The sequence below is a fragment of the Felis catus genome, chromosome B1 (assembly GCF_018350175.1).
Source record: "Felis catus isolate Fca126 chromosome B1, F.catus_Fca126_mat1.0, whole genome shotgun sequence".
NCBI classification, from domain to species: domain Eukaryota; kingdom Metazoa; phylum Chordata; class Mammalia; order Carnivora; family Felidae; genus Felis; species Felis catus.
The window spans coordinates 40123839-40184786 of record NC_058371.1 but is presented as its reverse complement, the minus strand read 5'-3'; the positions used below and the strand labels follow the sequence as shown (position 1 = coordinate 40184786).

Sequence of the window (60948 nt, the reverse complement as noted above, 5' to 3'; positions counted from 1 at the left end):
CTCAAGTCCAGGAGTGACTAACTAGGTTAGTATAGGACAAGTGCTCACAACCTAAGCAAGTCTGCTCATACGGACAGAATTCATTTCTAAAACAGAGGGCCGAAGTCTGAGCCCTTGACCCTGGGGATCCCACAGGGAAACAGCACTCGTGAGGCCACCAGAGACCAAGTTCTGTTTAATCTCACTTTCATCTCACCAAAACTCACTTTCTGAGGCTGAGTGGGTTAGGAACAGTCTCTGAATTTCCTTCCCCTCAACGTTTCTCTGTAGGTTCTCTTCAATTTGCCTTTTTTTTTCCCCCACAAGAAAAAATCCTCCTTTTCTCTATGTCTCTGAATTCTTTATACCTCCTCAATCTTGCTCCATTGAATTATCCCCTTTTCTCTCTACCTTCAGTTTCTCCCTCCCTCCGGTCCACAAACATGCTCAAATCTTCCCACCCTAAAACAAAACAAAACAAAACAAAACAAAACAAAACACGAAACTCTTTCCTTGATTCTGCTCCTCTCTCAAGACGCCATTGCTTTTTCTCTTTTCGTGACAGGAAAGTGTCTGTAGCTGCTATAAAAGCAGGAGGCAGCCCAGTCTGAGACATCATCTGTGTGGTGGGAGAAGGGACCCGGCAAAAGGAGACCAGAGAGGGAACACCCAGAGGGCAAGGACATTCATTTACCCCCTACCTTCTCACTCCACCCATCTTTGGCTTTGACCCTGACCTCTTTTTATACTCTTCCTCAGCGTGTCGAGGGCGTCCTAGAAGGTAACATTTACCACCCACTCACTCTTTTGGAGTCTGACCTCTGCCCACACCAATCTTTCATTGTCATTAGTAGTCTCATAAACATCACCACAGTCTCATTGGAACCATTATGCTGTACTGCTTCTCCAAGTAATTCATGGTTTGGTAGGGAAGAGACACTGCATCGGTTGGGAGTTCACGTCATTGCAAGCCATAGAGTATTCAACTGAACAGTGTCTTCATTCTAATAACATTTATTATTTACCCAACAAGTCCAGAGGTAGACTGTTTAGGGTTTGCTTAGCAGTTCAGCAATGTCATCAAGGACCCAGGCACTTTCAAGCCTCTTCAATATATTGATATTTTGTTCTCATGCTTGTTTGCTACTAGTCACAAGATAGCTGCAGTTGCTCCGAATATAATCCTCTCATACTGTATTCAAAAGCAGGAGGCAGCAAGGAAGGAAGTTAGCAGAAAAAGAACGTTCCTTTCACCAGGAAGAAAAACATCTTAATTATCCAGAACTAAGACATGGCTACTGGTCTCAGCTTCACTTTTTGCTCTGGTTTCTGAAACATGACCATTTGTCCTTCAGACAAACTGAAAAGGTCTTCTGTGTATCCACTACATCTTTTGTGTACCTTGATTACAGAACTTAATGCTTTCACATCTTTGTTGAAGTGCCTTTCTTCCTCAATAAACCTCACTTTCCACCCCCAGGTTCCAATACCTCATACGTACTTATCTCATATATTTTTCAATGAGGGAAGGAAGGAAGGAAGGAAGGAAGGAAGGAAGGAAGGAAGGAAGGAAGAAAAACTCTACCCAAGTCCTGGTCTTTTCCTTTTCTGCCCATACTTTTTCTACTGGTGATGTCAGCTACAGTGTCAGCCCTGATATGTCTCCCAGGCAGGAGTCTTGCATTTTCAACTCCTGCTGGGACTGGGAATCTCAATGTCAACACACATAAGATGAAACTTGGCATTTTCCACCAAAAATAAATTTTCTGAAATGGGGATAATATTTTTGGAAATATGTCAGTTGCTTTTCTCTATTTCAATCCTGTGTGCAGTTTCTGAGCATCCGTTTGCCTCCGGGAAGGTTAGGATTGTTGTAGCAGGAATGTAAAGAGGAAGATAATATTCCATTTTCCCTGTCCAGAGTGGGCTTTCAAAAACAATTGTTTATTATGGAAAATTCCAAACATCTGCAAAAGTAAGCAGAAGAGTATAATGATTCTTTGTGTACTCATCACTCAGTTTCAACAGTTATCAACCCAAGATCAATCATGTTTCAACTATACCCCACCTACAGCCCCCCCCAAATCATTAAATATCCAACCAGTATTCAAATTGTCCTGATTGCCCTTAATTGTTTTACAGTTTGACTCATGATCCAATTAAGATCCACATATTGCAATTTGTTCATAAGTTTCCCATTTAAAAAAAAAATCTATTGGTTCCCTCTCCTCACATTTTCTCCCCTTGTAGTTTATTTGTTGAAGAAACCTAAAGTCTCTGGTTTTGCTGGTCATACCTTGAAGGGGTGATTTAACATGCTCCTGGGTCTTCTGTATTCCTCCAAGCTTGTGGTTAAATTTGGGGCTTATTCAGATTCAGACTGGACTTTCTGGCAAAGAGGCATACTCTGTTAGTGATGTGAGCAGGTGTTGGTGATCACCACCTAGAGCAATTAATTAGGTGTTGCAAAATTATGACATTCTTGTACTCCTTCTTCATTTATTAGCTACATTACTTCTTTAAAGAAAAATGTCCCCTCATCAATTATTTGCTTATCATTAGGTACAACTTGATTAGGAAAGGCTGGATAAATGAACTCTCTCCTGGTTCCTTTTAGCAGGACATTTCATTCCAATGTCACAATATGGGTGCAAGGTTTACCTGCTTTTCATGGAATGATCGTTGTTTCTAGATCTTTTCAGCGGACAGAATTAAGAATAGATTCTACAAAGGGACGCCTGGGTGTCCCTGTCAGTTAAGTGACTGACTTTGGCTCAGGTCATGATCTCAAGGTTTTGTGAGTTCAAGCCTCACATCAGGCTTTGTGATGACAGTGCAGAACCTGCTTGGGATTCTCTCCTTCTCCCTCTCTCTCTGCCCCTCCCCCACTCTCACTCTCTCAAAATACATAAACTTAAAAAAAAAAAGAAATAGATTCTAAAAAGATAAAATATACAACGAATTTATATTTATACTGTAAAATTAAATTCAGGAGCGCACTGGGGAGCCTGGGTGGCTTATTTGGTTAAGTGTCTGACTCTAGCTCAGGTCATGATCTCATGGTTCATGAGTTTGAGCTCCACATTGGGCTCTGCACTGACAGCATGGAGACTGCTTGGGACTCTGTCTCCCCCTCTCTCTGCTCCTCCTTCACTCACTCTCCCTTTCTCTCAAAATGAATAAGTAAACTTAAAAAAAAAAATTAAAAAAATTCAGGAGCACATTTTTTTTTACTTAACATTGTTTTGTATTCTTACATCTGTATCTCTTTCCTCCCCTCCCCCCAATGATACCACTATAATTACTGGTTTGCTTCATCTTGTAATCCACATATAACAATCTCAAAATAATACCAACACCATTGTCAACAATATGATTACTGAAAACAGGTTGTATTTGTGTTTTTTGTGGTTTAGGTGGGGGGGGGGGTACTTCTCTCTGTCTCACTATGGATGCACAATCAAATTACTCTGAATTAAAGCCCCTTGAAATACCTGACTTCTGTGCATTATGGGGCCAACTCAACACACTGTTAGATCCATTTGTTTAGCTGCTTTCAATTTTTAGGAATTTTTTTCCTTTGTAAATTTAACTTTTTTATAATTGTACAAAATAGTTAACTTGTTTCAAAATCAAATCTACCAGACAAAGTACAGTCCGAGAAGTCTCGCCTTCTATACCTATTTTCTCAACCCTATGCTACCCTTTTTTTCCCTATGGGTAACATTTCTCCCCCTTCTATATGGTTTATTTTTCCATTTTTAATAATAAAAGTTTATATATACCTATATATGTGTATGCATGTATATATATTCATATTCCTCCCCTTTATCACTGAAATGGTATATTAACAGTTCTTCACTTATACTTTCCACTGATCAATATAATCCAAAAATAACAATGCAGTACTAGTATATGGAAATATTTACTGTTCCTTTCACTTTCCGTTAAATACCTCTCCATTTTGAAAATGTAAGTAATTCAACCAGACCCCTATTGATGGACAGTTGGTTTGTTGCCAATCTCTTGTTAATTGGTGGTGCAAGAGCAGCCTCCCTTGTGCATGTATCTTTTCCTATTTTTGCTATACTGTCTTTGGGATAGACACCTAAAAGTGGGAAATTCAGGTCAGTGCATAAATGCATATGTAATTATGCTAGATATTGCCAAATTTCCTTCCATAGGAATTATGCCATTTTGCACTCCCACTAGCAGTGTATAAGAATTCCCATTTTCCCACAGCTTGACCAATAGGATATATTGTCAGAGGGGTGCCTGGGTAGCTCAGTCAGTTAAGCGTTGGACTTTGACTCAGGTCATGATCTCGCTGTTCATTGGTTCTAGCCCCACAACAGGCTCTGTGCTGACAGCTCAGAGCCTGAAGCCTGCTTCCGACTCTGTGTCTCCCTCTCTCTGCCTCTCCCCCACTCACACACTCTCTCTGTCTCTCAAAAATGAATAAAGGTTAAAAGTTTTTTTTAATAAAAAAAATGTTGTCAGACATTTTGGCTTTTGTCAATCTGCTGTGTGAGAGACGTGGTATCCCGATGAGTTTTAAATCGCAGGCGAGGTTGAGAAGACGATTAAAGGCCATTTGGATTTCATTTTCTGTGACTTGTCTATTCATTTCTCTAGTCTGTGTTTCTATAGATTTGTGGTCTTTTTCTTCTTTAATTTAGAAACTATTTATATATTAGGAAAAAATTCTTTTGTCTATAATTTTTCCCCAGGCTGTTATACTTTGCTTATGGTATTTTTTGCCATGCAAACTTTTTTTTTTTTATGTAGTCACATTTGTTAATCTCTTTTCTCATTGCTTCTGGACTCAAAGTCTTAGGGAAGTCTGCACACATTACACAAGAATTCGCCTATGTTTTCTTCTCGCAGTGGTAGAGTTCAATTTTTCACATTGAAGTCTCTGATCCACTTGGAATTCATATGTACCATGTGAAGAATGAATCTTATTTTATCTTTTTCCACATGGCTATCCTTATCCTAAAACCACCTATTAAAATGCCTGTCTTTCCCCCACTGATTTGAAATGTTCCTTTATTAGATGCTAAGTTTCCATATGCAATTGGATCTTTCTCTAGATGTTCTAGTCTGTTCCTCGGTCTGTGTGTCTATTTATTTCCCAATACCACACTGATTTATTTATGGGGATTTTATAGCATTTTCCTGTTTTCCCCACCCCCATTGTTCTTTTTCAGGGGCTTCCTGGCTATCCTTGCATTTTTTGTTTTAAGTAAACAAACCATTCTTTCTATAATTTATATGATTATACACTTTATAATCAACTTTACCTCCATGAGATCATCATGACCCCTGACAATCCAGCCAATTCCATCATCCTGTATCTTAGATGCCTCTTGGAGACAAGGCAGTAGGGAGCGGAAGGTGGAAACGGAGCATTTGCTCAAGAAATCAAATCATCCACAAGGGACTGACATGCTATTCTTTGGCAATCTTAAAGCGCAGGCATACTTTCCTGTTACCCAGAAGGCAATGTCTCAAGTGAAAATTCAAATTGGTTATGGAGAAATAACGAAGATATATTTTGTTTACATATCAGCACAGGCTTGTGATACATATGCTGCTCAGGAGGGTGATGCTGCTCTTCTTTCTCTTGACTTCTTATTTCTCTCTCTCTCTCTTTTTTTTTTTTTAACTTTAGGGAGGAGGGAAGGGCAGAGAGAGAGAATCTTAAGCAGGCTTCATGCTCTGCAAGGAACCCGACACAAGGCTCAATCCCATGACCCTGGGATCATGCCCTGAGCTGAAATGGTGTCCCTTCTTGGTTCTCTTACCAGCATAATCATTCACATCTGGATGGACACCTCAGGCTGATCTGTGTGCCTCTCCTCACACTCCCCATCCGATTGGCCACCAAGACCTATAGCTTCTGCCTTCACAAAGTTTCACAAATGTTTTCCAGGATAATAGATCAGCAGGACCTCAAGGCTCTTCAACATGTTGTCCCACTGGCGCCCAGATGTAATTTTCAAAAGAAACACATTCTTTCCAGGGCAACTCTATGTATACACATACATGTGTTCTTCTAACCAACTTTAACGAACAAAGTACACCAAACTCCTATCATGTTCACTAAGCAGCATAAATGTTGATGTTGTTCCTTGTATGATTAAAAAAAATTTTTTTTTAACGTTTATTTATTTTTGAGACAGAGAGAGACAGAGCATGAACGGGGGAGGGTCAGAGAGAGGGAGACACAGAATCTGAAACAGGCTCCAGGCTCCGAGCTGTCAGCACAGAGCCCGACACGGGGCTCGAACTCACGGACCGTGAGATCATGACCTGAGCCGAAGTCGGCCGCTTAACCAACTGAGCCACCCAGGCGCCCCCCCTTGTATGATTTTAAAACAAGTCTCCAGACTGGGGCCAGTCACAATTAAAAACCCATTTTCTGTGGGCTGCGGATAGATCTCCCTTTAATAAATATCTGTACACACATTCAGATTAAAAATTAGTGTGTTTTATCAAGGAACATTTTTAGAATCTAAAAATACTATCAGATTCCACTCTTAGATGTATAGCAAGAGTAATAAGCACACTTATCCACCAAAAGACATGTATAAGAATGTTCATAGCAGCTTTAGCCAGAACTCCAAAGTGCAAACAACCCAAATGCCCATCAGCAAGAGAACGCACAAATCAATTGGGAGGGTTTTCCGCCAATAGAACGTTACACAGCAATAAAGAGATCGGACTACTGCTGAATGCATCAATATGGAGGACTTACAGATGTGAGCATAGGGGCAAAGGAGCAGACAACATAACAAGAGTACATATTACATAGTACATAGTTCATTATATAGTCTGTATATATGAAGTTCAAGACTAGTAAAATGAACTTATGATGATAAAATTGGAATAATGGTTCTGAGAGGGAGTATAGTCTGGGAAGTGGCTCTGGAAAGTGAAAACTTTGGGGGTAGAGGGAGGTTGGAGATGTCTATATCTACATCTGGGTGGTGGTTATCTGAGTGTATAGCTATGCAAAATTTCACTGAGTTGTATATTTAACATTTATATCCTTTCCTTGGTGTAGGTTATACTTTAATAAAAAAATAATAAATCTTAGAGAAACTCCCCTCCCATATCCCCAAAGATAGCAGACTTCTCTAAAATCCCTTGGTCCTCAAATATCCGGTACAAGAAAAACCATGTTCTTGCACACTGCCAGGAGTCACAGATCCAAGTGTATGCTATGTAATGGTGCTTCCTGGAGCACAAAATAGATGCACAGTTTACATTCCAGTCAAAATGGAATTTCTCAGCCTTTTATTTCCCATTTTCTCCAATCACCATATGAGTGAGTGAAACCTGGCTCAATTTATGAATCAGGAACATGATAAAGTGAGATTGGAACTCCCATACAGGACAGTAGAAGTCCTCATTGCAAGCACAGAGCTTGCTTTAGAGGCCATTGTAAATTCTTTGAGGGTGGGGGATCGTCACCCTCTCCATTGCCTTGTCCTTTGAGCCTTTAGTACTGTGCCTTTTACTGAACAGAGCAGAAAATCAGAATAAATTAAATGGATGAATGGATGGATGGATGGAACCTTATATCCTCGGTACAACAGTTTAATTATCATTCCTAAATGCATGTTTTCTTTGTGGTAAGTCCTCCTCAAGGCTACATGATTATAACAAGCCTCCTTCATCTCTTCCCCTTCAATTCTATTGTGTCTTTGATGAAATATAATTATATCTAACTGGTATTTTTCTCAGTGTTCTTCCTTGTTGAAATACATCCTGTTCTCATGATTTGTGTCCCATGGTGAAATTTCCAGTGATAAGAGCTGGCATATAATCTTACATTTTCTTTCCATGGGAATTGGCAACATTAACAATTAGAGTCAAGTTAGTTTAAAATACACAAAATATGTGAATACTGGGATTTCTCACCAAAGGCTTAATGTAAAAATCAAACTGTTAAGCACTTCTACCAGAGAAAAGTAAGTTTCTCATTAAAAGCCAGCCCTGCCAGCCTGGGACAAGGGCAAGTCAAGGCCCCTCCACCCAGAGAAGGGGTGTGGAATAACTGGGATTTCTTTCCAGATTGGTGAGGCTCACCTGGGGCTGTAGAAGGGAATTGTTTGGCCCAAGGCTACTGCTGTGTCTCTAGAGTTTGGTAGAACAGGAGTGTTTATGAAGACACCCTTCTGTTTCCACTTAAATTCTGCTGATGTCCTTAGGCTACAGGCTGAGGAAGAAAGAAGATCCATGGGTGCCTTCTTGTTGCCACTTTTTAGAACATCTAATACATTCTTTTCACTTTCTCCTACGCCCATCCTTAACTTTCCAGAGAACTGGACTCCTACTGTATGTTGGATTAGACCCAGGACTTAACTGCAGCACATGGACATTTGGAGCAGGAGAATTCTTTGTTGCAGGGCTCTCCTGTGTTCAGTAGGGTATTTAGTAGCATCCCTGACCTCCACCCATTGAATGTCAGGAGCACCCCTCTTCCCAGTGTGACAACCAAAATGTCTTCAAACACTGCCAAATGTCCAATGGAAGACAGAATGTCCCCTGGTTAAGAACCACTGAATTAAACTGATCAGATATGACAGTCAGTACTCAAAACCCAAGGACCCAGCTCCCACTTGTCTCTACCCCATACAATCTCCAACACTCCCTTACTGATAAGCAGCTGAGAAGGGAACAGTAATATATTAACTCCATGACTCTATGATAACCACTGGGTGCAGTGTGTGTAGAAGCTATCAGATATAAGAAAGGAAGGTAACAAAATGCAAATTTTATGCTAATATTTTGGTGTCCAGGACATCTTCTGCCTGGAGGCAGGCCGCAGAGAATTCACAAAGGATTGCAGAGTTGGTGAGATCAAGGAGTATGTTTAACAAAACCTTCTGAATCAAATCTAAGAGTTGTAACATCTCCTTTGTGGTTACTGTTTTATAGAAAGAAAGAGGAACCTGGGAGTTCCCTAGTTAAATGTTTTCTGTGATTCAATTCTTGGATCTCAAAGACTACCCGGTGTTTCTGCAGTGCTTGCACAGCCGAAGAACCATAGTGGGGTGTGGTGGCAGTGAGCAAGGCACATGCGGGCTGGAAGATGGCCCCTAGTCCTATATTGATTGCACACTTCTTTGGCCCATTATGACATACTTTCACTACTGCTTTATGTCTGTGAGTCTCATCTTGCCACACTGCCTGCGTGGTGACTTGATTTTGTCTGACACCATATCCTTTCTCCTTCTCACAAAGGATCCTGCCTAAGTTCCTTAGCTACAGAGGGAACACAGAATCCACATTGAGTCCATCAGAATACTTCATCTCTGGCCACAGTGACCAGTGACCAAAATTCTTTTTTGAGATATTTTTTTTTTAGTCATTGCATAAATTTTTTATTGATTGGATTTCTTTTGTCTCTTTAAAAAAAAATTTTTTTTTAAATTTACATCCAAATTAGTTAGCATATAGGGCAACAATGATTTCAGGAGTAGATTCCTTAGTGCCCCTTACCCATTTAGCCCATCCCCCCTCCTACAACCCTTCCAGTAACCCTCAGTTTGTTCTCCATATTTAAGAGTCTCTTATGTTTTGTCCCCCTCGCTGTTTTTATATTATTTTTGTTTCCTTTCCCTTATATTCACCTGTTTTGTCTCTTAAAGACTTCATATGAGTGAAGTCATATGATTTTTGTCTTTCTCTGACTAATTTCACTTAGCATAATACCAACCAGTTCCATCCACGTGGTTGCAAATGACAAGATTTCATTCTTTTTGATCGCCAAGTAATACTCCATTGTGTGTATATGTGTGTGTGTGTGTGTGTGTGTGTGTGTGTATACACACACACACCACATCTTCTTTATCCATTCATCCATCGATAGACATTTGGGCTCTTTCCATACTTTGGCTATTGTTGATAGTGCTGCTATAAACATTGGGGTGCATGTGTCCCTTTGAAACAACACACCTGTATCCCGTGGATAAACGCCTAGTAGTGCAATTGCTGGGTCGTAGGGTAGTTCTATTTTTAGTTTTCTGAGGAACCTCCATATTGTTTTCCAGAGTGGCTGCATCAGTTTGCATTCCCACCTTTTATTTTTTTTTCCATTGAGGCATTTTATTTTCACATACGTACCACATCCCTAGAAAAAAGAATCCCAGGATTTTCCCTCCTGTGCATTCTTGTCCCACCTCCTGACGGTCCATGATCCCTTCTAAGGCCACTAGCACAATGAAACCAAACCGGTGGGATGGGAGCAGATCACTCTGCCACCTCGCTAGATCTTTGAGTCATATATCAAATCCGGGGCCACCACTCCATACCTGTTTAACCTGCGTGTGAGATTCCCTAGCCCTGCGATCATCCCCAATGACTTCCCTAACCCTGCAATCATCAATGATTTCAAATTTGCCAACGTAACCATGTTTCATCATCACAGCTAGAAACTTGACGATGACCTTGGAGCATGGCCCAATAACAACCTGGCATTTGCCTTTCTTCAGCACTGTCAATGCTCTTGAGAGCATCCACCATTCATGAGCCCCATTATGGCAACATAGAAAAAGGGAGGAAAGAGCTTTTTTGACATTTTCAAAGTTGAGAGAAAAGCTCCCTTACCTCTGTGGTCAGGGACTAGGTTAAAGGCTTATGTGCTGCTGGATGTACCAGGTGCCATGTGGAGAAACCCATCTACACCAGGACATACTAAAACACTGCTCAGAGGAAGGAATCCCTGGTGACTTTGAGTCCCTAGTTCTGGTCTTCATGGTGCTCAGAGTCCTGGTTCCCAGCCTTCCTGAGCCTGTACATTTACATCCTCATTTGACTGCATAAACTCCCCTAGAATGACTCCATTAAGTGCCCCTCCAGCTTTTTATTCTAAGCAAATGCGATTTGGAGCTTTGTCCATTGTAACAAGAAAGTGCTGGCAATTACAGACTGTAATCTTCATCAAAGACAGGATTCTATCTTACCATTTTTGTGTATTACACACAAATGATGACCCCAAAACCAGTTTTCAAAAGATTCTTTTTGATTCATTCTGAATACTGAAGTCTGAATAGCAGCAATGTTTAAACAGGGTCTTCACATTGTTGGATAAGCCAGACATTTTCCTGCTTTACTCTCTGTAAACCTACATGCCTTTGTCATGACCGAGAGGGACTGTGCTGACATAAACAATGTTCACATTTAAGGGCGACCTGTCTGTGACATGATTCCCCGCTCATCTCCAAGGTGATTTGGCTGGTATCCCTGGGACATGGTGTCTTTCCTCCTTCATGAGTGTCACTTATGAGGCTGTTTAGTCTAAGAGGATAATCTTCTAAGCATGGAAGATTGATTGTTCTATCATGGTTATATTTGTCTAGAGCAACTTGCTAGAGCCTATATTCAATGGATAATATTATCTTTTTAACACCTATATTGGTATTTAATCAGCAGTGCATAAATATATATTTAATATTATTATGTATATATAATATATAAACATACATATAATTATGTCAGTAGATGGCATATGGAAATTGAGAATTCATTCCATAACCCTCAAATTCCAATTATTTGAATATTTGTTATATCACTCCTGGGGGCCAATAAATATGGGAGTTGTGGGAGGAGGTCTCTCTGGTCTGGTCTCCTCATCTCTTGAAAGCCTACTGATGTGGCTCCTCCAGGCAGACCCTTTCCTCCAATGTTGTGAGCTCTACTTCTAGATCTGTAGGGACAAACATCTCAATGTTCTCAGTCTCATTCTCAGTGGTCAGTTGGGTCCTCTGCATATTTCCAAAATCCACAACTCACAAAAAATAAAAAATATATTAATCATGAGGAGGAAGAACAACCTCAGTTTTTGTTTCTGTGAGCTGCCATCTTTGTTTTTCTGATATGCACATCTTACTTTCTTCTTGCTCAATGCAAAGGGCAAGCAATTCTAATGTCTGTGTCTCTGAACTAGAATCAAATGATAAATTGTTGTCAACAGCTGCAAGGAAAAAGTAACACCTTGAATGCCCATATTATCATGCCTTTTTACTCCTTTAATAAACCAAAGTACAATTGCTGTCATTTGGAAAAAGATGGGTGTGTTTTAAGAAGCACCCAAGAACTCACCCAAACTTCTACTGTTTAAAACCTGATCAAGGGGCACCTGGGTGCCTCAGTCAGTTCAGTGTCCAACTCTTGATTTCAACTCCGGTCACGATCTCACAGTTCATGGGATCGAACCCTGTTTCAGGCTCCATGCTTATCTCTTTCTCTCTGCCCCTCCATTGCTCTCTCTCTCTCTCTCAAAATACAAAATCAATAAACTAAAAAAAAAAAAAAACAACCTGATTGAGAATTTAGTTCATTCTGACTTTTGGCTCAAAAAGAGATTCCTGTAGTTTTGAGAGGGAAACAGCTTGCCACGTGGGTAAGATGACTGTTCCATAAGATGGGGGATTGGATAAGAGCCAATGAGGAATGCATAGAGACAGGAGAATAAAAGAAAAAAAAATAAGAAAGAAGAGTGAAGGTAAAGGGAGTAGATGAAATATCATCAAAACATAGGTCAGAAGATTTCTGTTTCAAAGAAATATTCATCTTCTCTCCTCCATAAAGTTCCCATTAAAGAGTTTTAAAAACTGCAATCTCATAAATTTTCATAATCATGAAGTTTAGAAGCTCCACAGCCCAGCATGGCTACTATCAAAACCCAAACAAACAGAAAATAACAAATGGTGAGGATGCAGAGAAAGTAGAAACTTTGTGCACTGCAAGTGGGAATGTAAAATGGCACAACTATGGAAAACAGTATGATGTTTCTTCAAAAAAATAAAAAATAAAAAGTAGAATTACCATATGATCTAGGATTTCCACTTCTGGGTATATGCCCAAAATAATTGAAAGCTGAGATTCAAAGAGATATTTGTACACCCATGTTCACAGCAACATTATTCACAAAAGGTGGAAGCAACTCAAGTGGCCATCAATAGATGAATGGGTAAACAAAATCACACACACACACACACACACACACACACACACACACTGGAATATCACACAGCCTTAAAAAGGAAGGAAATTCTGACACATGTTACAACATAGATGAACCCTGAGAACACTATGTTAAGTGAAATAAGCTAGTCATGAAGACAAATACAAATATAGGAGTATGCTTCCACCTGTGTAAAGTCCCTAGAATAATCAGATTCAGAGACAGAAAGTAGAATGCTTGGTTGCCAGGGGCTGGGAGGAGGGGACAATGGGGGTTATTGTTTAATGGGTATAGAATTTCAGTTTTGCAAGATTAAAAGAGTTCTGGGGATGGATGGTGGCGATGGTTGCATAACAATGTCAATGTACTTAACACTACCAAACTGTATGCTTAAAAATGGTTATGATTGGGGGGGGGGGCTGTGTGGCTCAGTTGGTTAAGCATCCAACTTCAGCTCAGGTCATAATCTCATGGTTCGTGAGTTCAAGCCCCATATTGGGCTCTGTGCTGACAGCTCAGAGACTGGAGCCTGCTTCAGATTCGGTGTCTCTGTTCCTTCCCTGCTCATGCTCTCTCTCTCTCTCTCACTGTCTCTCAAAAATAATAAAAATAAACATTAAAAAAAAAGCCCATAGCCCAAGAGTCACATTCTTCTCCTGGAGTCCAACATCCCACCCTGCTGATCTCCATGCATCGCCGTGGAATGCGGTGGGTAACCTGGGACCTTGTTGGAAATGTGTACATTCGGTCCCACCACAGACCTCCTGAATCAGAAACTCTGGGCTCTGGAATTACAGTTTTATCAATCCTACCAGGTGATTCAAATGCCCCTCAAATCTAAAAACCACAGCACTAAGGTAATTGAAGTGGAGACAGAAGAGATATGTTTTGAAGACAGAGAAAATATGACTTTGTGGGAGATTGGATACAGAGTGGAGAGAGAGAGGTATCAGTAGGTAAAGGCTGAATGGATACCTGTTGGACGAATGGATGTTTTCTTAAAACTGTTCTGCTCTTGGAGCTCCTGGGTGGCTCAGTCAGTTAAGTTTCTGATTTTGGCCTCAGGTCATGATCTGGTGGTTGGTGAGTTCAAGCCCCACATTGGGCTCTGGGCTGACAGCTCAGAGCCTGGATCCTGCTTTGGATTCTGTGTCTCCCTCTCTCTGCCCAATCTATTTCTTTGTCTCTGTCTCTCTGTCTCTCTCTCAAAAATAAATATTAAAAAAAAAAACTGTTCTGCTCTTAATTTTATTTTGTTTTACTAGAGTGAAAATAAAAGCATGCTTTCTTAAAGCATTGGGTTGGAGAACAGGAAATAGCCAGAATGGTTGACCTATAATCTTTAGAAATCCACGCAAGGTAGGTTTTACTCAAATGTGTACTTAACTGTACACATGGCAATTATGTAGCAGGTGAATGGTAGAGTGATAAAGCTTACCAGCTGGCCTGGTAAAGACACACAACACACACACACACACACACACACACACACACACACACACACACACAGAGTTGCAAGCATACCCTTCTACTTCCTTTTTGTACTGATGTCAGGGGGGGAATGATGTGGAACATGGCTCAACCCTGAGGGATATTCTGGGACAGGAGACTTTCAGTTTTAAAGCTGGGACAGTCCTGGGCAAATCAGATGGTTGGTCACCCTAGTTATAACACAGACTCATAGATTTTTCAAATTTAAAGGATTCAGAGTTTGGGGCACCTGGGTGGCTCAGTCGGTTGGGCGTCCGACTTCGGCTCAGGTCATGATCTCACAGTTCGTGGGTTCAAGCCCTGTGTCGGGCTCTGTGCTGACAGCTCAGAGCCTGGAGCCTGTTTCGGATTCTGTGACTCCCTCTCTCTCTGCCCCTCCCCTGTTCACACTCTGTCTCTGTCTCAAGAATAAATAAGCATTAAAAAAATTTTTTTAATAAATAAATAAAGGAGTCAGAGTTTGACACTCTGGCTACAGAGTAGAATTACATGGAGAGCTTAAAAAATATATGATTGCTGGGCTTCACGATAGACCAATTAAAATCAGCATCTCAAGGGTGTCTGGATGGCTCAGTGGAGCATGAGACTCTCCATCTAGGGGTTGTGAGTTCAAGCCCACGTTGGGTGTAGAGATTACTCAAAAAATAAAATCTTTGGGGCATCTGGGTGGCTCAGTTGGTTGAGCAACCGACATTGGCTCAGGTCATGATCTCACAGTTTGTGAGTTCAAGCCCCACATCGGGCTTTCTGCTTTCAGCGCAGAGCCCACTTCAGATCTTCCACTCCGTCTCTCTCTGTCCCTGCTCTGCTCACGCTCTCACTCTCAAAAATAAATTAAAACATTTAAAAAATTTTTAAATAAATAAATAAATAAATAATTTAAGAAATAAAATCAGTATCTCTGGGTGCAATACCCAGGCATCAATATCTTTTAAAAGTTCCCCAAGGGAACAATGAGACCTGATCTAATCCAGCTTTTTTACTGGCCAGATGAGGAATCTAACGCCAGTAAAAGTTATTTATCCAAGGTCACTCAATTAATTAGGGGCGCAACTCAGGGTTCCTGACTCTGAGGCTAGTGTTCTTCCCACACACCACCATCCTTTTATAGATAAAGGTTAATTACTTGCAACCAAGCCCCTGCCCAACCATGCTAATTAGGACAACATACATACCACCTGTCTGGCCCTCAATAAAACAGACCTTTGAGCTTCCAGCTGGGCGCACTCACGGTTGAAATCCAAGACTCTTTTCCTGCTCCCTTCCAACTGTCTTCTCTACCACCTGCTCTGTTCCTAAGTCCCTCTGACTCCTGAGGGATTCAAATTCAGCCCGGATTCCTTCCCCGGGGATCCCCGTTCCCCCCGTTTACAGATTTGGCCTCAACCATTTGACCCCAGCACGCTCTCACTTCCGCTTCCGGCAGATGTGGTGGGCACACAGGATCGCTTACCTGGAAGCAGAAGCCCAGCCTGGCAGCGGCCTGCCTGACCAGCGTCCCACCAGGAGAGGCTAACGCGGAGCTCCCTTAATTGAACTACTTTTGTAGAACAAGCTAGAGCCACAGCAGGCTGTGACGTAAACCCTCCTAGGCCGGGAAAGCCAGGCCGCCTGACTACTTGCTGTCTAGCACGAAACCAGCGCCCCTGCTGAAGATGAGTCCAGGATGAAATAAAATGCCTCGCAAAGGTTAGGGTCAGAAACCCAAACCTCAGGCCTGGCCAGTCTGACCAGGAACGGCTGGACGGTTCCCCTGACCAGGAAAAAGTGGTGAAAAAAAGGTGGTGGTGACATGACTATGGTGAAGGAAAAAGGATCTTGCCAACAGGACACAGTAAAGTCTCAGAAAAGGAACGAGTGGAGAATGAAATTACAAGTGTTGAAGTAAATTTCTAGGTTTAAGATGGAGCCGCTCCCGCCAGGGAGCCACAGCAGCAAGAGGAGACCTAGATGACTTTGGGGTCCCTGCAAATCCTCTGCTTGACCCCAGTCAGCCCTGCCCGCCCCCTTACCCCAAATAAGATATTTCCTTTTGTCTCCTCCTTGGTCTTCTTTCTTTACCCTGTAAAGACTTCCTGCCTTTTGTTCTGACCACTTGGTAAAGTGTGGAAGTTTGTGTCGCCCATACTGTCTTCTCTAATCCTCTTTGCAACAGAACAGGAGCAGTCCCCCTCCCTCCCTACAGGTGGCAGTCCTCCTGGGGATGCGAGACCCTGGGGTCTCCTGGAGCTGCCCCCCCCCCCCCCCAGCCCTCCTCCCTGCCTGATGGTTTCTTGTGGTTTGTCCCACTGTCATCAAGTGTTTCCTCCCGGTCCTTGTGGCAGCTTAACTTGGAGGACAATGCCAGTCCGTGGTCTGTGGCAGTAAACCTGGCTTCTCTTCAAAACCATGTGGGCCGCATTCTAGACCCACGGATCCAGAATTCCTGGGGAAAGCATCCAGGAATGTGTGTTTCTCAGAAGTTCCCCCAAATGATTGGGAAAGTACAGACCGATTTGGGAACCCCTGACGTGTGTGGTAAGCGTAGCGGTGGTTTCTCCATGCAAGCCGTCCTTCCCACAGTGACCGCCAACGTTCCCGGCGGTGGGCGCTCCCACCTTTCCCAAGCCTGGTTCCCGCGCAGTGGCGGGCATCAACTCCTTCCAGGCCTGGAGTCTGCGGCTACTGCAGGGGGCTTGCCCCAACTTGCTGAGAGCTGTCTGAGGATGCGTGGAGCTGTTAGACCAACACCCATTGCCTTCTGATGCGTAGTTTTGGATTTGGGCAGCCTGTGTTTATTTTAGTTTATTTTTTTAATTTAAAATTTAAGGAACGATAGCATCTAAAGCGTACAACCTTTAAAAACGGAGACTGTTGACCTAAGACTGCAGTATGATCTACAGTCCACCAGGGGGCCCCCAAGTCCTGTACCGCATGTCCATTGTCGCAAGTCCTTTCTCTGGGTCCTATTCGCTGTTAACACCAATGCTGGAGAAATGCAAAGCCTTTCCAGGAGCCCCTTGGCTCAAGGCTGGATCTCAGGAAATAATTTAACATGTATTTAAAAGCCATGAACTTCAAATCTCTGAGAGCGATGCCTATTGCGAGGATGTCACACACAAGAGAGCAGTGGAAGGAAAACAGTCAACCTTTTTGTATTAAAGTGCTCTCTCTCCAGGCCTTTTGAGTTAATACATTTCAAACCCAAAGAATTCTCTCTCTCTCTCAATAAATAAATAATAAATAAATAAATAAACTTTTAAAAATGCTGATCAGTGGTGCTTGGCTGGCTCAGTTGGTAGAGCATGATGCAACGCTTGATCTCAAGGTTGCAAGTTGTAGAGATTACTTAAAGAAATAAAATTTTTTTAAATATATTTTATTTTTAAATTTTTAAAAAATGTTTATTTTTGAGAGAGAGAGAGAGAGAGCGTGAGCAGGGAAGGAACAGAAAGAGAGGGAGACACAGAATCTGAAGCAGGCTTCAGACCCTGAGCTGTCAGCACAGAGCCAGACATGGGGCTTGAACTCACGAACTGTGAGATCATGACCTAAGCTGAAGTCTGATGCTTAACCATCTGAGCCACCCAGATGCCTCTAAAGAAATAAAATCTTTAAAAAAAAAAAAATCTAAATAAATAAATAAATACTGATTGTAACTTTTCAAATCTTCAGTTGAAAGCAATCTGCTTTCTCTCACCTTTAGTTTTGTTTTTGTGACTGCCGTGTGTACATGTCCTATGGAAGTGGTCTGGAGAGCATTCCAGAGCCTCACAATGAGCCAGCTTACTCTTCACAGGTTGCACATTGGGTCAGTGATGGAGGAGCAGAGGTTTTGCTTGGGGTCCTAGAATGTAAACTTGTCCTCTGTTGATAATGGAGACCTCTGATTATTTCTTTTTTTTTTTTAAGTAATTTTTCTGAAGTTATTTATTTTGAGTGAGAGAGCACAAGCAGGGGAAGGGCAGAGAGAGAGGGACAGAGAGAATCCCAAGCAGGCTCCACACCGTCAGTGCAGAGTCTGATGTGGGGCTTGAACTCACGAATCGTGAACTCATGACCTAAGCTGAAACCTAGAGTCAGATGCTTACCTGACTGAGCCACCCAGGCATCCCAGACCTCCGATTATTTCTGATTTGATAGACCCAACACCAAAGCCCAGGCAGCTGTCAGCTCATGTTTATTGCTGGTTATAGGACAGGTGAGGGAACATGCACACATGTTCAAAATGGGATGATTTTTTGAGATAAGGATTTGTGTTTTATTCTTTGTGTGTTTCTTTCCTATATTTTCCAGGGCTCCTTATGTTTCCAGGGACTCACAGCAGAAGCTGCATAAAGACAACTTCTCTTCCTGTTTATTTGATGTCTGCTTTCACTAAAAGTCTAAACTCACTGAGAAGATTATTTGAGGTTTCTAGAGTGGGAGGGAGACAAGATGAGTACAGGGGAAGCTGTAGGGGAGAAGGGTGAGAACTTTGCAAAAAACTGCAGAAGGGGCCAGAGGCTGGCTATCCCTGCAGCAGCCAGGACCACGCTGCCATGGTGGCACCGACAGAGGCGGCCGTCCTCAGGTGGCAGTGGCCGTGTGGAGGCTCAGAAAGGGGGCGTTCTATCACCCAGACCTCCGGTTCTGGCAGAACCAAGCCGAGGGGGGCACAACTGCCACTTCCAGAGGACCGTGTGGGCTGGCCACCGACCCACCTGCCGTGGTCCAGATGACTAGAGTCTGCAGGGCCCGCCCTGTATTTTGGGGACCACATAAGCCTTCCCATTTCTTTCGCTACCCTAGATGAGAGGAGGGAGCTCCTGTAATGACTGAGACTGATTTTTTCTGCCTGCTCAGTGGAAGGGCAAGCTTCATTTTATTTGATTCATTGAAATAAAGAAAGGTGACACTTCCTGCACCTCTGGGTTAGTGGCTAATTTACACCCGAGACAGTTGTAAATTCACAGCAGACCTGGAACACAATGCATAGGAAATCAGATGCAAAGGAAATCAATGTCTGATTGCTTCCTTCTTCCTCCTTTCTTCCAAGCAACACTCTCAAGCATTTCCCGTGATAGGCACTGGAGAGAAAGTGGAGATACAGGAACAAAAGAACAGAGCCTCGTCCTCAGGGGTTCTCAGAGAGGAGCAGAGTCCTACCTCCTCAGCCAGGGCTGTTTTGATTACATATTACTGAGCAGGGCCTGGGGTTTGATAATTGCTGATGGCACATAGTGGGGGCTTAGTAAGAGAACATCAAGAAAATTTTTAATTGGATGAAATCAGTGTTAGAAAGTGGAGGACGGTCAGTAATGTATCCTACAGACTGAGAGGCACTTTCGTACTGAAAACTGAAGCAAGCCACGCCACACCGTTTGCACAGTTTTTTCTTCAGCGTAGCTTACTGGCAAGGGCAATCAGGAGAGCAAATGGACCAACCATCCAGGGCACTACGAAGCTATCTCCACTCCTATTCTGTGCAGCCATCCAGACCTTAATCCCCAGATTTTATGGAGTGAGGGGCACGGTGGTGTGGCCACAGGGTAGTTATCTAAGGTGGCACACCAGCCCGCCACAGGGGCTAATAGTTATCTAATATAGCTCCAGCTGTGCCCCAGAGGGACCCTCTACTAGTTACCTAAGATGGTGTCAGCTGTGCCCAGAAGGGCTCTTTACTAGTTATCTAACATGTTGCCACCTGTTCCCAGAGGCAAAAACAAGATGGAGGGCCAAAGATGGACTCGGTATTGCCCAAGTGGAGTTCCTCAGTGCCCTGGAGCCTGGGACTCCATCACCTGGTCCCCATCCAGGTACCTGCTCCCACCTGGCCCTCTCCTGTATCCAGCCCTAACTTACAGTTGTCCATTCATTAGATTTGAATTTATGAGGGGTCCTCTGGGTGTGGACACCACTGAACTAGATGAAAATCTGATCTACTGTGAAGAAGGTGAATCAAAGAAAGAGTGGCATTATCAGCCTCCAAGTCCCATTAGGGAAACAACCAGACCAATCTCCGACCACACTCTCTCCTGTAGAAGATAAGGTGGATCTGGTGGGCCCAAGGGAACGTCAGAGGATCCTCTGACATTAGAACACATTAGTCATGAGAGCCACAGGATATATTCATTATTCTTTTTTGTCAATTGAGGTATAATAGACATCCAACATTATATCAGTTTCAGGTGTCGATATTTGGACATATTGCAAGTGGTCACAATAAGGCTAGTTGCCATCCATCAGCACACATAGTTACGAATCTTTTTTCTTGTGATGAGAACTTCTAAGATCTACTCTTCTAGCAACGCTCAAATATGCAATAGTATTACAAACTATAGTCACCATGCTGTACATTACCTCCCCGTGACTTATAACTGGAATTTTATACCTCTTAACCCCCTCATAGTCATTATTCCTAAGCTCCAAGTCCAAAATAAAGAGACAATAGAGGAATAATATGTATGAGAAACTTCTCACTAACTTCCGCGACGCATGTGATAAAACGTAGTTTTTCTCCTTTGCTCAGATCTCCAACCGTGAGCAAAATACCACAGAACATTCAGAAGTGGTCCAGCCTCATCCTTTCCCTTTTGCCCTGCATCTCCTTGTGAGAGAGCAGATTAATAAGTCAGGAGTTAGGACCCAGAGATACGTTTTAGACTTACACGCTCTGACAGCTCACTGGAAATCAATGAAGTGTAGTTTAAGAACCATCGCACTGACGTGAGATGGTGTGAGACGGTCTTATTCCCACTTCAGGTGTCTCCCCCTCGGGTTCCACTTCGGATTTTGAACTACTGCATTTTCTTTTCAAAACCTCCCTTTCTGATGGAAATGCTATATTGTTATAAAGGAAGAAATTATCTTTCCTAGCCTGACATCATGATGCTGCCAGCCTTCATCCTGCTGCTCATTGTCCTTGGTGTCATTCCCTCAGGTAAGCTCAAGTTAGAGTAAATTAAAACTTCATCACCGCAAAACTATTTAAGCCAGGGAGGTGGAAATACGGTATTCATAATGTTAGGATGATAAAATGTAATGTACAGGTATCTTAGGATAACTTTTAAAATGTGGCTCCAATGAGTAATTCTAGGAAATCTGTATATTGCTAAAGAAATCATCACACCTATGAATTCCATAATGTTTACGCTGTTGTCATTTACTGTGCTTTTGCTTTTGAATCATGAACTTGGTTGGAAGATATAAAAGCAGGAAAAATGTTACCCAATGCCCTGAATGCTACTCAGAATTGTTAAAATATTTGGCACAGCAATTTACTACATCAACATTTTTATATCATATCTACTAATAATCACTATATCTGTGTGTATATTTTATCCCATCTATCCTGTAGACCTATCTACAAAGTTTAATTTGTGTGTAGATATATTTAGTATGTTTGTATATCACAATGAAGCAAAAGTATGCATCAAATGTCTATGAACATGTGTGAGTTTTCTGTGACTACTATCTACCTGAAAGTAGGGGAATTCTTAATAAAGGAAGAGGGCACGTAAAAGGAGAGAGGGAGAGACAGACAGACAGACAGAAGAGAAATGGAAAGAGGAAGAAAATAACTGAAAAGTTTAGGGGAGATGGTCATTTGCACCTGCCAGTTATCTGGGTTTGGGAATCAGTTCCCTTTTTATGTAACTTCAGAACACAAATCTTTTCCCATTGCAGCGGAAACCATTTAGAGCCAGGAGCCAGATGGCAAGAACACACTGTTGCCCCATTAGCAATTTGTATTCATTTCTCGCTAGTATTTTTGCCATGCTTGACTACTGCTATTTTCAGATGGAGAGCCAGAGGCACTGAGATCTGCCCAAATCCTGAAATAAATCCTAGATTGAATAAATCCTATATTGCAAATCTAGGCACGAACATACCTGAACATTATCATATCTTTAAAAATGTAGCCTTTCCTCATACTGGGGACTCAAAACCAGTAGTTTTTAAGTGCAGAGGGCATCACACCCACTGTCAAATATCACTAAATTTGGTTCCTGCAAAGTCTGAAATGCAGTTGGTCAGTCGTAAAAATAATCATCAACTTCTGTGTGTTTTAGCATACAATTAATACACATGTGTCTGATGTTTTTTCTGCTTTAATGCACTATCCTATTTACTGTGAAAGAATGGGTTCTTACCATTCTTTCCCTAGGGAAGTCGCTCACTGGTAAATGGGGGGAGTTGGCATAAACCCTCTTAGTTCACCTATGATCCTCTTCCTCACACAATGATGGTTACATAAGAAAATTGGAATTAGAGGGGAGACTGGTACTCATTCTCCATTGCGTAGGCTGCAAGAGTTTGGGAATTTATACTGTGCTGTAGATGTCTGTCACAGATCTATAATCAATCTATGTAATAACTTGTAGTAACTCTCACATTGTGGATATTTTGAGATCCATTGGCATCTATTTCTATTTTCAGATCAGTACCACCTTTCCTTAAGTTTTGTAACTTTACTTTTCATTGCAAAGGAAATGGCTTCTTTTTGTTACACAAAACTACCTTTTCCAAATCACAAGGGGCAACCCCTCATTTTTATATTTCTGGCTTTGGTGGAAAGAATAATTGTGTATGGGCATGTGACATCTCTTCTGTTGCGAATTCATGCTTTGTGGGTTTGTGTCTGCTCCCAGAAACAGGGGACTGTCTCTTACTCATCTTCCCATCATTCTTACCACATGATGACATGTGTTTATTCATTCAATAAATATTTACTGAGGGTGTCCTGTATCCTAGGAATGATTCCAGCATGGGATATGAGAGAGGGGGAAAAACAAAATCATTCTAATAAATTCTCACACTAGCAAGAATCCATTCAATATTTATTATTTGATTTCACCCTGAGGGTGAGCTCTATGTGTTGACAGCAGAAGCCAGCCTATTTGTGGTATGATTTTTTGGGACAGGCTGGTGACAATAGAAGGACAAAACCAAAATATACCAAAAAGTGTCAAAACAAAAAAAACGTGTCTCTCCCAACCATATTTGCTAAGGTTTAAAAGTCTTAATAACTTTTTTACTCTCTTAGCTAAGGATAAACAATGATGTTGTCTTCAATAAAACCATAAATAAGCATGTGAATTTTCACTGATTAAGTCTTATCAGTTATTTATACCTCAGCGTGAATGAACTTGTCAAACTTTGCAGAAAGTGTTTTTTTTTAATATTGATTTTTGAGAGAGAGAGAGAGAAAGCATGAGTGAGGCAGGGGCAGAGAGCGAAGGAAACAGAGGATCCAAAGTGGGCTCAGCACTGACAGCAGACAGCCCGATGCAGGGCTTGATCTCATGAACCATGAGATCATGACCTGAGCTGAAATCAAGAGTTGGACGCTCAACTGACTGAGCCACCCAGATGTCCCAGAACGTGGGTTTTGATAATTGGGTGAGGAGAGACCAGAAAGTCTGAGAGCCTGAAGAAAGGAAAAGAAACGTGGTCAAGAAGAATAAAGAGGCCAGAAGGTCAAGTTATAAGTTTCAAAGAAAATTTCTTTGCCTCAAGTTGGAACTGGGTACCTCATCCAAATCTCTCATGATTCCACTTATAGGGGTTGAGAGAGCCCTAACCTCCTCATGGATAGTGAGTCCTGTCTAATCCCTTCATAGCTTCAGTTATCTTTACCCAGATACCTCTTCTGTTGCAGTAAATGGCAGCCAGGAGCGATGTCCTCCAATCAATGGCACATCTTAAACATTGGCTCTTTTTTGTGTCTTCAGAATAGTAAATATTGGGCATTAATAGGTCATATTTTATGGGTGTTTCATGGACATAAAGCATGTGTGAGTTGGTAGGGGCTTACCAATTGTCCACCATTTTATTGTTATTGGGAGAAGTTAAATGCCTTGCTTAATGAAGATTGCCTGGTTTGGAAACAAGACCAAAACTCATATATCTAAATCTGAGTCCAGTGGCTCTCAATGTTAAATAAATATTTGTTGGATTCTTGTTCTAACGAGTGACGAGTTTGGCAAGAGACTCCATGTCCAGAGCCAAGAGCAGAGTGCCCTCCTAGAGCACGTTCCCAGCCTGAGTTCCACATGGAGGAAATTACTGGAATCAGGCAGAGAGCTCCCCACCTGTCTGATCACTTGCATGTGCTCTCCCTCTTCTTGCCTTCCACCTGCAGAGTCGCTTACATCGTCCCAAGAGAAATATTTTGACAAAGAAAATGAGACAAAGATTAAATAGGGAGAGGAGAAAAATAAAGGGGGAGAATCGGGATTTAAGGGAGCAATGAATTCCTTTTTACCAAAAGAAATGGTGACAAGCTGTAACAGGCAGCACACATCCTCTGAAGATGTGCATTAGACTAAGCGTGTGTGTTTGAGTATGAGTCTGTGTGTGTGGGGGGTGTGTGTGTGTGTAAGGGGTGCAAAGCAAGACTTAATGCAAAGAAAGGGAGGGGACCATGGTCAAGTCTGAAGCAGGATTGCTCCCACTATAAAGCATTGGGTGTCCATCTCTAAGGAGAGTGACCTCAGTGCCCATTCAAGGGACACCAGGGCCAAGCCAGCTGCCAGGTCCCAACTGCAGTAGAGGGAGATTGAGTTGGATTATGGAATACCATCACCAACATTGAGTGTCTATCTACACCATCAAACAAATATTATCTGCGACCTGGTTTTAGAATATCATTCTTCCTGGCAATAGATCACTTTAAAGTAAAGTATTTTGGTAAATACAATGCTAACAACAACACAGTAACAAAAAAAAGCAGTAACAACAAATTTATGTTCAAAGACATGAACACATCTGCCACTCATTAACTAGGTTGACCCTGAGTAAGTCACTGCCCCTCTTGGCACCCCAGGATCTTCATCTGTAGAATGAGGGACTTAGAACATCTTCAAAGTCCTTTCTAGCTCCATTGTCTTCACTTCTTCATCATTTCACTTGTCCTTCTTATTTAGTGCTGGTATTATTTATGAATACAAATGTTCTCCCATCCCTCCTTCATAAAGCGGGCTTTGGGAAATGCAAGCACCCACTCAGGGAGTCACTCAGCTTCCAAGAGCAGTTTGTTGACTTGTCAGTGCATTGCTGAGATGTATCTTAGAATATTGATCTTGTCTAATTTATTTAAAATACAAGTCCATTTACAAAACTGGTTTACACACAGATTTTCAGGGATCCAGATATTCCTTAAAACAGATACCCCTTGTCCTAGAAATCCTGAGAACATCTGCGATTCTACATCCTCTAGATCAGTGAGCTGGGGTCACTCTGCCTCCTCCTCTCTCTGTGCACAGAAAGTGCCATTGGAGCTTTTGTGTGTTAACTCCTTCATTTGTTCTTTCACCAAATATCACAAAGTATTTCTTGAGTCGCTAGTCTCAAAGAATCAACAGTGGAAACAATTTCCTTTCGTTATAATGTTCTATTTTGCAAGGACAAACTAGAAAATTTCCAGAGCTATCGTCTACATCTGCTTCAGTAACATCAATGACCTCAACTTTTATTTGGGGAAGTTCAGGAAGGTTGAAGATTTAGGCAGAAAGCATTAAAACTTTGGCTTTTTTTTTTTTTTTTTTTTTTGGTAAGGTCTGTTTGGGTCTAGTCAGCTCAGTCTGCCATAACAAAATACCACAGACTGTGTGGCTGAACAGCAATTTATTTTCTCACGGTTCTGGAGCCTAGAAGTCCATGATCAAGGTGTCAGCAAAAATGGTCTCTGTGAGAATTCTCTTCCTGGCTTGTAAATAGCTGTCTTCTGGCAGTGTCTTTTCCTGGCTTTTCCTCGTGCTTGCATGGGGAGAGAGAGCGCTCTCATGTCTCTTCCGCTTCTTATAAGGACACCAGTCCTATTGATTTAGGGCCCCACACTGATGACTTCATTTAGCCTTGGATACCTCCTTATAGGCTCTGTCTCCAAATATAGTCACATTGGGGGTTAGGACTTCAACACAGGAATTTGAAGGCACACAAGTATTTAGTCCATAACGGCCAGTACAGATTTATGCTTTTTGTGCCTTGATTCAGACAACAGCTCACCCTCTGACATTGGCAACATGGGTCAAAACATACGAAGGTCCCTGAAAGAGGAAATCTGCTTATTTCCCTTTAGATCCCGACAAAGAGCAGGATCTAATCATTCTCACAGAGGGTACAGCTTTGAGGGTGGCAAGAGCTGGGGATTGTCAAGGTCATAATGTGTAAGTCTACCTCCCTGCAAACTGACAGTAAGATTTTCCTTCCAGGAAAGGGAGTTCAAAAGTACAATTTCTGTTCTCAGAATTATAATGGCTTAGAGTTGTCCAAGCTAAGAAGTCCGTGTGTGTGTGTGTGTGTGTGTGTGTGTGTGTGTGTGTGTGTGCGCGCGTTGGTTCAGACGTTATTCAGTTGTTCTCACCCTTCCTGGAGTGTCTCCATCCATTGTGAGGTGGTGTCTTAAGTAAATTGTTCTCACTGGGCTGAACTGGGACACAAGGGCTTTTGGGGAAGGGCAGTGCCGTTGGGTTCTTGGCCACTAGGACTACACTCAGATTCGTGTAACAATGGCCATAAGAGCCTATCCAAAAGGGAAGATTGTTTTTCTCACACACCAAGAAATTTGGAGGCAAGCGGTCCTGGGCTGGTTGATGGTCCTATAGTGCTATCAGGGTCCTGCGCTCTGTCTGCCCTTCTATTCGCCATCTTATGTGTGTAGCTTTCATCAGGCTTGTGAGATACCTGGGTGGCCATATCCCTAGATGTCATGTTCTACCTCTAGGTAGGAAGAAAAGGGAGCAAAGGGTGAAAGATGTAAGGTGAAATGTGCATATTGGACCAAGTCCATCCTCTTCAACAGTATTTCCTACAAACCTCACCCTGTGGCTTCTGTTTGGATTTAAGTGGTATGTATATGTAGTATGGCCATCCCTAGCTGTAAGGGGCCTGAGAAGGGAACATTTTAAGCTGGCACCATTCAATTCTGAATAAACATAGCATCCATTACTGAAAAAGAAAGGGTAAGTGGCTGTTGAGCAGGGAACCAGCAGTCACTGTCATGGTGCCCACCCAACAATATTCTCCTGCCAGGGGAGGCCGAGGGAGGACAGCTGTGACCTCCCTGCTTCTCTCCCCTCCAGGTAAATTCAGCTCTGGCCCAAATTCTCCAAACACCACTCAGCAAAGTAGCTCACTATGTTGCTGCACAAGGGTGTGCTCAGCAGCCATGATGTGCCAGGCCCCATGGAGCTGGGAGACAGAAGTAAGAAAGGTTTCATGAAGCTGGCATTTTCCAATGGGGCAGATAGACAATAGACAAAGAAACATATAATATGTTCCAGTGCTCCCATGCAAGATAAAGCATCATTAAGGGGATAAAGTATGAGGAGGGATTTTAGATTGTGTAACCCAGAAGGACCTTTCAAGGAGATGACATTTGAGCAAAGATGGGACAAAATGAAGGAATGAGCATGGATTCCTCTTCAGGGCAAGAGTCTTCCCCAAACAGAAGCCTACAGGCATGTTCTAGAAAGAGCAGATGGACCTGAAGCTCTGGGGAGGAGGGGTGAGGGCAGAGTGGGAGAGGGTAGGGGCCATACAAGAGCCTGGGAAACCATGGCAAGGATGTGAGATGTCTGTCTGCGTTTGATGGGAAGCCATTCGTAGGATTTGGGCAGGAACTTACATAAACCTCTTCTGCCTTTAAGAGCTGGTTCCATCTGCTGAGCAGGAAATGAACTGTAAAAGGGGCAAGAGTGGAAGGCAGGAAGAAGGAGCACAAGAATCCAAGGGAGATGATGGAACTTGTGACTCAGGTGGTACCAGTGGAGATGGTGGGAAAGAATCAGAGTTATGATGTATTTTGAAGGAAGTTAAGACCAGATGTGGGGTAGGGAATTCGTGAAGTTTAGCCTGAGCAGGTGAACACTCCATCCCTCAGGAGGCTTCGGGGAATTTCAACTCCTACCTTCCCTCCACTTCCAGTAAGGTTTTGCAGAGTGCTGTCCTGGCAGCCACCCAGCTGACCTGCTCCTTCGTGCTGCTCTGCTTGTTAAGAACTGAAGTATCAAAGTTTGAGAACAGTTAGCTTTTTTTTTTCCAGTTTATTTTTTTATTTTGAGAGAGCGAGGGGGAGGGAAGGGGGAAGGGGCGAGAGAGAGGGAAAGAGAGAATCCCAAAGAGGCTTTGTGCTGTGCACAAAGATCACGTGAGATCACGCCCTGAGCCGAAATCAAGAGTCCAATGCTTAACCGACTGAGCCACCCAGGCTCCCTGAGAACAGTTAGCTTTTCAGATAACTAAGTACAAACATAAGCTCTCTCCATCACTCATTTGCATTTTCATATACTTTTTGGAACATAAGAGAAAGGGGTGGGAGCAGCCCGAGTATGTAACCCATCTTATTGACACCTCTGTTTACCCCTAGGAGCATTACGAGTGGGTTTCAAACTTCCAGTTACAATAATAAATAAAAAATAAATAAGTCACAGAGATGAAAAGTACAGCATAGGGAATATAGTCAATAAGACAGTAATAACATTGTTTGGTGACAAATCGTAATTGCACTTACTATGATGAGCACTGAGTATTGTACATAATTGTTGAATCATTATGTTGTATACCTGAAATTAATATACTACTGTAGGTTATTTATGGTTCAGTTTTTTTAAAAAGGGTGCATTTTGAATTGCTACTCCCTTAGTAAAGTGAAGTTCTCGTGTACATACTAGGAATGTTTGCTCTTCTTCCTGCTAAGAATCTTTGGGTTTTACTGGGTAAACTTCGGGGTATCTGGTACATGATCATTGCCCATCATGTGTCACTCAGCAGAAGAAAAGGTTTCCTATGGTAAGCCATACAGTGCAGAATGAGTTGTTGTAGGAGATTAATAGGGCACTGGATATATGAAGAAAGGGGCTATATCTAAAACAGCAATAATAACAGCACCTGGGTGGCACAGTCCATTAAGCATCCAACTTTTGATCTCATGGTTCATGAGTTTGAGCCCCCCTGTGGGGCTCTGCACTGAGCATGGCGCCTGCTTGGGATTCTCTCTCTCCCTCGCTCTCTGCTTCTCCCATGCTCATTCTCTCTCTCTCAAAGTAAATAAGTAAACTTAAAAAAAAAAAACAGCAACAATAAAGCTGCCATGTTTTATGTTTGATAGCATAACACTGAAAACAAACAAAACGTATCTCTAGACTGCCTTCCTAGACCATTTCTTCAGCCTGAGGGTCAAAGCTTGAAGTTGGGATGTTTCTTGGGCTCTCAGACATGTAGGGGAGGAGAGGAGTGTTAGAACCTGGTTCTTGACCAGGGAAGGTCTTTGTAAGGGAAGACTTCCTCAGGAGGAAGGAAAAAGAACAGCACAGGGGATGTGGTAGGTGCTCAGTGGATATGTGTGCTCAATGGATACGTGCCAAATGCATGAAAAATGGCCCTGACATATTCCTGTCATTGGATTATTCATTAAATAGATATAAAATAAGCATGTGCTGTGGGCTGGCACTAGTCTAGGTGCTGGATAAACATCATCAAATAAAATGGATACCATGTCTGCCATCATGGAGCTCAAGGGAAGGACAGATGATGACAGGTATACAACACATTGTGGTAAGGACATGATGGAGCCGGATAGGGTGCAGTAGTGGACGATAGCACAGGGGCAGAGACCATGTCTGTAAGGAGGTGGCATCTCAGGTGAGATGTGAGGTCGAGGGTAAGGGGGTGGCTGTGGGTGATTGTTTGGGGATCAAGGTGCTGACCTCATGGTGGGAAAATCCCATGAGAGAGCAAAGCTCTGGGTAAAGCATAGAATCTACTTTCAGCCATGTGTTGTGGGCATGGGGAATGGTTAGAGAACCCTGTATATGCAAAGCTGCCTTTGCTGAACACCTGAAGGTTCAGGCCACAGGATGCTAAACCAGCCATTATACTTTTCCCATTAATTCAGGTTTCGCTCATGATCTTACAGCTGCTGCAGGATTCAGTTCAATTGCTGAAAATGAAGACGCCCTCCTCAGACGCTTATTCCAAGGTTATCAGAAATGGGTTCGTCCTGTATTAAATTCTAATGACACCATAAAAGTATATTTTGGATTGAAAATATCTCAGCTCGTGGATGTGGTGAGTAATCCTTGGCACTAAGCTAAAAAGAACATGCATTCCTTAACCTGTTTGTGAATCTAAGACTTTATTTTGTTTTCTTTCCTCATGTCTACCATTTCAATTTTAAAAATAACTTACTGTGAGAGAAAATCTGCCCCAAGAGGCCAGTGAAATGACCCGAGGAAGGAATGAGAAGTGCTGGGGAGTAAATTTTCATTGCGGCACTATGAGTGTGCACCTCTTTGCTGGGGGATGGATATGGTTGTTAAGACAGACATTGTCCCTGGCGGGTTTGCTGAGAACCAGGATGAGCACCCAGGGAGAATAGAGGAGATGGAGAGAAGAGAGAACTGAGCCGAGGGCTCATTAGTGTCCCCTGGGCTGATTCGGTGTCACCCGAACTGCGTGAGGGCTGGCAGGGGTGTCTACAGGGAGAGAGGGCAGATGCTGCCAGCACCCCCGTGAGCGCCTGGTGACTCATCACCCTCCTGAATCCCCTCAGGATTCCACCTGTTCCCCTGACACCACCCAGACCTTAACATTCTCTGCTCATTTTCCTGTTGGGCTCCCACTTCTGACATGATTGCGTTCCTGGGAAACCAGTGAACGTTAAGCCAGTTCTGCAAAGTCATTCTGGTGCGGTCCCCGAAGTCCCAGAATAATCGTCTCCTGTTTCCTAAATCCCCTGCCCTACCAGTTGCACACTCACCTACCTCAGCTGACTCAATGCCCAAGGATTCCTTCTAGAAAATCATGCAAAACCGATCTCTGATTTAACTAATATTCATTTTTACTTTGCGGCCTTACCATACTTTCTGGGTTATGCAATTAATTTTTTTTTTTTTATTTGAGAGAGAGAGAGCAAGTCAGGAAGAGGGGCAGAGGGAGAAAAAGAGAGAATCCCAAGCAGACTCCACACACAGCCCAGAGCCTGATGCAGGACTTGGTCCCACGACCCTGGGATCATGACCTGAGCTGAAATCAAGAGTCAGACACTCAACCAACTAAGACACACAGGCACCCCTGGGTTATGCGATTTTGGATAAATATCACCATAATGAGCTGCTATTTGCTTTAATTATTATTTTTTATTTTAAGCAAAGGGAGGTCTTTCTGACAAAATAAATCTCAAAGACTTCACTTAATTTGAATTTACATTTTTCTAATTGCCATTTTCTTAGGATGAAAAGAATCAACTGATGACAACAAATGTGTGGCTCAAACAGGTAACTGTCAATCCAAGCATGATATCTGCTAACCTAATTATTTCCATTCTTTTCTATTTAGAAAGACTCTAAATAATATTTGAAAAATAATTATCTTACACAGCATATTGGGTTCCTCAGTAAGATATCTGGGAATGGTTAGGAAGGGTCTATTACTTTTCATTTCCTTTTGCAAGAGTGGGAGAGCTGGTCCTGGAGGCTCAAAAGCATGCCCCAAGCAGACTCTGACACGGAGGCCTGGGCCCACTCCCTGGCTACTTAGAGTAAGTGGGGAAAGATTGCAGAGCGCAGTTCCCCCACCCCACCCCCCTGCTTCCTGCACCCCTCCCCCCTCCGTTTAGGGCACTGCAACTGGAGCAGGCAACCAGGGATCTTAAACTGTCCTTCATCCCCACTGGTCCTCCGCAGGATGACTCTTCCCCTAATGTTTCCTCTTGCTCCCTTTCTAGAAAGAGAAAACATGTAGGACAGAACAAAGTGAATTTCAGAACAAAGTAAAGCCTGAAACAAAATAATGAATACATATTTTCCTGGTATAACTAAAAAGGCATTTGTTTTTTGTTTTTAATTTTTTAATGTTTGTTTTTGAGAGTGAGAGAGACAGAGCATGAGTGGGGCAGGGGCAGAGAGAGAGGGAGACACAGAATCCCAAGCAGGCTTCAGGCTCTGAGCTATCAGCACAGAGCCTGACATGGGGCTCGAACTCATGAACCACAAGATCATGACCTGAGCTGAAGTCAGACGCTTAACTGACTGAGCCACCCACGTGCCCCAAAAGGCATTTGTTTTTAAAAGAGGGAACACAAGAAGGGGGGGGGGGGAGAGAGAGAGAGAGAGAGAGAGAGAGAGAGAGAGAGAGAGAGAGAAAGCAGGCTCCACACCCAGCATGGAGACGCGAGGCTCAATCTCACAACTCCGAGATCATGATCCAAGCAGAAATAGACACTTAAGACTTAGCCACCAAGGCACTCCCTCACCCCTGCTTGAACTCACGACCATGAGATTAAGACCTGAGCTGAGATCAAGAGTCGGAGGCCTAACCGACTGAGCCCCCCAGGCACCCCTAAAAAAGGCATTTTGAATTATTTTTAGCTCTCTGCTTAGATGATTGCTTTTAGCTTGATTACAGCCTGTTTCCTAAGCATCTGTTCAGAAGGGCTTGACCTAAAGTTGTCAGGGAATAACTACCCTTCAAAGCCTACTTTTGCATATGTGACATAAAGGACAAAATACTGACACTTCTTTGAAAGGAGGTGAGAAATTTGGTTTCATTGGTTGTTTTTTGTTGTTATTGTTATTAGCAATTACTCGTTTTTCACTGAATGTCCAGCTATGGCTTATTCTCCCACAGACTTCAAATCTTCCTGGTGAGGATGTCCTAAATATCTTACTTGATGTTAACATACATACATAATATTTTTTGTTTGTTTATATTAAAGTAAGTTAATTACCTATTCAAGTTCAGGAGACATTGTTCAGTTCTGCTAATGGTTTATAGGAACAGTGGGTGGAGATTGTAGGAAGATTCCCTTGTCTTCATTTAGTGTCATTATATATCTCCCACCCAAAAACTTTAGTCAGAGCTACAGAATTACTACCATTTTTACTAGTCTCTAGTCTTCTGATTTTTAAACTGGTAGGTATGTTAGCAAGTTATGAAACGAATCTGCGTATTATTTTACATGCAAATAAAAAATGACCAGAAGAGGGGCGCCTGGGTGGTTCAATCAGTTAAGCACCCGGCTCTTGACTTCGACTCAGGTCATGATCTCACGGTTTGTGAGTTTGAGCCCTGAGCCAGGCTGTGTGCTGGCAGCTCGGAGCCTGCTTGGGATTTTCTCTCTCTCCCTCTCTCTCTGCCCCTCCTCTGCTTGTGCTCTGCTTCTCTCTTTCTCTCTCAAAATAAATAAATAAACATGAAAAAAGAATTTTAACTCCAGGAGAAAATAATAAGCCAGTAATGTGGATATAAAAATATTATTTATTTATTTATTTTTAAAACTTTCTAAATCATAAATATTTTTTTTAATTTATGAAATTTATTGTCAAATTGATTTCCATACAACACCCAGTGCTCATCCCAAAAGATGCCCTCTCAATGCCCATCACCCACCCTCCCCTCCCTCCCACCCCCCATCAACCCTCAGTTTGTTCTCAGTTTTTTAACAGTCTCTTATGCTTTGGCTGTCTCCCACTCTAACCTCATTTTTTTTTTCCTTCCCCTCCCCCATGGGTTTCTGTTAAGTTTCTCAGGATCCACATAAGAGTGAAACCATATGGTATCTGTCTTTCTCTGTATGGCTTATTTCACTTAGCATCACACTCTCCAGTTCCATCCACGTTGCTACAAAAGGCCATATTTCATTCTTTCTCATTGCCACGTAGTATTCCATTGTGTATATAAACCACAATTTCTTTATCCATTCATCAGTTGATGGACATTTAGGCTCTTTCCATAATTTGGCTATTGTTGAGAGTGCTGCTATGAACATTGGGGTACAAGTGGCCCTATGCATCAGTACTCCTGTATCCCTTGGGTAAAGTCCTAGCAGTGCTATTGCTGGGTCATAGGGTAGGTCTATTTTTAATTTTCTGAGGAACCTCCACACTGTTTTCCAGAGTGGCTGCACCAATTTGCGTTCCCACCAACAGTGCAAGAGGGTTCCCGTTCCTCCACATCCTCTCCATCCTCTATAGTCTCCTGATTTGTTCATTTTGGCCACTCTGACTGGCATGAGGTGATATTTGAGTGTGGTTTTGATTTGTATTTCCCTGATGAAGAGCGATGTTGAGCATCTTTTCATTGCCTGTTGGCCATCTGGATGTCTTCTTTAAAGAAGTGTCTATTCATGTTTTCTGCCCATTTCTTCACTGGATTATTTGTTTTTTGGGTGTGGAGTTTGGTGAGCTCTTTATAGATTTTGGATACTAGCCCTTTGTCCGATATGTCATTTGCAAATATCTTTTCCCATTCCGTTGGTTGCCTTTTAGTCTTGTTGATTGTTTCCTTTGCGTGCAGAAGCTTTTTATCTTCATGAGGTCCCAATAGTTCATTTTTGCTTTTAATTCCCTTGCCTTTGGGGGATGTGTCAAGTAAGAAATTGCTGCGGCTGAGGTCAGAGAGGTCTTTTCCTGCTTTCTCCTCTAGTGTTTTGATGGTTTCCTGTCTCACATTCAGGTCCTTTAACCATTTTGAGTTTATTTTTGTGAATGGTGTGAGAAAGTGGTCTAGTTTCATTCTTCTGTATGTTGCTGTCCAGTTCTCCCAGCACCATTTGTTAAAGAGACTGTCTTTTTTCCATTGGATATTCTTTCCTGCTTTGTCAAAGATGAGTTGGCCATACTTTTGTGGGTCTAGTTCTGGGGTTTCTATTCTATTCCTTTGGTCTATGTGTCTGTTTTTGTGCCAATACCATGCTGTCTTGATGATTACAACTTTGTAGTAGAGGCTAAAGTCTGGGATTGTGATGCCTCCTGCTTTGGTCTTCTTCAAAATTACTTTGGCTATTCGGGGCCTTTTGTGGTTCCATATGAATTTTAGGATTGCTTGTTCTAGCTTCGAGAAGAATGCTGGTGCAATTTTGATTGGGATTGCTTGAATGTGTAGATAGCTTTGGGTAGTATTGACATTTTAACAATATTTATTCTTCCAATCCATGAGCACGGAATGTTTTTCCATTTCTTTATATCTTCTTCAATTTCCTTCATAAGCTTTCTATAGTTTTCAGCATACAGATCTTGTACATCTTTGGTTAGATTTATTCCTAGGTATTTTATGCTTCTTGGTGCAATTGTGAATGGGATCAGTTTCTTTATTTGTCTTTCTGTTGCTTCATTATTAGTGTATAAGAATGCAACTGATTTCTGTACATTGATTTTCTATCCTGCGACTTTGCTGAATTCATGTATCAGTTCTAGCAGACTTTTGGTGGAGTCTATCGGGCTCTCCATGTATATTATCATGTCATCTGCAAAAAGTGAAAGCTTGACTTCATCTTTGCCAATTTTGATGCCTTTGATTTCCTTTTGTTGTCTGATTGCTGATGCTAGCACTTCCAACACTCTGTTAAACAACAGCGGTGAGAGTGGACATCCCTGTCGTGTTCCTGATCTCTGGGGGAAAGCTCTCAGTTTTTCCCCATTGAGGATGATATTAGCTGTGGGCTTTTCATAAATGGCTTTCATGATGTTTAAGTATGTTCCTTCTATCCCGACTTTCTCGAGGGTTTTATTAAGAAAGGATGCTGAATTTTGTCAAATGCTTTTTCTGCATCGATTGACAGGATCATATGGTTCTTTTCTTTTATTACTGTGATGTATCACGTTGGTTGATTTGTGAATGTTGAACCAGCCCTGCATCCCAGGAATGAATCCCACTTGATCATGGTGAATAATTCTTTTTATAAGCTGTTGAATTTGATTTGCTAGTATCTTATTGAGAATTTTTGTATCCATATTCATCAGGGATATTGGCCTGTAGTTCTCTTTTTTTACTGGATCTCTGTCTGGTTTAGGAATCAAAGTAATACTGGCTTCATAGAATGATTCTGGAAGTTTTGCTTCCCTTTCTATTTTTTGGAATAGCTTGAGAAGGATAGGTATTATCTCTGCTTTAAACGTCTGGTAGAATTCCCCTGGGAAGCCGTCTGGTCCTGGACTCTTATTTGTTGGGAGATTTTTGATAACTGATTCAATTTCTTCGCTGGTTATGGGTCTGTTCAAGCTTTCTGATTCCTCCTGATTGACTTTTGGAAGGGTGTGGGTGTTTAGGAATTTGTCCATTTCTTCCAGGTTGTCCAGTTTGTTGGCATATAATTTTTCATAGTATTCCCTGATAATTGCTTGTATTTCTGACGGATTGGTTGTAATAATTCCATTTTCTTTCATGATTTTATCTATTTGGGTCATCTCCCTTTTCTTTTTGAGAAGCCTGACTAGAGGTTTATCAATTTTGTTTATTTTTTCAAAAAACCAACTCTTGGGGTGCCTGGGTGGCTCAGTCGGTTAAGTGTCCGACTTCAACTCAGGTCACGATCTTGCAGTCTGTGAGTTAGAGCCCCGCGTCAGGCTCTGGGCTGATGGCTCAGAGCCTGGAGCCTGCTTCGGATTCTGTGTCTCCCTCTCTCTCTGCCACTCCCCCATTCATGCTCTGTCTCTCTCTGTCTCAAGAATAAATAAACGTTAAAAAAATTAAAAAAAAACCAACTCTTGGTTTCATTGATCTGCTCTACAGTTTTTTTTAATTCTATATTGTTTATTTCTGCTCTGAAATTTATTATTTCTCTTCTGCTGCTGGGTTTAGGGTGTATTTGCTGCTCTGCTTCTATTTCCTTTAGGTGTGCTGTTAGATTTTCTATTTGGGATTTTTCTTGTTTCTGGAGATAGGCCTGGATTGCAATGTATTTTCCTCTCAGGACTGCCTTTGCTGCATCCCAAAGCGTTTGGATTGTGGTATTTTCATTTTCGTTTGTTTCCATATATTTTTAAATTTCTTCTCTAATTGCCTGGTTGACCCATTCAGTCTTTAGTAGGGTGTTCTTTAACCTCCATGCTTTTGGAGGTTTTCCAGACTTTTTCCTGTGGTTGATTTCAAGCTTCATCGCATTGTGGTCCAAAAGTATGCATGGTATGATATCAATTCTTGTATATTTATGAAGGGCTGTTTTGTGACCCAGTATGTGATCTATCTTGGAGAATGTTCCATGTGCACTCGAGAAGAAAGTATATTCTGTTGCTTTGGGATGCAGAGTTCTAAATATATCTGTCAAGTCCATCTGATCCAATGTATCATTCAGGGCCTTTGTTTCTTTATTGACCGTGTGTCTAGATGATCTATCCATTGTTGTAAGTGGGGTATTAAAGTCCCCTGCAATTACCACATTCTTGTCAATAAGGTTCCTTATGTTTGTGAGTAATTGTTTTATATATTTGGGGGCTCCTGTATTCGGCGCATAGACATTTATAATTGTTAGTTCTTCTTGATGGATAGACCCTGTAATTATTATACAATGACCTTCTTTATCTCTTGTTACAGCCTTTAATTTAAAGTCTAGTTTGATATAAGTATGGCTACTCCAGCTGTCTTTTGACTTCCATTATAAAAATACAATTTAAATAAGCATATTTTTTCTATGTACCCATCTCTTTCCTCAGCGATGTATTCCACATTTGCAAGTTACAGGCTGTGGAATTCACAGGTATTTTGAATTAATAAAAATCAGTAAGAAGTGTTGTATTCGGGCTTGCAGGGGAGAGAATAAAAACTTTTAAAGTGCAGATAGGTTTAAGAAGTTAACAGAAATAAAACAAAAAAACCTCTCACTGCTTCACACACATGCCCTTCTCCAACTGCTCCTTGAGATTAAACTTTTATTAATCTTTCACATAAAACAGTGGTCCAGGGGCTCTTGGCCTTTAATATTGGTACTTTTCACTTTTCTTGAGGTTTTGAAAACATGAGCTCATTTCAGTGAGAGACGACAAGAAGTCACAGCTCCTCTGACCTTAGCCACGACTTTGGAAATGACTTCCAGCAAAGTTAGGCCACCAGCATCATCGTGGCCTGGTGAATGCCTCCAGGTCAACACAGAGTCAAAACCTAAAAATCTCCAATACCCAAAACAGAGCAAGAGAAATCGTAGGAGTGGGGCAAGCTGACACTCACAAAAGCCAGCCTGCTGACTTAGGTTCCATTTTTTAGAAGTCGCAATAATACTAGACTTTTTCTCAATAAAGTATAGTGGCACACAGTGTCACATTAGTTTCAGGTGTACAGCATCGTAATCCGACAAGCCTATACCTTATGCTATGTTCACAAATGCAGCTACCGTCTGTCACCATGCAAAGCTATTACAGTACCATTGACCATATTCCCCATGCTGTACTTTTTATCCCCGTGACTTATTCATTCCATAACTGGAAGTCTGTATCTCCTACACTGCTTCACCCTTTTTGCCTAACCCCCCCACCCCCCTCCCCTCAGGCAACCATCACTTTGTTCTCTGGATCTGGATCTGTTTCAGCTTCTTTGTTTGTTCGTTTTTTAGATTCCACGTATAAGTGAAATCACATGGTATTTGTCTCTCTCCATCTGATTTATTTCACTTAGCATTATACTCTCAAGTCCACCATGTAGCAAGACCTCATTCTTTTTTATGGCTGAGTAATATTCCATTGTGTATATATACCACATCTTCTTTATCTGTTCATTTATTGATTGACCTTTGGGTTTCCATATCTTGGCCATTGTAAATAATGTTGAAATAAACATAGGGGTGCATATATCTTTTTAAATTAGTGTTTTCATTTTCTTTGGGTAAATACCTGATCATCTGATACTTCTATTTTTAATTTTTTGAGGAACCTCCACACTGTTTTCCACAGTGGCTGCACTAGTTTACATTTCTACCAACAGTGCATGAGGGTTCCCTTTTTTCCACATCCTTGCCAGTACTTGCTATTTCTTGTCTATTTAATGTTAGCCAGAGAATAATGGACTTTCATTGCATTTGATTTGCAAAAGGTTGTCATCTCTCTTCTCTTATTTACATTTCTCAACCACTCGGAATTAGCAAGGCAGGTATCACATTACCCCTGCCTACAGAGACAGAAGGTTCTAGTGATTGATCTGGCTGGAATCTCGGTTTCCCCAGTTGCGGTCTTCTCTGCTATATCCAGCCTCTGCACTAAACATTAAGCCTTGCTTCTAAATCGTGGGAAAAGCCAAAGTATGAGAAACCTCTGTGCATTTCATTGAACCACAGAGAATATTATCATAGCTATCCTGCTCGCACAGACTGGATTGGGAGTGCAATGTCATGTACATGCCACGTATGGCACAAACACTATGGGAGCAAAAAGGAAAGATGAATTCTACAGCATGGTGGCAGGCAGGGAGGCTGCATGGAATAGGAGGCACTTAACTCCATCAGGCTGTGATCTACATTTTTATTTTTTAATTTTTAAATTCTTATTTATTTATTACAGTTTATTTATTTTGAGAGAGAGAGGGAGAGCACGAGTGCACATGTGTGAGTAGGGGAGGGGCAGAGAGAGAGGGAGAGAGAGAATCCTAAGCAGGCTCTGCTCTGTCAGCACAGAGCCTGACAAGGAGCCTGACACAGGGCCCAAAATCACAAACCTGTCTGATGACCTGAGCCGAAATCAATAGTTGGATGCTTAACCAACTAAGCCACGCCGGCGCCCCACTTTTTTTTAAGATTTTATTTTTAAGTGTTCTGTACACCCAACATGGGGCTCGAACCCACAACTTGAGATCAAGAGTTGTACACTCCACCGACTGAGCCACCCAGGCTCCCCTAGCTCTTTAAAACTAAAAAGGTAAAAGAAAGATAAAGGATAAAAGAAAAGAGATGGTAAAAACAAGATAAAAATGATGTTAAAAAAAAAAGCTACTATCGGTGTTACACACAGATCTCAGTTTCAGAGTAGCTAATAATCATACCTAAGATTTATTGAGCACTTCCTAAGTGCTGGGTTGTTCTGCTTGGGTTGTCATAGGAATGAACTCCTGTAATTCTCACAGCCGCCTATGAGGTAGGTTCTAGGATGAATTGAACTGACTTGGCCAAGGTTAGGCATTGTTAAGTGAAGTCTGGCTAACGTGGAGAAATCCTCCCTTGCCTCAGACGAGGGAGCTGATGGAAGATGTCCAGTTCTTCTCTTAGCACTGCTCCTGTGGAGACTAGTTCCTAGTCCTTGGCTTTCCGTGTCTCAACCGCTGGGACATCTGATGGTCTAGAAGGGCATTTAGGAGAGAATGAAGTAAGGATTCACTCGATCTGCCATTCATTCCACAGGGTCTATTGAAAGCCTGCCAGATGTCAGCCACGCTGCTAGATCCCGGGGAAGAAGAAGAGTAAAATACAGCCTTGCCTTCAAGGAGAGGACATAGTGTTAGTCGTGTAAAAAATAATGACTGTAATATGATAAACACCATAAGGAAAATCTACATAAGTACTGTGTCATTACACAAATGACAGTGAGATAGGGAGAAAATCAGGGAGAGCTTCCAAGGGAGGAGATATTTAAGTTAGGTCTTACAGGATCTATAGAAGTTCTGCAAGCCAGAAAGGTGCAGAAGTCATGAGCTTTTCCCAAGCACAGAACTACCCCAATCTCACACCAGAGCAAACTGACAGGAAACTCTCTCCAGTCACCCCCGTATACCTCGCTCAAAATAAAGACAAAAGTGATGAAAGCCTCTCCTTTTCTCCTGTCCCTCTCGGACACGGAAAGATGCTCCCTGATTCATATCACAGAGAGAATAAAATTCTACCTACTTAGGAGAAAATCACATCTCAGGGCAGCTTCCACAACTGAAATGCTTGTTCTTTTGTTTTTGTTTTTTTTTTTTTTTTAATGCAGTTCTTCTGTCTTGTCCGCTATTTCCGTTACTTTCCTCTGGTATATTTAGACATTTTTCCTCCATCCTCTCAACCAAAGACCTTTGTCAAGCACAAATTTAGCGACATCCTGAGAAAGTCCTCTATGGGGAGCTATTTTTATTTTATTGATTTTATTTTGGAAACTCATTTGTCTCCCTCCTTCCTACTTCCAGAGAGTAATCAAAACCCTATAAATCATAAATAGATTATTAACACCAACTCACTAAGACTACACAAGAAAGTACTTAGTGCCAAGTTTAGGAAAACTGCACTGCAAGCACCTTAAAGGTAATGGAAAAATGAAACCACCCTTTCTTTACTGATAAAGAGTTGAGCCCTTGGCCTAAATATTATCATGTGAATAATTACTATGACAACAGATGTCAAATTCACTCACCCAAGAAGCATTTACTGAGCACCTACTATGCACTGGGCACAGTGTAACATGCTGAGCTAGTCACTGTTGGGCGTACGCACCAATAGGACAGTAAGATTCTGAGTGAGTAGCTGAGAAGAGTTTTCTGTTCTACCCCCCTTGTCTTCCCGAGGAAAATAAAACCACCTGAATGTCTGCCAAGGCCAACATCTCAAACTAGCCTTGTTTCTCCAACAGCTGATTCCTGTTTTAGATCAACAAAAAGTTTAGCAAACACATGAAGGCTTTATGGGATACATCCCTGGAGCTAGTCTTTGAGAAGAAATCGGAAACCAACCTGCTATCGAAGGGACAGCCTTGCTGTAAAGGTCAGGGAGATCTTCCCAAAGTCTGATCATTTTCCACAACTTGCAATGGCATGTTTTCAAGTCTGTGGATTTATCTCTGACCTTCTTTCCTCAGCATCTTCTTTTCCTTTTTCCTCTACAGCCTCACTCTGGCCTTAGCAAAGGAGGCAAGCTTGGTCTTCTTGGTCAAGTGGACCCTGAGTAAGAACTGAGCAGGAATTAGGAGTTAGGAATCAGAAATTCTGCTCTGTAAACTTGGGCAAGTCATTTTGTCTCTCTGACCCTCAATCTCTTCATCTGTAAAATAGAGGCAATGCCTAGTTCCTGGGTTGTTAAGAGGTTAAATGAGATCATATGTGTGAATGTGACTAGTACCTTCTCTGGCGTGTAGTAGGGACTCAGTAAATTTCATTTCTTGCTGCCACCTTTGTAGGCTTTTTCATCCTTAATGACAAATCCTGTTTCTTAGCCTTAACACCTCGTGGATATAATGGGAATGTGGGACACATAATGTGTCATGTTGTTATCTTTAAGGATAAATGAATCAACATTAGCTTGGTTTTAAGAATTTCACACCTGGGTGGCTCAGTCGGTTGAGAATCTGACTCTTGATTTTGGCTCAGGTCATGATCTCACAGTTTGTGAGTTCAAGCCCCATGTCAAGCTCTGCGCTGACAGTGCCTGCTTGGGTTTCTCTCTCTCTCTCTCTCTCTCTCCCCCTCCTCCACTCATGCTGTCTGTCTGTCTCTCTCTCTCTTTCTCTCAAAACAAATAAATAAATTTAAAAAAAAAAAGAATTTCACACCTGACTTTAAGATAATTGAAGATCCCAGGGATGCCTCAGGGGCTACAAATCAAGGCATTATTTGTTCCTTACTACCTCCTGGTCTTATTATTAAACTAAGAATAACTAGGAGATTATTTCTGTAGTAAAAAAAGTCTTTAGGAGCACCTGGGTGTGTCAGTCAGTTAAGTGTCCAACTTCAGCTCAGGTCACAATCTTGTGGTCTGTGAGTTTAAGCCCCGTGTCGGGCTCTGTGCTGACAGCTCAGAGCCTGGACCCTGCTTCGGATTCTGTGTCTCTCTCTCTCTCTGTGCCTCCCCTGCTCTCTCTCTCTCTCTCTCTCTCTCTCTCTCTCTCAAAAATAAATAAACATTAAAAAAAATGTCTTCGACTTACATTTAAATGAAATTTGGTGCTGGATACTAGCTAGATATTTATGACTGCTATTTCAGATAATGTATGTAAGAAAGGACAAGGGAATGTACATGATATGGATTTGAAATTGCACTGTTCAGAATTAAGAAAGTTTTTTTCCATTTTTTTCTTAGTCACAGATTAACTTTGATATTTGGCCCTGACATACCCCGTGCTCTCCCATTTTCTGCAATGACACAGCTCTCAGCCTGGGAACTGACTACTTCAGGGTAGAGCTGATGTTTGTAAAGGGCTTTGAGAATCTTGGCCAGGTCGTGCTATATGAACATAGGATATTATTTCTAAGCCCTTACTATAAGAAGGGAGAGACAGAAGATTAGTCTCCAGTTGCCCCCAGGATTTCAGACAGAGCAGGAAGTGACCAGAAAGCCTCAGACCTCTCTAGCAAGATAGAGGACGGGGCGGGGGGTGGGGGGGGGGGGGGGTAGGGGGCTCTGAATCCTCACCCTGACACTGCTGACTCAGCACATGTCTTCTTCTTCCTGGGGCATGGGGCACTGTCAGCATCGTGATGGACACACATCTTGGTAGAAATCCAGGGAACCTCTCCAGATGGATGTGTCAGGGAGAACATTCTGATTCCCCAGGTCTGGTTACAGAAGGACACCCCGTAAGGGGTACAACCAGTACAGGACAGTACAAGTGGAGGATTCAGGGCTTCTGACTCTAGTCCAGTGCTCTTTCTCTTCCAGATACTCCAAGGTAAGCAGCATTCACCAAGAGTCCCAGCTAGTCCCTTTCTCCTTACTGGTCAGAAACAAAACCTAAATCACTGTAGATCGCTTTATGTGCTCCCTGAGGATTCAACGCATCCCTTACTCATCGTTCGTTCACCCCTACACCAGGTGGGAGCCCACGCCCTCCTACTTCTCCCTAACCCACACCACCACTCACGGCTGCTTCCTCCCTTTTGGTCTCAGCTTTAAAGGTGGTCTGCTCAGAACTACCTCCCCTGTCCATCCTGTGGCTCGCTATCATTATACCCAAACGGCACTGCCTTCTTGTGTGAGGCAGCCCCAGACCGGGAGCACATGGCAGCGGTGTGTTCAGCCTTGGGTACTTGTGGAATGCATTAATTCCCCGCAAACTGTGAGCCCAATGAACCACTACCACTCTGTTATCTCTGGCCACAGATGTTTATCTTGCGGTTGGAGGTCCAGTTAAGCAACACAAACCCTTCTGACTGAAAAGTCCCTCACCCTAGGGCATGCCCCAGTTCCCTTAGAATGGTTTGTAAAACCAGTTATTTGTTTGGTGGGGTTTGCATGAAGGCAGGGGCCCCAGAATTGTAGCTATCCACCTTCTCTGCAAAGTGGAAGCGGGCATAAGAAAAGACAGCTGTGCCTGGAGGAGAGAGGAACCTGGATCCAAGAAGCAGGCAAGTTTGTTCCCAGCAATCTTTATGTTCCAAATGGAGGAAGAGTGAGATTGGACTTGGTGGCTGAGCTCACCAACATCGTCCACTCAAGACGGAGCTAGCACGTAAAAGCACAGTCCCAGCCAATCTGTCTCTTTGTGTCTGTCCCTGGGACTCACTGCCTGCCTGAGACCTGCTCAGATTCTCCCAGGATCAGCTGAGAACCTTGTAGTTGCAAGTGACAGAGAACGCAACCCAAACTGGCATAAGCAAAAATAGAACGTATTTTTGGCTTTCACAACCTGGAAAGTCCAGGGACAAAGCTAGCTTTACATGCAGCTTGATCCAGGGACTCAAGCAATATTCCTGGGGCCCAGCGTTCCCTCTGTGTGTCTCTGGGCTCCTCGTCCTCTGGGTTGACCCCATTCTCATCTCAGCCCTCCTCTAATGTAAGCAAGGTGGCCATATGAGCTCCAGCCTCAAAGTGCTTCCTGTGTTCAAGTTCAAGTTCTCTTTCAAGAAAGAGAAAGGCCAGCCTCTTTTCCAGTGGTTCCAGAGGATGCATGGTATGTCATTGTTTCCAACTTGGTTACCTGCTGTCCCTGATCACAGTGGGCAGGTGTGAGGTACAGCCCCATTTCTGGGCCAAAAAGAAGAGTCAGATCCACCCCCAGCTGGTGGGTGACAGTGCAGTGAGGTGGTTCTCCATGAGGAAATGGGGGGTGCTCTTACCGGGAGAAGGGCAGGTGAATTGGAGGCAGCAGGCAATACATATCGACTTTATTTCTTAGTTCATTGTTCTCCTCTTTCTGTGAAGATCTCTTGACATGCCACTTCCTCCTCGAACAAAGCCTTGCATAAGTAGAAGTCAGCCAAAGGCTTCTGTTATTACAATTCATCTTCATTCCATAATTTCTCTCCCCATTTGTCACCGAACTTGAACACTGTGTAACATGCTTATTTGTATAATTCCTCCACCTTTTGTCAGATATTTTACCAGTAAGGCCAACTTTTCTGTTTTTATTGTCTTCATTTTCTTTTTTTACCAGAGGAAAAGATGGAATAAAGCTAGTTTTAGCCTGAGTACAGAGTCAATAAGCTTTATAGCTATCAGCTATATATCTCTCTTAAAAAACAGAAAACAAAAAAAACAACCAAAAAAAATGAAATACTTAGGTATAAATCTAAATATGTATGGGGTCTGTAAGTTGAAACTACAAAACACTGATTTAGAAACATCAAAGAAGACCCAAATAAATGGAGAGAGAAATGATATTCCTGGATCAGAAAACTCATATTATGATGTCTGTTCTCCCCCAATCAATCCATAGATTCAAGTCAATCATAATTAAAATTTCAGAAGGATTTTTCTTGTTGATAGCAACAAACTGACTTAAATTTTTTTTAAGTTTATTTATTTATTTTGAGAGAAAGAGAGAGAGAATGAGTGGAGGAGGGGCAGAAAGAGGGGGACAGAGGATCTGAAGTGGGCTCCGTGCTAACAGCAGAGAGTCCAATGCAGGGCTTGAACTCACGAACTGTGAGATTATGACCTGACCTGAGTCGGTTGCTTAACTGACTGAGCCAGCCATTCAGATGCCCCTGATTTAAAGATTTATATGGAAAAGCAAAGGAATTCAAATAGCCAAAACAATTTTGAAAAAGGGGAATACAGTTGGAGGACTCACATTATATGATTTCAAAACTTACTAGAAAGCAATGGAGATTAAGAGAGTGTAATACCAGGGAAAGGAGAGACACAGATTAATGAAATGGAACAAAGAACTCATAAATAGACCCATGCACATATACAGTTAATTGATTTTTGACAAATGTGCAAAGGTAATTCAATAGAGAATGTTTAATCTTTTCAACAAAAGGTGCAGAAGCAATTGGACATCCATATGTGAAAAAACTCAAAAACCTTATTCTATATTCACATCACAATAAAAAAAATTAACCCCAAATAAGGATTTAGATCTAAATGTAAAACCCAAAAAACTGCAAAATTTCTAGAAGAAAATATAGGAGAAATCTTTGTGACCTTGAGTTAGGCAAATATTTCTTAGATATGACATAATTCCTAAAAAATAAAATTGGTAAAATAAGCTTCATCAAAGTGTAGAACATCTGTCTTATGAAAGACACTGTTTAGAGAATTAAGAAACCACAGACTGTGGGAAAATATTTGCAAATCAAATATTTGATGAAGGGCTCTTATCCAGAATATATAAAAGAAGTCTAAAAACTCAGTAATAAGAAAACAAACAGCTTGATTAAAAAATATGCCAAAGATTTAACAGCCACTTCACCAAATAAGATATATGGGTGACAAATAAGCACACGAAGAGATGTTCACATCATTAGTCATTAGGAAAATGCATATTAAGAACCATAATGAGATACCATTTCATAACTATTATAATCAAAATAAAAACTGAGGCACTACCAAGTACTGGAGAAGACTAAAGAACTAGAACTCTCATACATTGCTAGTGGGAATGTTAAATGATACAGTCACTCTGAAACACAGTTTGGCAGTTTCATATAAAGTTAAACATACACTTACTAGGACACCTGGGTGGCTCAGTCCGTTAAGCATACAACTTTGGCTCAGGTCACCATCTCATAGCTAATGGTTTTGAGCCCTGCATCAGGCTCTCTGCTGTCAGGGCATAGCTCGCTTCTGAGCCTCTATCCCCCTCTCTCTTTGACCCTCTCCCACTCTCTCTCTCTCAAAAATAAATAAATATTTTTAAAAATGGATACTCTTATTATATGGCCCAACCATCCCACTCCTGGGTATTTACCCAAGAGAAAGAAAGAATGTTTTTCACTCAAAAAACTGCACAAAATATTTATAGAGACTTCATTTGTAATCATTAAAAACTGGAAGAATCCAGGGGCTCCTGAGTGGCTCAATCGGTTAAGCATACAACTTTGGCTCAGGTCATGATCTCACAGTTTGTGAGTTCAAGCCCCATGTCAGGCTCTGTGCTGACATCTCAGAGTCTGGAGCCTGCTTCAGATTCTGTGTCTCCCTCTCACCCTCTGCCCCTCCCCCACTCACCCTTTGTCTCTGTCTCTCTCAAAAATAAATAAACATTTAAAAAAAATTTTTTTTAAACTGGAAGAATCCAAATACCCTTCCTGGAGAAGGATAATAAATTGTGGTATTTTCATACAAGGGAATACTACTCACTAATAAAAATGAACAAATCACACACACAAAAAATGAACAAAGCACTAATATAACATAGAAGAATCCCAAATACATTATGATCAATAAAAGCAATCTGTATTGAAAGGCTCTCTCCTGTATGATTTCATTTATATGACCACAGGCAACATTATAGGATCAGAAACTAGATCTGTGGTTTCCAGGGGTTGGGAATGGGAGAGTGGATTACAAAGGAGCAACACGAAGAACACTTTTTGGGCAACAGAGCCGTTCTTGTGTCTTGATGGCATCAGTGATTATACAACTGTTTGCATAGAACACCATACACAAAAAGGGTGAATTTTATTGTACGTAAATTTTTGAGAAGTAAGCCAAGTGAGAGGGAAACAAAAAATGCTACTCTGGGTTCCCTTGAACATTTTTGAGATTCCGACCTGCTGCTGGTGGTACAAGTCTCCTTAGCAGGAGACAAATTATTCATAGGAAGGAAAATGCACTTGCTTTTCAAAATGGGCAGAGGAAGAGTAAAAAGAGAGAAGCCTGTGAGTACCAGGTAAACATGGTAAATACTTTATTAGTTTGGGCTCTTAAACTGTCAATCTTCATATACATGGGTTTCCATAAATAGTCACTCAATCTTTTATCCTTTAGCTTGTAGCTTTTTAATGAGCCATATCCTTTTAAATTTGTTTTCCAAGGATCAAGCCTCACAAATATTGTCTCAGATAGACAATGTCTCACCTGGAGTGTACAGTCTCATACTTTTTCAGGCATCATGCATATTTCAATATGTTACCATCTAGTGAAGTTGCCCATCTGCTGTCTCCTGATTTTTTAATGACAACATTGGCATCACTGGGCTCCAGGAAGCCTCACACTGGGCAGGCACACCCTTGAAACTTTCTGAAATGTCATTTCATATTATCCTACATCATTACTCAACTGTCTACATGAGGGACAATGGGATAGAAGAATTTAATTTTCAGGTCAGATTTCATAAGATTCTGGATCCAAAATCTTTTTAAGAAAGTCCACTTCTGCTGTAATTGGATCATCCATACATCATCCTCTTGACCTTCATAAGCCAATCAATTAATGGTCAGGTTTGTTAATCTGGGTCCATTAGCTCCTGTAAAGCATGCTAAATGATTTCATTGTATTATGAGGAAAAATATGTAAGTATGTGAGGAAAAATATGTAAGTATCTGGAGGCTAACAATATTAGGAATATAATTTAAAACTGTAATTGAGTGATCACAAAATAAATTCAGATTAGAACTTAAAAGGAAATTCTTGGAAAATATATTTTCATTGGGATACAGTTATGTTATCAAGACTAATCAGTGGATACTGGATGTTTCATATTAACATACTGGGTGGATGTTTGTCCAAGACTCGAGCGATATTAAAAATTGTTTGTATCCATTTTCATGAGATTAAAATATTCCTGGGCTAACTCTTCTAGAATAGACTGAGTTAGATCTATCATTGCTTTTCTTTTGTTTCTTAAGAGAAAATAGGCTGAAAAAATAGATCACCAATCAATGGTGTTTGTTACTCAGACTCTCCATTGGGAAGTAGATATGGAAATTTTGGAAATCCCAGGTAGGAGGGCTGTGTGGGCCTGGGCAAGGTCAGAGGCCAGTTGGGCTCAACCTGTATCTTGAGCTACAGATAAGGTCGTAAGATCTAAAATGGATGAATTTCCCTGTTTTAAATAAAGCACTGGATTAGTAAATTCACATAAACTTGAAGATTCCAAAGTCTAATACACTGAATTTTCAGACTAAAATTTCGGTATGCTAATTTAATGCAGGAGTGGACAGACCACAAGTTACGTTGGAACCCTGATGAATATGGTGGAATTCGTTCAATTAAAGTTCCATCAGAATCTCTCTGGCTTCCTGACATAGTTCTCTTTGAAAAGTAAGTATCCCAGAAGAAACATACACTGGTCAGATTGGGACTAGAGATGGCAAAGCCTGATTCTGGCAAAATGATTAAGAGAAATGTGTAGATTTAAGTAAGAAGAGAACTGATTCTTTTTGAAATATTGTTTGACACCATAGTAGTAAAGTAATAAATACAAATATTAGAGGGGTGGGCAAAACCCCAACTCATTAGTGTCCAACTGCTTTTACCACAGTGCAGATGGACGTTTCGAAGGCTCCCTCATGACCAAAGTCATAGTGAGATCTAATGGCACCGTCATTTGGACCCCTCCAGCCAGTTACAAAAGTTCATGCACCATGGACGTCACGTTTTTTCCATTCGACCGGCAGAACTGCTCCATGAAGTTTGGATCCTGGACTTACGATGGTACCATGGTTGATCTCGTTTTGATAAATGAAAATGTTGACAGAAAAGACTTCTTCGATAATGGAGAATGGGAAATACTCAATGCCAAAGGGATGAAGGGCAACAGGAGAGATGGCACCTACTCCTATCCGTTCATCACTTACTCCTTTGTTCTGCGCCGCCTACCCCTGTTCTACACCCTCTTCCTGATAATCCCCTGCCTGGGGCTGTCTTTTCTGACAGTGCTCGTGTTCTATTTGCCTTCTGATGAAGGAGAAAAGCTTTCACTATCAACCTCTGTTCTGGTTTCCCTGACAGTTTTTCTTCTAGTAATTGAGGAAATAATCCCATCTTCCTCAAAAGTCATTCCTCTCATTGGGGAGTACCTGCTGTTCATAATGATTTTCGTTACCCTGTCGATTATTGTTACTGTTTTCGTGATTAATGTTCACCACAGATCTTCTTCGACTTACCATCCCATGGCCCCCTGGGTTAAGAGACTCTTTCTACAAAAACTTCCTAAATTGCTTTGTATGAAGGACCACATGGATCGCTACTCTTTCCCAGACAAAGATGAGAGCCAACCAGTGGTGAAAGGTAAAGTTCTAGAAAAAAGGAAACAAAGACAGATTAGTGATGGAGAAAAAGTTCTTGTTGCTTTCTTGGAAAAGGCTGCTAATTCCATTAGATACATTTCAAGGCATGTGAAGAAAGAGCATTTTATCAACCAGGTGAGTACGCTGGTATTCATTACACTGCTGCCATTGAAATGTGCAAGAACCAATATTCTCACATCTATTTACAATAAAATACTGTCATTTTTAAAATGTGGCATTATTAGCTATCTGCATTTCACATGTAAAATGTAAAACAAGCCCTGACATGAATAAAAATTTTAGTATGGATCTTTAGGAAGCAGTTCACAGAAACAGAATGGGCAAAAAAGAAGCAAGTATAGATTAAGCACCATCCCTTATAATTAGACTTGACTCTATTTAAAATAATGTTTTATGTTTATTTTTGAGAGAGAGAGAGTGAGCAGGGGAGGGGTAGAGAGAGGGGGACAAAGGATCTGAAGCAGGCTCTGTGCTGATATCAAGGAGCCCAACTCGGGGCCTGAACTCATGAACTGTGAGATCATGACCTGAGCCGAAGTCGGACGTTCAACCGACAGAGCCACCCAGGCGCCCCTATTTAAAATAATTTAATTTTACATTTTAAATTGGTTATCCTGGTCTCTGGTAATTTACCTCTCGTTTTTAGTTCAATGGTGGTTATTTCTAGCCATAGTATTCGGAAATAAAAGAACAGAATTAGACTTCGGGATTAATGTAAATATACAGTGTTCCAACAGATATTTTGGTGAGGGAAAAGGGTGCGGTTATTTGGCTAACATTAAAAAAAAAAAGTGTGGCACGAGTGTGGATTTCATACTCAAAACAGTTCTGGATTCAGATCTTACCTGATGCTTAAAACAAATTTTAAGACAATTTGTAGGGTTCAATTATTTTACTCTAAAATAAGTGCAAATTAGTGCTAAGAGCCTGATCCCATAAACAAAATTATGGAAGACATTTTTTAAGGAAACATGTGTCTATACTTTATCTAGATACTACCTAGCATATTCTCTTACTATTTGTTGTGTTTTTCACCCATTGCTATAGAACTAACATTTCAGCTATTCTTTTTTTTTTTTTTTTTTTTTTTTTAGAGAGAGAGAGCACATGCTTACAAGTGAGCACAAACAGGGGAGGGGTAGAGGGAGAGAGAGAAGCTTAAGTAGGCTCCATGCTCAGAGTAGAGCCGGATGTAGGGCTCAGTCTCACAACCATGAGATCATGACCTGAGCCAAAATCAAGAGTTGGAGGCTTAACCGACTAGCCACCCAGGTGCCTCTTTAGCTATTCTTAAGGGTTGTTCGTTGTTGTTTCTCTATCTTTTAAAAATTTGAATTCAAAGACTCAACTAGCTTTTTTAAAAATGATAAAAGTAACACATGATCAGGGTACAGAATTTGGAAAATACAAAAAATATAAACAGATTTAAAATAATTAATAATCCCACCACTTAAGATCGACACTTTAAACACATCTTTTTTGTGTTTTTCCCCAAGGTTTTATTCCTAAACCTCTATGTGTGCAGAATGCATTCTGGTTCTACATCAGTACCTATGTCCCCTCTCTATAAGTCCTGTTCTAGTCCATCTTCAAAAAACCCCATACAGTAGAAATGTGACATTTCTTTTCCTTCAAAAGAGGAAAACTGGCACCTGTCCTTCAGACCTCCTTGGCCTCTCAACTTGTTGCTGCTTTGACCTTGCTCTTATAGGCTTATTCCCCACTCTCCCCCAACTTCCCTTCCTCCAAAGGGACTAGATCTTCCCTCTCCCTTGCAGATTCCTGTCATCTCATGGTCACTTCTCCTCCACGCAGTTTTCTGGCATTCCAGAGATAATAGCAGCCATACCCACATGTGGAGTGGAAGAAAAGAAGGCTTATAATATTTGGCCATGAAAATTTTTAATTTATAAGCTTATGATTCATTTCATATATGAGGTCAGGAAGATCCTGGTAAGAGATACTGGCTTTTTATTTGTGGAAAAATCAGTCCTTTCCCATTTGGATCAATATTGTTCTACAAATGCATAAATGATTCAGTTGTTTCTATTTTACGTCTTCTATGTTGATGAAAATGTTCACAGGCTGTTTCCTTTGGGCACTGTTATTATGGAAGTCACGGGGGAGAATCTGAACCTATGTTGCAGGGGATGTGTTAGGTGAATTTGAAAAATGAAGTGCTGTAAATCCAAATATTACTGTTTTTCAATCCCTTGAAATGAATTCAGAACAGTTGCCCTGCATATTGAATGGAAGGCATCTTTTTCTCTTTTGCAGGTAGTACAAGACTGGAAATTCGTAGCCCAAGTTCTGGACCGAATCTTTCTGTGGCTCTTTCTGATAGTGTCAGTTACAGGCTCTGTTCTGATTTTCACTCCTGCTTTGAAGATGTGGCTACATAGCTCCCACTAGGAACACATCTCCAGAGCAATCTAAAATACCATAAAGACAAAATCACACCTTAGAACTGACATCCAGCTAGCATGTACATACAGTACCCAAATGCATGAGCTTTTTGGAAAGGTCAGTGCCGTCCTCAGGGAAACTGAACACTGGTAAATGTGGGTTTGCCCACAGTAAATTCATGATTGCCACTGGAGGGAGTTGGGTTTAAGTAAAGCAGAACCCCCTCAGGTCCCTGCCTTGGCTTCTCCAGACGTTCATGGAGTCATATGGTCCAGGTCTGATATCACAGCCAGGACATGCTAGGGCTGCAGGACTAATGCCCCCAGGAAGCAGGACCAAGGATGCACACCAGGAACTCAAGGCAGTCTCTGAGTCAAGCTGTTTGTGTGCACAGACCTGGGTCTCCTGAATCTACTGGTGTGCTTGGTGGTTTTGCCTGAGTTTGCAAACTGGTGCCGTGTGTTATGCCTTTGTAGCAATGTGTATAAGCAAATCTCAACAACCCTCTGGGGAATCACACTGGTCCAACAGGTCTGGCACAGATCGCTTGTTATCGCAAAGATTCCAAGATTCCTGTTAACTAAAGCCCCTCCCCTTCCCCCCAACAAATGTGGTATTTGTTAAAAACAGTCTCTTGAATGTGGTAACCTTTAAGGCAGGTGGTATTCGTGACTTATTCATAACACTGTATAGTTTTTCTGATGGTGAAACTAGAACCTACTGTGAGTTGTGACTTGCTCTAAGGGCCATATCAAAATAACTTACAATAGAAACACTGTTATCTGTTGCCAAGAGTGCAGTCATTAAAATGCATTATCTTTTCCTAGAAAATAGAAGTACTGAACATTCTCTGATAATGGGTTTTTATGTCCTCACAGCCAGTCTAATCCATTTCAACAGTACTCTCAAGGCTTTCCATTCTGCTTTTTTTCTTCCTTTCTTTCTCTTCCTCCTCCTCCTCCCTCTGCCCCCTCCTCCCTCCTCTCCCTCCTCCTCCTCTTCTTCCTCCTCTTCCTCCTTCTTCTTCAGAACATTTAAGTTCTACTCTCAGCAAATTTTAATTATACAATGTAGTGTTATCAACTAGTCCCCATGTTTTACATAAGATCTCCAGACCTTATTTATTTTATAACTGAAAGCTTATACCCTGTTGCCAATCTCTCCCTATTTTCCCTCCCCATCAATCCCTAACAACCACTTTTCTAAGTATCCACATGTAAGTGAAACCATGCAGTATTTGTCTTTCTCTGTCTGATGTTTCTCTTCTTAGCACAATGCCCTCTGCGTTCATCTATGTTGTTGTAAATGACAGAATTTAAGGCTGAATTATATTCCTCTGTGTGTGTGTGTGTGTGTGTGTGTGTGTGTGTGTGTGTGTGTGTGTAATCACATTTTCTTGATCCACTCTTCCATCAACAGACACAGGTTGTTTTCATACATTGGCTATTGTGGATAATGCTGCAATGAACATGGGAGTGCAGATATTTCTTTGAGAAAATGATTTTGTTTCCTTTGCATACACCCAGAAGTGGATGGATCACATGGAGTTCTATTTTTCATTTCTTGAAAAAGCTCCGTAACTTTTTTTATAGTGGCTGTACCAACTTAAATTCCCACCAACAGTGAAAAGGGGTTTCCTTTTCTCTACATCCTTGACAACATTTTTTATTTCACATCTTTCTTATGGCAGACATTCACACAGCTGTGAGATGATATCTCACTGTGCTTTTGATTTGCATTTCCCTGATGTTGAGCACCTTTTAATGTACCTGCTGGCCATCTGTATGTCTTCTTTGGAAGCATGTCTATTCAGATCCTTTACCCATTTTTTAATTGGGTCATTTGGTTTTTTACTGTTGAGTTATATGAAATTTTTGTATAGTTTGTTAGTTTGCATACTAACCTCTTATCAGATACATGGTTTCCAAATATTTTCTCCTATTTCGTAGGCTGTCTTTCCATTTTGCTCATGGTTTTCTTTGCTGTGGAGAAGTTTAGTTTGATGCAATCCCACTTGCTAATTTTTGCTTTTGTTGCCTTTGCTTTTGGCGTTGAATTAAAAAAAAATCATTGCCAAGATGCCCTCCTTTGTTTCCATGTGTCTCCCTGCCCCTCTGGGAGCACTCGTCACCCAACTTGCCAACTCCCTCTTGAAGATTCATCAGGAAGAGTCTGTTCAGATGCTTTTTGCCCTCCAAAATTGTTGCTGCCAAATTCTGATTTTAACTTGAAGTAATTGTTCTTTTTTCCAAGATTTAAATCTTAATCCATTCTGGACTATTTGGTTTGGGGCCTGTTTCTCATAAACAGTTTACAGCTGAGACTTGGGGTTTAACCTTTCTACATGTATTGTTACCACCCAGATGGTTAGTCTTATTCATGCCATTTTGTTTTGTGTTTTCTGTGTAATGTTTTCTTGTCCTTTTTTTTTTTTGTTCCTTTTCAGCTCTGACTGTATTTGTCTGTTCCTTCCTCTTTACTGGATTGAAAGTTATGCATCCATTTCTATTAATTTATTATAAACATATTCAAATTTCTTTAATTGGTGTTGGGATTTAATGCCCATAGCCACCACTCTTGAAATGAAACAGTTCCTTTAGCACTTTCCCTTCTCCTCTTCTTTTATCACCTTTTATGTTTTGCTAAATCATCCAAAATTCGAATTCCAGGTTATTAATTTTTTATGTTATGTGTCTCTTTCCTCTGAATAATTTATTGACAATCCATTTTGTCCACAACCACATTATAAACAAGTAATTGGTTTACTCATTTCTTGGTTTGCCACTTTTTTTCTCCTGTTTTCCTCTTTACCTGATTTATTTCATTATCTCAGAGGAATACATCTCCAAGCAATTCTTTCAGAAACTTTTGAGAGTGGTTACCTTTCTGAATCCTTGCACTTCTGAAATTGTAATGTATTCTGCTCTCATGGGTTGAGCATGGAATTTTGAGTTCAAAATCTTTCATCCTCAGAATTGTGAAGATATTATTCAACAATATCCCATGTTCTAGATTCTTTTTGTGAAAGTTGATTCTTTTTTTTTAATATATGAAATTTATTGTCAAATTGGTTTCCATACAACACCCAGTGCTCATGCCAAAAGATGCCCTCTTCAATGCCCATCACCTACCCTTCCCTCCCTCCCACCACCACCGCCCCCCATCAACCCTCAGTTTGTTCTCAGTTTTTAAGAGTCTCTTATGCTTTGGCTCTCTCCCACTCTAACCTCTTTTTTTTTTCCTTCCCCTCTCCCCCATGGGTTTCTGTTAAGTTTCTCAGGATCCACGTAAGAGTGAAAACATATGGTATCTGTCTTTCTCTGTATGGCTTATGAAAGTTGATTCTTATTTATAGATTCCTATTTTTACCTTAATGAAACTCTTGGACTTTTCTTACTATCTTTGGACTTTAGAAATGTCACCTGAAATAAAAAAGAAAAAATGTCACCTGAATGCTGTATGTGTCTAAATACAGGGCTCTTTCTCTCTCTCTCTCTCTCTCTCTCTCTCTCTCTCTCTCTCTCTCTCTCTCATTCTCTCTCTTTCTCCCTCTCTGTTTTTATCTTGGCACTTGATGACTAATGTCTTTATTCAACTCATGAAAATTTTCTTCTCTAACCTCTTTTATTATTTCCTATCTTCTATTCTCTCTCTCCTCTCTTTTTGAAATTTCTAATAGAAGGATTTTGGTATTCCAGGATCTGTCTTCCATGTTTATTAATTTATTAACTCTTCTCTCATTACTTTTTACTTGTTTAATTGTTTACATTGTCAGCTTGATGATACCCCTAACTAATTTGATAGTCAGTCATTGTCTTCTCTGCTATGCAGCCCACCTACCAAGGTGAGGTTTTGTTTGTTAATGGATGAATCATGGATGGATATTTGCTAATGGATGAATATTTGATTTCCAAGAACTCTAATTCTTATTTTTGGATGTCATATCGTCTATAATAACTTGGAGGGATACTAATTATAGTTACTTTAAAGTCTTCTGTTGTTTGTATTAACAATTTTTCTTCAGGGGTTACTTCTTCTACTTATACTTTTTATGCTTTTTGTGGTAGTTTTATTCCCATGTTTGTTGATTTTTGACATTGTTTGTTTACCTAACAGTGGAAATCATTTCTAATGACAGAATACCAGGCTCCAGTTGCTTTCCTTTACTGTCTATGTCCAAGAAAGCATTTTTCTAGAGTATGTGAGTAGCTCATCTAATACATTCAAGGAACCCCTTTCTTCATGGCAGCCATAAACAATCTCGGGCTAAACTATTTCTTTTTTTTTTAATATGAAATTTATTGACAAATTGGTTTCCATACAACACCCAGTGCTCATCCCAAAAGGTGCCCTCCTCAATACCCATCACCCACCCTCTCCTCCCTCCCACCCCCCATCAACCCTCAGTTTGTTCTCAGTTTTTAACAGTATCTTATGCTTTGGCTCTCTCCCACTCTAACCTGTTTTTTTTTTTTTTTCCTTCCCCTCCCCCATGGGTTCCTGTTAGGTTTCTCAGGGTCCACATAAGAGTGAAACCATATGGTATCTGTCTTTCTCTGTATGGCTTATTTCACTTAGCATCACACTCTCCAGTTCCATCCACGTTGCTACAAAAGGCCATATTTCATTCTTTCTCATTGCCACGTAGTATTCCATTGTGTAAACCACAATTTCTTTATCCATTCATCAGTTGATGGACATTTAGGCTCTTTCCATAATTTGGCTATTGTTGAGAGTGCTGCTATGAACATTGGGGTACAAGTGGCCCTATGCATCAGTACTCCTGTATCCCTTGGGTAAATTCCTAGCAGTGCTATTGCTGGGTCATAGGGTAGGTCTATTTTTAATTTTCTGAGGAACCTCCACACTGCTTTCCAGAGTGGCTGCACCAATTTGCATTCCCACCAACAGTGCAAGAGGGTTCCCGTTTCTCCACATCCTCTCCAGCATCTATAGTCTCCTGATTTGTTCATTTTGGCCACTCTGACTGGCATGAGGTGATACCTGAGTGTGGTTTTGATTTGTATTTCCCTGATGAGGAGCGACGTTGAGCATCTTTTCATGTGCCTGTTGGCCATCCGGATGTCTTCTTTAGAGAAGTGTCTATTCATGTTTTCTGCCCATTTCTTCACTGGGTTATTTGTTTTTCGGGTGTGGAGTTTGGTGAGCTCTTTATAGATTTTGGATACTAGCCCTTTGTCCGGTATGTCATTTGCGAATATCTTTTCCCATTCCGTTGGTTGCCTTTTAGTTTTGTTGGTTGTTTCCTTTGCTGTGCAGAAGCTTTTTATCTTCATAAGGTCCCAGTAATTCACTTTTGCTTTTAATTCCCTTGCCTTTGGGGATGTGTCGAGTAAGAGATTGCTACGGCTGAGGTCAGAGAGGTCTTTTCCTGCTTTCTCCTCTAGGGTTTTGATGGTTTCCTGTCTCACATTTAGGTCCTTTATCCATTTTGAGTTTATTTTTGTGAATGGTGTCAGAAAGTGGTCTAGTTTCAACCTTCTGCATGTTGCTGTCCAGTTCTCCCAGCACCATTTGTTAAAGAGGCTGTCTTTTTTCCATTGGATGTTCTTTCCTGCTTTGTCAAAGATGAGTTGGCCATACGTTTGTGGGTCTAGTTCTGGGGTTTCTATTCTATTCCATTGGTCTATGTGTCTGTTTTTGTGCCAATACCATGCTGTCTTGATGATGACAGCTTTGTAGTAGAGGCTAAAGTCTGGGATTGTGATGCCTCCTGCTTTGGTCTTCTTCTTCAAAATTCCTTTGGCTATTCGGGGCCTTTTGTGGTTCCATATGAATTTTAGGATTGCTTGTTCTAGTTTCGAGAAGAATGCTGGTGCAATTTTGATTGGGATTGCATTGAATGTGTAGATAGCTTTGGGTACATTTTGACATTTTGACAATATTTATTCTTCCAATCCATGAGCAGGGAATGTCTTTCCATTTCTTTAAATCTTCTTCAATTTCCTTCATAAGCTTTCTATAGTTTTCAGCATACAGATCCTTTACATCTTTGGTTAGATTTATTCCTAGGTATTTTATGCTTCTTGGTGCAATTGTGAATGGGATCAGTTTCTTTATTTGTCTTTCTGTTGCTTCATTGTTAGTGTATAAGAATGCAACTGATTTCTGTACATTGATTTTGTATCCTGCAACTTTGCTGAATTCCTGTATCAGTTCTAGCAGACTTTTGGTGGAGTCTATCGGATTTTCCATGTATAATATCATGTCATCTGCAAAAAGCGAAAGCTTGACTTCATCTTTGCCAATTTTGATGCCTTTGATTTCCTTTTGTTGTCTGATTGCTGATGCTAGAACTTCCAGCACTATGTTAAACAGCAGCGGTGAGAGTGGGCATCCTTGTCGTGTTCCTGATCTCAGGGAAAGAGCTCAGTTTTTCCCCGTTGAGGATGATGTTAGCTGTGGGCTTTTCATAAATGGCTTTTATGATCTTTAAGTATGTTCCTTCTATCCCGACTTTCTCAAGGGTTTTTATTAAGAAAGGGTGCTGGATTTTGTCAAAGGCCTTTTCTGCATCGATTGACAGGATCATATGGTTCTTCTCTTTTTTTTTTGTTAATGTGATGTATCACGTTGATTGATTTGCGAATGTTGAACCAGCCCTGCATCCCAGGAATGAATCCCACTTGATCATGGTGAAGAATTCTTTTTATATGCCGTTGAATTCGATTTGCTAGTATCTTATTGAGAATTTTTGCATCCATATTCATCAGGGATATTGGCCTGTAGTTCTCTTTTTTTACTGGGTCTCTGTCTGGTTTGGGAATCAAAGTAATACTGGCTTCATAGAATGAGTCTGGAAGTTTTCCTTCCCTTTCTATTTCTTGGAATAGCTTGAGAAGGATAGGTATTATCTCTGCTTTAAACGTCTGATAGAACTCCCCTGGGAAGCCGTCTGGTCCTGGACTCTTATTTGTTGGGAGATTTTTGATAACCGATTCAATTTCTTCGCTGGTTATGGGTCTGTTCAAGCTTTCTATTTCCTCCTGATTGAGTTTTGGAAGAGTGTGGGTGTTCAGGAATTTGTCCATTTCTTCCAGGTTGTCCAATTTGTTGGCATATAATTTTTCATAGTATTCCCTGATAATTGTTTGTATCTCTGAGGGATTGGTTGTAATAATTCCATTTTCATTCATGATTTTATCTATTTGGGTCATTTCCCTTTTCTTTTTGAGAAGCCTGGCTAGAAGTTTGTCAATGTTGTTTATTTTTTCAAAAAACCAACTCTTGGTTTCGTTGATCTGCTCTACAGTTTTTTTAGATTCTATATTGTTTATTTCTGCTCTGATCTTTATTATTTCTCTTCTTCTGCTGGGTTTAGGCTGCCTTTGCTGTTCTGCTTCTAGTTCCTTTAGGTGTGCTGTTAGATTTTCTATTTGGGATTTTTCTTGTTTCTTGAGATAGGCCTGGATTGCAATGTATTTTCCTCTCAGGACTGCCTTCGCTGCGTCCCAAAGCGTTTGGATTGTTGTATTTTCATTTTCGTTTGTTTCCATATATTTTTTAATTTCTTCTCTAATTGCCTGGTTGACCCACTCATTCGTTAGTAGGGTGTTCTTTAACCTCCATGCCTTTGGAGGTTTTCCAGACTTTTTCCTGTGGTTGATTTCAAGCTTCATAGCATTGTGGTCTGAAAGTATGCATGGTATAATTTCAATTCTTGTAAACTTATGAAGGGCTGTTTTGTGACCCAGTATATGATCTATCTTGGAGAATGTTCCATGTGCACTCGAGAAGAAAGTATATTCTGTTGCTTTGGGATGCAGCGTTCTAAATATATCTGTCAAGTCCATCTGATCCAATGTCTCATTCAGGACCCTTGTTTCTTTATTGACTGTGTGTCTAGATGATCTGTCCATTTCTGTAAGTGGGGTGTTAAAGTCCCCTGCAATTACCACATTCTTATCAATAAGGTTGCTTATGTTTATGAGTAATTGTTTTATATATTTGGGGGCTCCGGTATTCGGTGCATAGACATTTATAATTGTTAGCTCTTCCTGATGGATAGACCCTGTAACTATTATATAATG

General features: G+C 41.2%; 1 protein-coding gene and 1 long non-coding RNA gene across 6 annotated transcripts; one reads left to right on the top strand and one right to left on the bottom strand.

The window, feature by feature from the left end:
• Positions 1-977: 977 nt before the first annotated feature.
• Positions 978-15845, bottom strand: LOC109498829. The gene is made up of 3 exons (XR_002155787.3): positions 15653-15845; positions 2276-2422; positions 978-1946 (listed from the first exon to the last, which is right to left on the bottom strand). It is a non-coding gene; the product is annotated as an uncharacterized LOC109498829 (long non-coding RNA).
• Positions 15846-21063: 5218 nt separating this feature from the next.
• Positions 21064-54178, top strand: CHRNB3 (cholinergic receptor nicotinic beta 3 subunit). 5 transcript variants are annotated; one of them, XM_023252560.2, is made up of 6 exons: positions 21064-21350; positions 30330-30481; positions 31645-31689; positions 49393-49502; positions 49723-50605; positions 52769-54178. In XM_023252560.2, the coding sequence occupies exons 1-6, from the start codon at positions 21296-21298 to the stop codon at positions 52901-52903; spliced, it is 1380 nt and encodes a 459-aa protein (XP_023108328.1). In that variant the 5' UTR covers positions 21064-21295; the 3' UTR covers positions 52904-54178. The 5 variants fall into 5 exon arrangements, with proteins under 5 accessions (XP_023108328.1, XP_023108327.1, XP_023108325.1 ...); XM_023252558.2 differs by having other exon boundaries at positions 21065-21350; positions 30309-30481; XM_023252559.2 differs by lacking the exon at positions 52769-54178 and having other exon boundaries at positions 49723-50848.
• The last annotated feature ends 6770 nt before the right edge of the window (positions 54179-60948 follow it).

Bases quoted from the DNA above. Each gene is read 5' to 3' on its own strand.
- CHRNB3 (XM_023252557.2), top strand. From the start codon at position 21,296: ATGATGCTGCCAGCCTTCATCCTGCTGCTCATTGTCCTTGGTGTCATT. The intron at 31,690-49,392 runs GTAACTGTCAAT...AATTTAATGCAG, and splicing joins CAAATGTGTGGCTCAAACAG to GAGTGGACAGACCACAAGTT. The intron at 49,503-49,722 runs GTAAGTATCCCA...CTTTTACCACAG, and splicing joins GACATAGTTCTCTTTGAAAA to TGCAGATGGACGTTTCGAAG.